We start from the raw sequence: 72,089 nt of genomic DNA, 5'->3' as shown, positions 1-72,089 counted from the left end.
CTCTGGGAAAACTCACCAGGTTTTGCTTTTAAATTTAAACCTACTTTTAATTAAAATTCAAACTGAGAGTAATAGTAATTGCCAAAATATTCACAGGGAACAGAGCATTTCTTCTGCATATAATCACTGAACCAAGAACAAATGTCTTTATTTTAGGGACATTACACAGTGGAAGGGCTAATAAGTAAAAATGGACTTGCATTAAGAACCCTGTAATAAATTAAAATAAAGCCAAAACCAAGGTGTTCAAACTCAAAAGAAATGTTTTATAAGCTAAAATGGTAATTAAAATCAGGAAGAATATGGAGTATCATAACTTGCATTTTCAAGGATGCCTGGAGTTTCCTAAAGACAAATGTCATAAGATTATGAAGGATCTGTATCACAGTGGGATGGATACCATCTTATTTTTTTGTTATCAGTTTCTGTGTTCCATTCTTTTAAAACAGGAGTGACTGGATAAAGTGGACTTCTGTGAAGGTAGGGGAGATTGATCCTGCTGGAAAAGCAATAATTTAGAGGGGAAGAAAAGGACCATAATTAGTGATTGAAGAAAATAATCATAGCAAGCCACTTGCAAACACAGAGATTGCTGAAAAGAACTAAGAAAAGACATCCAGGTCTTAAAGGTGATGGCTGGAATTTCATGCTTGGTAGTAGCTGATTTTTGTAATTTCATGATGTCAGGAAGGTATTATAAGACAAATGAACTGAAAACTTCCTGTAATTTCACTTGCAATCAGGAAAAGTATGATCTGAGCCGTTATTCATCTGTAAGTATAATTTCAGTAAGATTCAAAATCCGGGACTGTAGAGTAAATTTTAAAGAAGTTAATACAGGGAGGTATACAGACACTGGAAGAAAGTGCAACAAAAGTTTGGAAAGATAACTAATGACAGATTAATATATTACTTAATCATTAATTAATATATTACTATAATATATTATGTTATAGTATATATAATATGAGTATATTACTATATCACTATGATATATTACTATTAATATTTTACTTATTTTTATATATATATATATATATATATATATATATATATAAAAGACCAGAGATTAATAGAGGAACTGTAGGATGAATAAAGAGGTTGTAAAATACAAGATGTAAATATGTATCAGTAAGAAGTCAAAATATCAGACTGGTTACCAGCACATCAAAGATCAGTCTGGGGATATATCTTATTTGATAAGTTCATTAGTGATCTTGGCAAGGCTATTAGACAGAGAATAATGAAGCTTACCACTAAGCTTTCCATTAAGTTTGAAACATCATCAAGCATTGGTTAGGGATATTGTGGAAAGAACTTCTTGACCTTGATAATCATGGGAATAAAAGTGGAATGAAATTTGTGTAGCACAGATGCAAAGTCATGCACTTTGTGCTTAATAAGCAAAGTTTTTTGTTAGCAAAACTTGAGAAGCTGAAAATTGAGAAGAAAGGGAAGGACAAGAATTTGGTCATAGTATGTTTATGAAGTGTCAGCATTTTCTATTTGTGAAAGACAAATGCAATTTTAAGGTGTGAACATTAATACATTTTTCAGTAGAATTAAGGAAATATTACGTACATCAAGCATAATCATCAGGGTACAGTCCAGGTAAATCAGATTTGAGAAGAGAGAAGTCAAAGGGAATTCCATAGAGGAAAGAGATAATGAGGTGACTAAGAGCATGAAAAAAGAGGAGAGAAAATTGTCTTGTTTGGCCTAGCAAATGAAATTTAAGAGTTGTGGGTGTGCCACATAGAGGTAAAATAAGCTTAAAATAACACACAACAGTGACACACATGCACACATGAATCTGAACACCAGAACATAGCCAGTCTAGAAATTAGAAGATTCCTAAGTATTGGAGTATCTATGTTCTGAACTAGCTTTCTGAGAGAAGTAACAGAAGGAAAACAAACAAAAACAAAACCACAAAGAAATGAAAATAAAAATACTAGTTGCTTTTAGCACAGAAATCTCTCTGTTTTTGGAGAAGATGAAAAGTTATGATGCCAGATCAAGGAGCTAGAGTCAGTGAATTAAGCTATCCCTTCCAGATTTAAGTTTCAAAATGCAAAGTCTGTATAAATTTGCTACTAAATAAAATTATGCTAGATATGTACATTTTAACACAGTTGTAAATCAAGAATTATATTCATTTTTATATAATGAGTATGTGGAAGGTCTAGGAATATTTTAAGTCATGTTTTAAGCCTTAAGCAATAATAGTATCTATCTACAGAACTTAAGCAGGAGATCGGAAGTACACAGACTTTTTACAACCATCTACAATTAATTCCAAACAAACCAGGTGTTTAAATAAGCTTTCTTTGAAAGATCTTTTATAAACTGCCTTCTATAAACACCTTCAAATTTCTCACTGAGGATTGCACCTTTTTAATTGAGTTCATTGTGCTTTATATTTACTAGGGAAAGAAAGCTAGAGAGGAAAGTCAACAAGATACATAATGATTTCATGAGCACAGCCATAAAGAAGGTCTGTAGGGGAAACAGTCATCTTCAGTAAGTTTATGGTGTTAAAATTATTCCTTTGCTGAAATTATTCAAAATACTAAGCCATGCGTTATTAACTGTATTCTTCTGGGTGCGACATAAAAGCTTTCTTCTAGTAGAAATAATGTTACCCACAATACACCAGTCTATAAATTGCAACCAGCTTTGTGAATGGTTATATGATTTGGGATACATGAATCCATGCTGCAGTGAGTGAGTTATTTTTTCTTTTTATGGGCTTGCTGAAAAATGACTGCATGAAAAATACAGGTGAAAATAAATTGAGTCATGAAGGCTTAATCTTATAGGATTGTCAAGACACCCAAAAAAGCTATGGGAGGAGAAGGCAACATTGGAATACAGCATTCTGCTAAATCTGTCAAATATTAAAGAAAGTCAGGGAACCTCACTTTAGGATTTATGTGAATATGAGATATATTCAAGTTGCATGATGGTCTCCTGCTTGAATGTATGGAACTTACCAAGCTCATTCAGGAGCTGGTACAGCTCTTTTGATCTTCAGAAAAAAGGCGAGGGTTAAAGCATCCTTGAGGGAACTGCTGTTTCTTATTTAGTTTTATTCTATCAAAATAGCTTTCCATCACCACCCAGAATCAAGGTCTTTGACTTATCTATCTGTTTGGTCAAAACAGAACAGATACGTCTAAGAGGCTGGAGTCTGAAAGAGAATTGGTCAAAGAATTTAAGTAAATGCTGATTGTTTATTAAAGAAGATATGCTGGGACTGAATAAAGGCATTGCCTTATAGATACGTCCAAGCAGGTATGGTAAGAAGGAGATTTTTGGGATGCATATATATATATATATATTTATTTATTTATCTGCATGTATTTATATGTATGTATAAAGATCTCTGGGAAAAGGTTAAACATGCACAGGATTCTGTTGATTCAATCCTTTTCTTTATGTGTTCTCTATCTTTCTGAGTGAAATAACAGACAAAGCTTTAATTTGAAGATACTGATGCCCATTTTTGAATGTATAATTCAAGCAGGAGGCAAGAACAGTACTCTGTCCAATAAATAGCTAGTCTCTTGTCACTGCAAGTTAAGATCTGGAACTAAATGTCTCCTGTGCCAGGGATTTCTGGGGCTGTGCTTGAGTTGGTGGAGGACGGGAGAAAAAGAGAGCAGTAGGAGAAACCTTGCTAGTGCTTTTTTTTTTTTTTTTTTTTTTTTTTTAATCAGTCCTACTGCCCAAGATCAAATATATTCATCTGTTTGAATGAATGTACATGGCCTCTGATCTAGTCACCATAACCTTTTTTGTGTTTGTATAGTGACAGTTCTACTTGAAAGCAGAGATCTAAATCATTTTAATCACAACCTAAAAGAAGGAACTATAAAGTGATGGACTCCAATATACAATATAAGAATTTATGTTTAGTTGAATCAGTCCCACTGCTGTGGTCGTTTGAGTTCAAACCTTGAAAAGTACAATATTGTTCTAATGCAGCTTTATTCAATCATAGTTTTCAGCTAATACTGTTAAAAAAATATGCTGTTGGTTCTAAGAACCCCTGCTTCAGCTCTATGTATGAAAGATGTAATTGGCATTTTATTTAGTAATTCCAGTGTTGCAATTAAATAAAACAACAACAACAAACCACTCATTTCTAATGTCTGTCAATCTTGGGAGACAGTAATGCAGTGATTATATCCATAGACTGTATATATTGATGATGTTCTACTTAGCATATTCATATGAATATAAATATAAGCTTAAAAACGTTGTTTTTATTGTATGTTTGTGTTTTATGCATTTAAAACACTACAGAAACATGAAAAAAATATGTTTCTATTCATCCATTTTAAATTCTTTCAACATGTTATGTATTGGCTTTTCTCATAGTAGCACTTGATACAACTCATTACATTGTTTTCTGTTTTTTTATTTTTATTTTTATTTTTTTTCTTTTGCTTGTTCACCTGAAACACTGCTGGTGCCACTATTGCCTCAAGCCCTTTAAAAGCAATGGTAAAGGGCCAGAAGAGTGAAGACAAGGGCAAAACACCATTACTTTGGGGCCTTATTCAATTCTCTTTAATCAGGCAGAGCTGCCATTGAAACCAGTGACAGTTTTGCTTGAATAAAAAGGGTCAAACAGGGATTTCAGTACTTACAGTGTGTAACTTAACAATCCTCCATGGTAGGAGAGGACTGCTACTTGGAGCAAAGGAAAAATAAATAGTTCCTCTCTGTTAAAAATACCCTTTGTAGGGTATTTTTTTTTAATACCTCTTTCTTTTTTTCTTTCTTTCTTTCTTTCTCTTTCTCTCTTTCTCTCTTTTCCTCTCTCTTTCTTTCTTTCTCTCTTTCTCTCTTTCTTTCTTTCTCTCTTTCTTTCTCTCTTTCTTTCTTTCTTTCTGGAGTTGAAATGAAATTGCTTTTATTTTTTGTTGTTTGTTTTGTTTTTGTTTGTTTTTGAATACTTTTTTTCCTTTTTTTTCCTTTTTTTTTTTCTCTCTTGCTGTTCATATATATATAAGCATCCCATATGGTTCACAGTGTATTGTAACTTGGACAAAAGCCCTTCTTCCTATCCCCATCCCTATCTCGCCGAGCATCATGCCCAATCTCACACAGAATCTTTAGGTAAACTGTCCCATATAAGCAACAGTTCTGTCATGACTAAAAAAGGGGGGAATAAAGAAGAATAAACGTGCCTTAAAACATTACCTACGTAAATAGTTCTAATGTAACCAAAGTACACTGATAATGTACCCCATAAAAATTATGCAGGAGAGAGTTTTTAAATCTTTCTTCTTAACAACAACAACAACAACAAACAGTTTTTCTAAAAGATATTTTGAAGTCTGAGGACATTCTCAGAAGTCTGTTTTGAACCATTAAGTCATTATATTTAAGTCGTTTTAGAAAGCTCCTAACTTGTGCTATAGAAATAAAATGTCAATGTCTTATTCTTAGAATCTACAGGTAGATAGCAACTTGGTACTCTTCTGGGTTTAATATAACACAATTCTGGTATCCTGATATTTACTTAAGTGTATCAGGTTTTGGTGAAAAATACAGTAGCCATAACACACTGAAAAAGAGAATCAGGTGTGAATTTCCATGCTGCTAAATATATTGTCCTCATTTTCTGACATGGAGAGTCACTTGGCACTCTCTGGTGCAATAGAATTATAGAATATGCAGTCCTTAATCAACTGTGTAATGCAGAAGCCTTCCTCACCCAGTTGTACCAATTTAATTTAGGTCATTAAAACTGCCAAAAGGCAGCTTTCCTCCTCTGGCATTGAATGACTGTCTAGAAAGCTGTGCTTTACTACCAGTAAAGTCAGCAGTCACCTGCTGAGAGAGCTGGTATGGCTTTTAAAAGCAGGTTCAGCACAAGAAGAAGAGAGCTGACACTAACTGTAATTGTCAGAAACTCAAGCACTGTGCTTTCAAACATCTGAGAAAACCAAACTGAAAAGGAGAAGAGAAGACAATATAGCAGGAAAAAAAATAAAAAAAAAAAAATCTGCTCCTATTTTAAAAAAGAGTTCCAACTCAGAATAATGAGGTAATACCACTAAAGTGAAACATATTCCAGGGCTAACACTGTATGGAATTGATCTAAGTCCATTGAAATCATGGGAATTTCTCTGCTGACCTCAGTCTTTATCAGAGGCAGTCCCTAGAAGCACAGAACTAGAAAAATATCTATAATGTAAATATTTATATAATTAAATGTAAATGAGTAAATGTAAATATTCATGACATTATATATAATTATATGAGTTTTCTGAGGAGGCTTTTGCCCCATTGACTTGTAGTTTCACAAGTAATATGCACTCTTGTCTAACCAGTGCATGGTGGCAAAAACGGATTTAACAGTATGCAGACAGATTACATTTATTTTAGCAAGGAACCTACACACAATATGCTAGCATTATGACTGAAAGTACAAGTACAGCAATTGCACGAAAACATCCATTAGTACTGGACATTAAATTCAAACTAACAATTTACCTGGACAAGCTGAAAATGTTAGTAAATATGAACAGTTTATTTGGAGGTGCTGATGACTGATTTGCGAGGAACAGAAAAAACAAAACAAAACAAAACAAAACAAAGAAATGGCAATCATTTATACAGGGTGGGGGGTGGGGATAGGATATCCAAGATCTAAAAGACAGTGGCATCCAAGATATCGAAGACAAGGAAAGAAGGAAGGAAGGAAGGAAGGAAGGAAGGAAGGAAGGAAGGAAGGAAGGAAGGAAGGAAGGAAGGAAGGAAGGAAGGAAGGAAGGAAGGAAGGAAGGAAGGAAGGAAGGAAGGAAGGAAAGAAAGAAAGAAAGAAAGAAAGAAAGAAAGAAAGAAAGAAAGAAAGAAAGAAAGAAAGAAAGAAAGAAAGAAAGAAAGAAAGAAAGAGAAAGAAGGAAAGAAAAAGAAAGAACTTCTTGGTATACCTGCTGGAAAAGTAAGAAAGGAAAATAAATCATTAGGTAGGAAACTGCTCCTTTTTCATGCTGTGTTGAAGGAAACAAAAATATCTCTGGTGCAATCCTGTTCTTTGAAAAAGGTTGTGAAACAAATAAATGCCCAGCTCAAACAATTTCTCTTGTTAACAGAAAATTGGTAGCGATGCAAAGCTGACTGATCACTGTGACCATGGGGAACAACTTCTGTTTTGTTTATTTTAATTATTCCATAGAAGAAAACTTTTGAACTTAAACATCCTGAAGCCCAAAGCAGTCACTCAAATTTATACATGTAATTTATAACCATATGTGGTGGTTTTACTCGGGTGGGCGGCTGTGCTCGACCACAACCGCTCTCTCACTCCCCCTCCTCAAAGAGGAGCGGGGAGAAAATATGATAAAAAGGGCTCAAGGGTTGAGATAAGGATGAGGAGACTGCACAGTAATTATTGTGACAAGCAAAACAGACTCAGTGTAGGGAGATAGTAAGATTTATTGCCTATTACTAACAAGCTAGAGAAGTGAGAAACAAAGGAAAGAAACCAAAAGCACCTTCCCCCTCCATCCACCCTCTTCCACCTCCTCCCCCCGAGCGGCGCAGGGGAATGGGGGAATGGGGGTTATGGTCAGTCTATAGCGCTTCTTTGCCGCCGCTCCTTCTCGGTCACTCTTGTCCCCTGTGCTGTGGGGTCCCTCCCACGGGATGCAGCCCTTGCTGAACTGATCTGGCGTGGGCTGCCCACAGGCAGCAGCTCTTCAAGAACTGCTCCAGATATGGGTCCGTACCACAGGGTCCATCCCTCAGGAGCACCTGCTCCTATGTGGTCTCCTCTCCACAGGCTATAGGTCCGGCCCGGAATGTGCTCCAGCAGTGGTCTTCCACAGGCCGCAGTCTCCAACGGTGCAGGTCCACCTGCTCCACCGTGGTCTCCTTCACGGGCTGCAGCGTGGAACCCTGCTCCACCGTGTTACTCCATGGGCTGCAGGGGAACATCCATGGTCCTCACAACAGGCCGCAGGGGACTTCTGCTCCGGCACCTGGAGCACCTCTCCCCCTCCTTCTTCACTGACCTTGGTGCCTGCAAGGCTGTTCCTCACTCCTCTCACTCTCCCAGCGGCTGTGTGGCGCAGCGGGTTTTTTTTTTTTTTTTTTTTTTTTCCTGTCTTAAATATGCTCTCACAGAAGTGCAAAACAACATCACTTATTGGTTCAGCTCTGGTCAGCAGTGGGGCCCTTACCAAACATGGGGCAGCTTCTAGATCCTTCTCACAGAAGCCCATGGCCCCCTGCTACCAAAACCTTGCCATGTAAACCCACCATAAAACTTGATGATCGCTGAATAAGCATTTATTTGAAATGAAGCTTATCAGGAATTGTAAGTCAAAAGCATTACTTTCATAAAACAGAAATCTAGGTTAATATGCAGACTTTATATGAAGAAATAAATCATAACAAATATTTGATACACATCGTTTTTCCATCTATTGAATATATTTTCAATTCATAGCTTCTTCAGATTTATTAACTATTTCTTCATATTGCCCAAATACTTTACGAAATTGTATATTATTTGAAATAAAAATAAAGAATCAGAGGTCAGGTGTATCTGGTTCAACGCTATGCTCCTCATCTGAAATCTCTTGTGAAGGGAGTTGTCCCAGCCCACTCATTCAAAAAGAGGTTAATGGAGAAATAAGCATCAATGAGTCAACAGAACCCCTTTTACACTTTTCTAGAATGATCAACAACTCTGAACAATGTAACTCCTTTTGGACAAAGATTGTTAGCCTGCTGACAACAATAGCTAGGCAGGCAGAGGAAAGTATGCACCAAACCGCCAATTGATTAGAAAGTGTTTATATTAATCTCTGTGTTCCTACACGTAATCCAGTGAAATAGATTTAATGCTTTATATTTAAATTATTCTATGGAAAATAATGTCATTTAAAAAATATTAGGGGCATGGCAGCTAGGAAGGTAACAATGTTAGAAGTCTGATCTGTGTAATTTACTTGCATTTGAAAAGCTCTCAGTCTGCACTTTATTTATAATTGGTCACTCATATTTGCTATCTAGGACACTTTTCCTGTGCTTCCTGTCAAAATATCTACTGATAAGTCAAGCTTTTAGCAGCATAATACTGTAACGGCCAGGCTTGTATTTTCTGTTTTACACTAATGCATTGCAGACTCCTGTGTTCAGATATATATATATATATATATTTATTACCATTGATGAGACCCAAACTCAAAGTGAGGGGAAGTAATTTATAATTATGGGTAAAAACACATGGATAAATTTAACCTTGTTCAAACTAACATTAAGTATTGAGCAATAGCGCATTGCGCTGTCATGCTACACAGTTTGAAGCAGAATTTGCTGTTAAGGTACTCCATTGGGAAGTTCAGTGAAAAATAAGCACTACAAGGCATTTTAAGATGATCTCAGAAGGAGAGTTTGGGACTGTTAAAAGCATGAGTGTATGCAATGGAATTCCATTATTTCCATGTAAAACATCTAAAGAAAGAACGACTATGCTGCAGCCTCACTTCTCCATGTCCCTACCCCCCTCCTTTCTCCCTATATAAATACAGTATGATAATATAAACTGCTGCAACAAGTTTAGCTTTCATGAGCAATGAGGATCTTCCACAGAAATCAGATAGCTTCTTTACTGTAAAGACATATCCAATTACAATGTCTCAACAAAATTGTTTCCTGCATATCTGCTTCAGGACAATCTAGCTACTGTGACTGTCTTATCTTATTAGTAAACTGGATTTAAGTATTGTGCTCTCTCAACACCCAAAAAAAATGTAAATTACCTTACAGAAGAGAGAAAAAACAAAGACTAGAAACACATGTGGCTGGAAACAAAAGCCCTCTCCTAATTACTTTGCTTTGATAATTCTTTTAGGTTGTATTTAATGCTATTAATTTATTCATAGAATCATAGGATGGTTTGGGTTGGAAGGAACCTTAAAGATACCTAATTCCAACCTCCTTGCCATGGGTAGGGACACCTTCCACTAGATCAAGTTGCTCAAAGCCCCATACAACATGGCCTTGAATACTTCCAGGGATGGGGCATTCACAGCTTCCCAGAGCAATTTATTCCAGAGCCATACCACCTTCATAGTAAAGAATTTATTTCATGTATCTAATGTAAACCTACCCTCTTTTAGTTTAAAGACATCACCCCTTGTCCTATTACTACACTCCATCACAAAGAGTCCCTCCCCAGCTTTTGTTTAGGCCCTCTTTAGGTACCAGAAGGCTGCTGTAAGGTGTCCCTGGAATCTTCTTTTCTTCAGGCTGAACAGCCCCAACTCACTCAGCCTGTCTTCAGGCTTCTTAAGAGATGTGCTCTTCATAAGAGATGTGCTCCAGCCCTTTGATCATCTTTGCGGCCCTCCTCTGGACTTGTTCTAATAATCCTATGTCCTTCTTGTGTCAGGGGGCCCCTGAGCTGAATGCAGCACTTCAGGTGGGGTCTCACAAGAACAGAGTAGAGGGGGAGGATCACCTCCCCCAGAATACCTACCACACTGCTTTTGATGCAGCCCAGGATACGGTTGTCTTTCTGGGCTGCAAGCACAAATTGCTGGCTCATGTCTAGCTTCTCATCAACCAACACTCCCAGATCCTTCTCATCAAAGCTGTTCTCAATCCATTCTCTGCCCAGCCTGCATTTGTGCTTGGGATTGCCCCAGCCCAGATACAGGACCTTGCACTTGGCCTTCTTGAGCCTCATGAGGTACAGACAGGCCCACATCTCAAGCCTGCCAAGGTCCCTCTGGATGGCATTCCTTCCCTCCAGTGTGTCAACCACACCACACAGCTTGGTGTCATCAGCAAACTTGCTGAAGGTGCACTCAGTCCCACTGTCCATGTCACTGAAAAAGGTGTTAAACAGTGTCAGTCCCTACACTGACCTCTGGGGAATACCACTTGTTACTGATCTCCACTTGGACATTGAGCCATTGACCGCAATGTGAGTGCAAACATCCAACCAATTCCTTACCCACTGAGTGGTCCATCCATCAAATCCCTGTCTCTCCAATTTAGAGACTAGGATGTCATGGGGGACAGTGTCAAATGCTTTGCACAAGTAAATGATGTCAGTTGCTTTTCCCCTATCCACCAATGCCATAATCTGTTGTTTTGAAGAAAATCCCCTTTCTTCCCAGATACTAGTACATAAAAAAACTCTCAGTCTACATTAAAATTGTGTTTATCTATTTCATTAGTAAAAGGGAAAGCCATTTATGATCAGACTGCATTGCACAAATTAAGACTGTTGTAGATAATACAACAAATATTTTTTTAAATAAAAAGATGCCATATTCATAAAAAATTGATTCTACTTCCTGTAAAAAAATTCAAAAGATTATTAGAAAGGAATAAAGCCAAATTTATGTTTGTAGAGTGGAGTACTAATCACAAATGATAGCAAAAGGATTTTTTATATAGATGCCCTTGTTGGTTCATTGAAACAAATAAAAAAGGTCTCTGACCAATAATTTCCAAAGGAAAACAGATTTTTATTTTATTTTATTTTATTTTATTTTATTTTATTTTAAATTTATTTTATTTTATTTTATTGTATTGTATTTTATTTTATTTTGGAAAGAGACACTGGCAATTAAAATACAGCTTAAACTAAATAAATCAGTTTTGACAGTTGCAAAATGTTTCCCAGGTGAATGTTTTATAGAACAATCTTTTTTACTATTCTATGATCTAGGCAGAACCCTTCATTCAGAGGAAATGGCTTTGAAATGGAGGATTCCGTGGGTGAGACAATATCTAATGAGGCTGCAAGAAGGTCTACATTTTAAATCCCTTTCAAGTTTCATTTCACTGCAAATCTGACAGACTGTCTTGGTGTAAGGAATACAAATCTTGAACCAAAGACCCCCTTTCGAGCAATAAGGCAGACACAAATTGAAGATAAACTATTGATTGCATAGCCAGTCTGCGACTTGGAAATGGTCTGTGAGAACATCTTGTGCCAAGCACCTCTGGAATTCCTTCAGTGGGAAACACTAACCACTTCTCTGCACATGGGCATGCTTGAGTCATCCTAGATATATTTTGTGATATATCATGGACAGGATTTTGTCAGAAGAGCAAACTTGAAAACACCTTTAAAAGAGAGAAAACTCTTCCACAGAGTAACTATTACTGCATCTTAACTGCCTTGTTTTTGTTCACTAACAGCACAACTCTGAGCCTGAACAACATGTCTTTCACACTCTACACAAGCTCCTTACTTTAAAATTTAAAGGATTTTAAAGTGTTGATCCTTAAGGAGACTTCCATGCTTAAGTCCTATATGATACAACCATAGAATCATAAAATCAAAGAATGGCTTGGACTTTAAAGATCACTTAATTTCTAATAGCCCTAGCCATCTCTCAGCCTTTGTTCATAGGAGAGGTACTCCAGCCCTCTGATCGCCTTTGTGATCCTCCTCTGGATTTGCTCTAACAACTATGTCTTTGTTCTGGGGTCCCCAGGCCTGGATGCAGGACTCCAGGTGGGGCCTCACAAGGGCAGAGCAGAGGGGGACAATCACCTCCCTCGACCTGCTGGACACTCCTCTGTTGATGCAGCCTAGGATGCATCAGTTGTCCTTCTGGGTTGCAAGCGCGCACTGCTGGCTTATGTCAAGCTTTTCTTCCATCAGAACCCCCAAGTCTCTCTCCACAGGGCTGTTCTCAATGAGTTCTAATACAGGTCTGTCCTCATGTCTGGGATTGCCCTGACCCAGGGGCAGCTACCTTGCACTTGGACTTGTTGGGTTTCCGGAGGTTTGCATGGTCCTGCTTCTCAAGCCTGTCCAGGTCCTTTTGGATGGCATCCCTTCCATGTGTGGTATATACTGCACCACTCAGCTTGATGTCATTTGCATACTTGCTGAGGGTGCACTTGATCTCACTGTCTATGTCACTGACAAAGACTAAACAGCACTGGTCCCAGGATTGATCCCTGAGGGACACCACTCATCATTAGCCTCCACCTGGACATTGAGCTGTTGACCGCAACTCTCTGGCTGTGGCCATCCGTCCAATTCCTAGTCCATCAAATGGTCTACCCTTCAAATCCATATCTCTCCAATTTAGAGATCAGAATGTTGTTTGGGACCGTGTCAAAGCCCTTACAGAAGGTAGGTGACATTGGCTGGTCTTCCCTTGTCGGCTGATGCAGTCACTCTATCAGAGAAGGCCACCAGATTGGTCAGGTACAATTTGTCCTTGGTGCAGCTGAGCTGGCTGTCTTGGATCACCTCCTTGTCCTGCACATACCTTATTGTTGCTTCCAAGAGCATCTGTTCCATGATCTTGCCAGGCACAGAGCTGAGGCTCACCTGTCTGTAGTTGCCTAGGTCCTCCTTTCTTTTCTGGCCAATATACCTATAGAATCCCTTCTTGCTATTTTTTGCATCCCTTGCCAAGCTCAGTTCCGTGTGCACCTTGCTTTCCCTGATCCCATCCCTGCACATATTCAACCAATGTGTGGTCACTGCACCCCAGACTGCCTCTAAACCTAATGTCTTTAATGAGGTCATCTGCATTGGTAAGCACCAGGTCCAGTAAGCTTCTGCTATGGTTTATTTTTCTAATACCTGGACCAGGAAGTTATCCTTTACACACTCCAGGAGTCTCCTGGATTGCTGACAGCCTGCTGTGTTGCTTTCCCACCAGGCATTTAGGTGGTTGAAATACCTCATCAGGATGAGAGCCTGTGAGCATAATGCTTCATGTAGCTGAAACAAGAAGATCTCATCAACAGGTTCTCCTTAATTAGGTGGACTGTAGTATACTCCAATCACAAGGTGTCCTTCATTGGTACAGTCCTTAATTTTTACCCACAAGCTCTCAACCTGTTCAACTCTGTTTCTCAGAGGCCATTTCCTAATATAGAGGGCAACACCCCCATGTCTTCCTTCCCTACTTCTCTCTTCTGAAAACCTTGTAGCCCTCTATTCCAGTGTTCCAGTTATGTGATTTATCCCACCATGTTTCCATGATAGTTATCGGGTCATAGTTTTCTAATTGCACCATGGTTTCCAGCTCCTCCTAACTGTTTCCAATGTTGTGTGCATTGGTGTAGAGGCACTTCAACTGGGCTATTGACTGTGTCATCTTTTCAGAGGAACCCTTTAGTTCCTTTGGGACAATTCACAGGTATTTCCTTGTTGCTTCCTGAAGTGTCTGTGTTCCTTGGTTCTTCTCTGTCACTCAGAGGTACAACCCCTTCCCCAACCTCATCTAGTTTAAAGCTCTGCTAATAAATCTAGCCAGCTTGTTGCCCAGCACACTCATGTGCTACTTGGTCAGGTGACTGTAAATTTAACTGTAAATTTATCTGCAAGTGGTTACTATGTTGTCACAACTGTTCAGTGAGAAAACAAAGACGGACAAAAATAATACATTTTACTTGATTATTCAAATATTTGTGCCGCACTCCTACTCTACCCTTTCATCTAAACTAGATCCTCTTATCTTTTGTGATTATTACATAACTGAAATGCATAGTTGTAGTTAAATAACAATGTTAACATTTAAAGAGGTTTACCCAGATTAATTTACAAATGCACACAACACTGCAATGAAACTAGTTGGAACATGTACAAAGAAAAGAGGATAGTTCTGAATTAAAATACATTTATGCAAGACTTAGAATCTCCCACAGCCTTTATTTAAGAAGAAACACTGCTTCACAGTGTATTACTTTTATAAAAATTATTTCAAATGTTTGTTACAGCATGTAAGTCTCATACTTCAGATTTTTTTTTGACTTACCCATTTTAGGATTAAAATACAAATACACAGAATAGGTATAGTCTTCTTCATCCCCTATTAAAATATATATGTAAGATCAGGAACCCTTAGATATTACCAGCTTTACAGCCTGGAATCAAATGAGCCTCTACTAATCTTTTATGAAGAATCCTCTTCTGTGATGCTGAGTCCCTTATGATTTCAGAAGCTTCTTCAACACATGCTGCTAGTCCAAAAGGCATCAGAGGCACAAAGCTAAAGACAAGGACCTTAAGGCCCCCCTTGAGAGTCACAGCCTTATTGACTGTATTATATAGATCAAGAGGCTTCTCTGGTATCCATGAATTTCCCTGGTGGTTTTGTGCTGTCTTAAGCCAAAGCCTTCTAACTGATTCATTTCCACTTAACAATTACAAAAAATTGAGAACAAAACAAAAACAATCTTTGGAAAGTTGGTGAGAAAAAAAAAGCATTCTCCTCCTGGCTGTGTGTTGGAACAGATCCAGACTAAGTCAAATGGCAGTTAAATACTGGGTTCAGTTTCTATTAAAAAACAGCAACACAGCAACTAAAAGCATTAAACATGTACTCATTAAGTTTTCATTATTTATAATCATCAGACTTATTTTCAAGAGTATTAAAATATTTTTATCCCCAAATATGCATGTTTAAGGAACAACCCGGGACTGAAAGCTTGGAAGGAACACATAACTTTGTTTATTTATTTATTTTGCAGAGTCTGCTAAAAGATACTGGCTTATTTGTAGGCATAATGCAGGAATTTCTTACATCACATTGTACAGCTTTATATATGGACCAGACTATGGTCCATATATAGGTAACTATGGACATCTTTTCTGTCTTTAAAATCTGCCTTAAGTAATATACTGTGAGTTCCCATGGAATGTCATGAGTGCTATATGAACAGTAAGCATTTGTTACCAGTAGCATATGATTTATTTAGCTTTATATATACCATGCCTATAAACAATATTGCAGCCTAAGTTTTTGTGCAAGTCAACAAAATAGCTCTAAAGCCACATAAAATTTAGAAGTTAAGTTTTTTTGTTTTTTTTTTTTTTTTTTTCTGACAAGTTCTGGCATGCTAAGAAACTTTTAAAATAACCTAAAAATGCTACAAGCAGTCCTGTCTTCCACTCGAATTCAGCATCATGATTTACAGGTAAATAACTCTGTTCTCTAACAAAGCGAAGTTGGAATGATATTTCAGATTGATTTTGCCATCAAAACTGCATCACTTCGAACCTTCCATTATTTTCCATTAGTTTAACTCTTTTTTTCTTCATTATTTTAAATTGTGCTATTTTTCATTGTTGCAGATTATTGCAACTACTAAAGAATAGTTCCACCCAAGGCACAGAACAGAGATACTTCATTGCATCTTCTAGAGTCCTCATCCTCCGAAAATCTAGATCAGATACCTGACCACAGTTTGCCATGCCTGCCATGTTTTTTCTTCTTAAGATTCTTTTGATGTTTTCCCAACAGGAAGTCTGGACATAGGTAGTGTGGGGTGCTGGGGTGCACCTAGATCCACTTATTATATTTAATATATTAAATTAGATTATAAAATATCCCAAGAGGAAAAACTGGTATTTAAGACAATTGCATTTCAGACTTCCTAGATAAAACTAGGAGCTTAAATTGTATTTGGAAAACAGCTAACAGCCAGCTATGCCAAGCAGGCATATTCTGAAGATGTAGTTGTATTGTAGCTACCTAACCTTGAGATGACAAATGTAAAGATGAGCATAGCAAATTTCTTACCTAAATGAAGAGACTGTTACTTTCTTTCTTCAAAAACAGTAAGCAGCTGTTTTGGCAACTGCTATTTTCCAGGTCTCTGAATCTAACAAGAACCTGAGATGGCAAAACTTGACCAAAGATGGCAGGAATAAATTATGGAATACTGATATAGTTAGTTGCAGTACTTTATCTTATCCTAGAAGACTTAGGGTGTAGGATCCTGTAACAGTCTTTTGAAGTCATCAGTTTTTTTGCAGCAAATAAAGACTGAATTTCTTGTTCTGTCCCTGCACTAAAAGGAACTAAAATGACTAATACCAGATGGATGCTGTTATCATTTGTGATGCTAGAGCACCAACAAAGAAACCAAGTGATTCCAAGAGCCCAGTTTTTATACAATGATTATTTTGTAACTGTGTAGAATCAATTTTGTGTATATATAATATTTCTGAAATTTTGGGGAAAAAAAATCACTCAAAATATGGCTGGTAGTCTGCTTTTATATTAATGTTTGAAGGCAGTCTAACTTACATGACTGTACATATTCACTAAGCATTCCATTAAAACACCATATATGAAGACTAAATAATATATTACCTTGGTATCCAGAAATCAGAATAAATATAATAATCATCAAAAGCTCTTTTCCTTTCCTTTCCTTGCCTTGCCTTGCCTTGCCTTGCCTTGCCTTGCCTTGCCTTGCCTTTCTTTTCCTTGCCTTGCCTTGCCTTGCCTTGCCTTGCCTTGCCTTGCCTTGCCTTGCCTTGCCTTGCTTTGCCTTGCCTTGCCTTGCCTTGCCTTGCCTTGCCTTGCCTTGCCTTGCCTTGCCTTGCCTTGCCTTCCCTTCCCTTCCCTTCCCTTCCCTTCCCTTCCCTTCCCTTCCCTTCCCTTCCCTTCCCTTCCCTTCCCTTCCCTTCCCTTCCCTTCCCTTCCCTTCCCTTCCCTTCCCTTCCCTTCAATTTCTTGCAATGCCCTGCCTTTTCTTTTTTCTTTTTTCTTTCTTTTTTCTTTTCTTTTTTCTTTTTTCTTTTTTCTTTTTTCTTTTTTCTTTTTTTTTTCTTTTTTCTTTTTTCTTTTTTCTTTTTTCTTTTTTCTTTTTTCTTTTTTCTTTTTCTTTTTTCTTTTCTTTTCTTTTCTTTTTTTTTTCTTTTTTCTTTTTTCTTTTTTTTTTCCTTTTTCTTTTTTCTTTTTTCTCTCTTTTTCTTTTTTCTTTTTTCTTTTTTCTTTTTTCCTTTTTTCTTTTTTCTTTTTTCTTTCTTTTTTCTTTTTTCTTTTTTCTTTCTCTTTTCTTTTCTTTTCCTTTCTTTTCCTTTCTTTTCTTTTCTTTTCTTTTCTTTTCTTTTCTTTTCTTTTCTTTTCTTTTCTTTTCTTTTCTTTTCTTTTCTTTTCTTTTCTTTTCTTTTCTTTTCTTTTCTTTTCTTTTCTTTTCTTTTCTTTTCTTTTCTTTTCTCTTCTCTTCTCTTCTCTTCTCTTCTCTTCTCTTCTCTTCTCTTCTCTTCTCTTCTCTTCTCTTCTCTTCTCTTCTCTTTTCTTTTCTTTTCTTTTCTTTTCTTTTCTTTTCTTTTCTTTTCTTTTCTTTTCTTTTCTTTTCTTTTCTTTTCTTCTCTTTTCTTTTCTTTTCTTTTCTTTTCTTTTCTTTTCTTTTCTTTTCTTTTCTTTTCTTTTCTTTTCTTTTCTTTTCTTTTCTTTTCTTTTCTTTTCTTTTCTTTTCTTTTCTTTTCTTTTCTTTTCTTTTCTTTTCTTTTCTTTTCTTTTCTTTTCTTTTCTTTTCTTTTCTTTTCTTTTCTTTTCCGAAAATATTCCGTTTTGGTGAAGACTATAATTTAAAGTACAAACTTTGTTTACATAACATATTAATGACTGTTTGCTATTCAGTATGAACATTATTTTCTTCCTTTCTTTTGCATGCTATAACTAACCACCTAGTTTTGGTTGTTCATGTAAATAATTCAGAGTTGTCTTTTTAAATTCCATTATTGTCTTTGTAATGTTCCTTTTTTCTTTTTTTTTTGGTCTTTCCAATTTATTTGGGGGCAGAGAGGGAGAAATTTCTATTTCAGAGGTGACCACTGACTTGCTTGATCTAAAAGGGTAAAAGGACATACTGTGACAGAGAATTTAAAACAAACAAACAAACAAACAAAACAGATATTGACTAAGGGGAAGAGGAAAAAAAAAAAAAAAAAGCGTGGGCCCAGCACAGACTGGTGCAGCCCAGCACAACTTCATTGACTTCTTTCTCTGTCTGAGGTATCAAGTACTTTACATTAATGATGTCAGTATGCTGTTTGTATCTTTATCTGTGAAAAAATTCAGGAAGCCTGAATCACAGCAGTATATTACCAGGATGTTGCATATGCATTTGTTTTATGTACCAACAGTTCACATTTGTAACTGGATAACAGGCATAAAGGTCTGTGCAGCTGGAGGCTTAGTGAAATCTCTGCATAGCTGTGGAATGACAACAATCAGGGTGTTGCTGTAAATTGGCTATTCTGCAGAAGACTGAGGAAGTGAGCCTTATGGTTATGAGTTCATCAAACTATTTCTCTCATCATGACCAACCCTATCTTATATTCTCACCTTCTGGGCAATTAAGATATGCAATCCCTTCTATTCATAACACTCAGAGATGGAATAGAAGTTCTGTTCTATTTTGGCAGAAGTAGTTATTTCTGTAGACTACAAATATATGAAATGCATTGTCTTTTGAGGGTAACAAAACAAAATAAAACAAAAACCCTTTGCACACACAGTACTCCCTATAGTAATAATTGAAATTATATACTTACATCAAAAGAGCAACCCAACCGGGGAAAAAAAGGCTTCCATTTTCCTCTCAATAATTTTTACTTACATGAATAGAAACCTACATAAGGCCTTAAGATGGAAAATGCATTATATAATACTGAAAGTATAGTCATAATCAACTGCAACATTTGAAAAATACTTGCTGCCATGTAATTTTCTTTACTGAACTGCCCCCCCCACCCCCCCACCCCCCCCCCACACACACATTCTGCAAGCAACAGGTGCTTTGCTAAGGGAAAAAGAAAAGTTTCAAACAGCAAACACAGAGTCAGACCCATAAAAAGCTATTTAGACACTTAATTGTCTTTGTTTTAACAGGTGCTAAGTGCTTAAACACTTGTGTGGATATGAGTTTCAATATTTACAGAGCACTCTGAATGCTCATAAAGTACCTCAATTTTTTTGCCTAATTAATCCATGAAATACATGCATAATTGTTACTTGATAGACATGTTAACTGTAACATATATATATATATATTTGCAACATACAAAGAATTAGGACTCAAGACCTGGTTACACTTCACCATGCACATATTTTCCCACACCATACAACTCTATTGAAACTCAAAGATAAACCAATATAAAATTTACAAACAATAGGATGACACCTTCCCTGTTTTGACCAATATCTAAGCACAGCATACTGACATGTTAATGAATTTCGTAAAGTGTCTAATGACACAAAATTTAAGACACATGGAGTGTTTCGTTCATAACTGGATTTCCTTGAGTTTTGTTTTGTTTTGTTTTGTTTTGTTTTGTTTTCAGACACACAGGTTTACAAGTCTCCTGTGTTTTTGTTTTGTGTGTGCATGAATATAATTACAGCCAGTTTTTGTTATCTGAGACTTTTTAGTTCATGTTCTGGAATGCAATTCAATTTGCAGTTCTCAACAACAAGGGGTGAGTTTTCTCACTGACTAAGTAAAGAGGCTGATGGAGATGATTACTCCTGAAGAGAAGAGAAAGAGAGAAATAATTCTGGGAGTGCAGTTCTGTTTCTAAACAACGGAAGTCATGATCAATAAGCTCATCAAACAAAATACAGTTATGAAGCAAATAGTTTTGATCATGTTTATGAAGAGTTTACTCTAACATTTAGAACAGCAACAGAGAGAATGTCATAAAACAGAAGAGCAAGTTAATTGCAGCAAAGAGAATAAAAATCTTTCTTGAACAATAAATGCTAGGAAATGGAAGTGGCATTTCCAGACACCAAGAGATTTGCCTGCACTGCAGTATTCTGTAGAAACAGCTTAGCTAGTAGATTACCTGGCACAGATACCAGGGTGAGAACAACCCTAACAATGCTGAGGTCGCAAAACCTGACTTTTCAGTAAGCAAATCAATCCATGCACAGCTCCCTAATGCCATGAGCATATTGATAAAAGTCACCAAGATACGTGGCTTCAGGACAGCATAGTTATGTTATTATAACTATGACTGTAGCAACAGCATGAATGCCCCTTTTTTAATAAAAATATCCTTGTTTTCTGGGAGTTAAATTACTGGCATCAAACCATATGTACAATATCATTAAATAATATAACCAAAAATATATGGAGAAAACATCAGCCAAATCCTCCGTATCTTTTCAGATCCATCCAAATATTGCATCATTTATACTGAAAATTGAGAGCTGCAGTCTTTTGTTTTTCACAACCATAACAATGCTGATCTGAAGAAGGGTAAGGGGTGATCACTGAGTGACGCAGCTAAGCTGGCAGAAAGCTCTAACAAAGATAAAGCAGTATCACCAAACAGCACTTCAGAAGGATGGCTTGTTTTGTTTGAAGTGGTATAATTAACAATTATAGGGCAAAGTTCATATTTCCTGATATAATTTTATCTATACTAAAATGAGATTCCTTTGCTTGTATCACACACTAGTTTACTATGCAGTTTTTCTAGTGGGGCTGTCCAGCAACAGCGGAGATTCTGAAGGATGAAGTGGCTACCAGGGAAAAGTGTAAGAACAAAGCAAAAAATGTTTTCAGTTTTATATTCCACTGTGTTGCAGCCTAGACAAACAGTGTTTTCTTTGAGCAGTTGCAGTGAGCTTATTCAATAGGTTACCAATTTATATGCAGTATTTTTAATGCTGCAGATATCCCTTACAACACTTTTTTTGAGATAAGACCATCAGTGCAGAAACAGATTAAAGTCCTGATCCAAAGAGAGGTAGTAGATACCTTAAAGGGGATTAATGGTAATTTAAGTAAGAACACTTTATAAAAGCTTAAGAAGAGTGTGCCTAGCTCAATGTGTTTTCTTTGACAGTGACCAGTACCAGATGCTTTGGCAAAGAAAAATGATACAGTGCAAGTATAAAGACAATTTCACAGGGAATTCCCTCAATTTTTAGCCCCAAATCCAAACTATGATGTGGAAATCACCAAGGCTCATAGTCAGAAGTTTCATTATCTACTTAAATTTTGAAGTGCAAAGTCCTCTAGTCTCAATTTAGACCACATAGGAAATGACCCAACTTTGGTGGAATGATCATCTAATGTTTGCCTAACTTCCATTACAGTTAAGACACAAGGTTGAATAGTGCCCAAAATGCCCCAGTCCCAATGGCAGGCATTTTGATAGATACTCTTAGATCATATCAAATGAACTCCAGTAGATCAGAACAGCATGTCAAAGAGGAAAATAACTCTTTTGAAAGCATGTTGCCTATGATGCCACCAAGACTTCTGGAACACAGAAGAAATTTTGGAATATTTATTCCATGTATTTTGAAGTTTTAAGGGATCCAAGAAATGCAGAATGGTACTGCTCACTCCCACCCCCTTCCTTTTATTGGTAACTAAGTCAATCAAACAAGTCAAATAGTTTGTTTATTGCATGTCGATACCAGAAATGCTTTTCTTCTATGTTAGTTCTACATTATAGAAGCACTCATGTAAGAACTCTGAACAGCATTGGCCTGTTAGTTCTTAAAGTTCATCCATCATAATTTTACTGATTTACACTTTTAAATGGTAAAAGTACAAAACATTGAATGCCAGTCTAAAGCAATGTTTGCCTACTCATTGTGGAATCTACCTAGGCTACTCCCTTAATGTTATGCCTAGGAGAAGGGAGAAGTACTCTGTAAGAGTTGTAAAATGCAAACTCAAAGAGGAACACTTTTAATAAGCAATTCTACTAAAGCTGTATAATGTATGCAGAGCTGTCAAGTGAACAGAAAACCCTGATCTTATGTCATAAGCTGCTGTAAAATATTTACTAAATTAGGGACCATTTGTCTTTCACAATATTTCAGACTAAAAAAAAAAAAAAAAAAAAGCCTTTAGTACTATATTTTTTCATATCTTATTCAAAAATAAAAATAAAAATACTGTGGTCAGACAAGCTGCATATTGTAAATCAGCATCTATCTCATTGCATACTCAAAGAAGATTAGTTCAAAGGAACAAAAATGGTTGGATAAGGTGACTTCTCAGTGAGTTGTATCTCAGCCCTTCTGAGCCCTCTCTAGCCCTCACAAAAGCTAGGATTTTTTTTGCACTGGAATTAAATGGAGGAAACATATGGTGAGCCCAGCTCTTCTCTTGTGTACTGCAGTTCAGAAAGAACCCAGTCTTCCCTGGGGCAAATTAATGGTTGTCAGCAATATGTGCTGCTGGTGATGGTACAAAGGGCAAGGTAATGTAGTAATATTTTATAACTGTCAGATAGTGTTGTGCAGTAAGGGGCTAAGGCAATTTAATGCAACACCATTTATTTGTAATGGAAACCTGAAACTCCATCCACTGAGCTATAAACTTGCATTTTGCTGGATATACAGTCTATTTCCCTAGATCACTGAAGCTATTAAAATCTGAAGACTAAGTTATTGATATGGAAACCTGTTGCTGAGTTCTTTAGATCTATCTAGTTCTCTTGCACATATATTTTGGAGATAAACAAACATCTGTTTGTTTCTTTTTTAGGCTTTATGGTACACTTAAGCTTGCCACATAGTCAATATTTGTCTTATTGATGATGTAATAGAAATTGTAGCTTTAATAGCCAAATGGGAGAGAAGTTCTTACAAGGTATGAACTGATTTATCTTTAAAAGCAGCATATTCTCACTGACCCTGCATGTTTTAAAAGTTCAGACATAATTTTGCAAGACAAATTTTCACTTAGAGTCATACTTGTAATCTATAGCGGAAACTGGCATATAACTGTCATCACTGATTTAAAACGTTTCATACTAAGGAGTACCTGGAAAAAAAGTATAAAGCCAATCAAAATCTGCTCCTGCTGTTTATCAATAATTTAAGCTACGCAACATATATATTGTAATGGTATCTCCCTTCAAAGCAGATGGTTACAAAGGATTATCCAAGCACTATAGAGGAATGAGGATGGATTCAGATTTGTTTTCAATAGGTCTAATGTAGTCATGCCCACTGGATGATAATCTGTGGTTACAATAAATCATATCCTCTTTTGATTTACTAAAAGAGTTCTTCTCTGTCTCACCAGAACAGTAACAATACCTACTTTTATAACTTTCTTTCTCACTGCCAAGGACACTTCTCTATCAAGTCAAAAAGTTTGACCAAAGGGAGGGTACACTTATTTAAAACTACCTGTCTGAAACAGAAACTGTAGCATGCTATCTAATGGGCAAAGTCTTTACTGAAGTGGGTTTAGTCCACAGAGATACTAAACATACCAAGGACAGCACATTTCAAATAATGGAAGTAGTAACATGTATTTATGGTGTGAGAACAAAATAATAAAAGATGCTTTTCCTAGGGGAAGTGCAAAGGCTGTTCCCATGTTCTCAGACATATCACAGGCAGCAGAGCCATTCTAGACTCCTCGCCACTAATTCTCCTAATAGCTAGATAATATTCATTCAAAATTTTCTCACAATCAAAAAAACAAAAACAACAAAAAAAAACCTGCAATTCCATCTTGACAAGACTGGAGAATGCACTGAAAACTCTGATGATGCAGATGATGGATAGTTTTCAGATCTTAATGGACTCTACATTAGTTCTCTGCATAGAGCGTAGATAAGAATTGCAAGCAGATACATACAGCATATAATTTTTCTCTTTTTTTTTTTCTCTAGTTATAAACTTTTCTTGTTCAAGACATTGAACTTGTTGGGCCAAATTAATTTTTGGTCTAGGACCATTAAAATAAATAGAACTGAAAGAAAAAAAATATGAAATAATAAGTAATTCAAAATGAATTGATGAAACTATGGAGGCCTCTTAATGTTATGTCTAAGGCTGAATCACAGTTTACTGCAATAGAAACCAGAGCTCCTACTTTTATCATTAAGAATTCTTGATTTTCAAGATATTGTTTTTTATCTTCACTGGAACTTCCTACATCTGCATATCCCATATGTGGATGGTTATAGCTTAGGAACATTGCCTAAAAGAAGTCAATATATACTGCTGGGTAATATAAACCTATGAAAATTATGGAGAACTGCATTAAAAAGGACAAATTGTCTCCGTGGAGCTGTCTGTTTATATCAGATAAGATCTAGTCTAATGTGCAATGATAATCCCCAAGGTGATTACCAATTGTGAATTAAAAATGTATATACCATTCATGCAGCACATTGTTCCTGCAAGCGGAAGTTGGGTTAAATATACTTTAAATACCTTTCTATTTTTTCATAGCAATTACAGCAATAGTGGTACTGGCAAAAAGAAAAGCAAATGGACATGTTATGATATCAAAGCACAAATTTAACAGGGAAGTTAAAGGGCTAGAGACACCTTTCCTCAACTCCTTGTTAGTAACAATTGGTTTAATCATCCTGCTGTCAGATATGTGTTGGTGGGTATTTGAAGCTTTCCTCTTCTTCCCTCATATCGATTATTACTTCATACGTGCTGTTTTATAAACCATAAAATCATAAGTGACAGCCATGCTACCTATCAGGTACACAAGACAGTAAGATCCAGGCAGTGAGCTAGATGATGTGGTCACCAAGCCCTAAACTTCTCCAAAACAAGCAATGTTTAAAGCCTTGCTTTTGTTAGCCTTGCAGTTTCCTTGGTCTCTAAAGTTAAGCGCCACTCTCCAAAAGTAATAGTGATGAAAATAGTTTTGTACTAGACTAGCACTTCTCTAAGGAAAAGATGGCCTGACATCTCCCTATCAACAGAGTTGAGACAGCAGCTACTATAGCTTGACAGAATGAAGTTACCAGCACAGCAGGTATGTTGAAAACGGGTAGTCACAACTACTCTGGTAGATCATCAGCTAATCATATATGCAGGAAGCACTGTATGAGATGAAGATTGGTCAAAAAGGAACAGGGTTTCATCCCTGTAAGCTCTATCAGTTGAAGGATAAAGGTTCCAGCACCTTCTCTCTTTATGAGAAAGGTTAATATAATCATAGAATGGCTTGTGTTGGAAGAGACCTTAAAGATCACCTAACTCCAACCCCCCTGCCATAGGCAGCGATGCCACCCACTAGATCAGGTTGGCCAAGGCCCTATCCAGCCTGGCTTTGAACACCTTCAGGAATGAGGCATCCACATCTTCTCTCGGCAACCTGTTCCAGTGCCTCACTACCCTTAGGGTGAAGAATTTCTTCCTAATGTCTAAACTGAATCTATCCACTTTTAGTTTAAGATGCTTCCCCCTTGTCCTATCATTATCTAATTGAGTAAAAATACTTCTCCATCTTTTTTATAAGACCCCTTTAAGTACTGAAAGGCTGCAATGAGGTCTCCCTGGAGCCTTCTTTTCTCCAGGCTGAATATCCCAAGCTCTCTCAGCCTTTATTCATAGGAGAGGTGCTCCAGCCCTCCTCAGGACTTTGTGGCCCTCCTCAGGACTCGCTCCACATCTTTCTTGTGTTGTGGGCCCCAAACCTGGATACAGTACTCCAGGTGGGGCCTCACAAGGGCAGAGTAGAGGTGGACAATCACCTCCCTCGGTCTTGTGGTCATACTTCTGTTGTTGCAGCCCATGGTGCAGTTGGCCTTCTGGGCTGCAAGCTCACACTGCTGGCTCATGTTGAGCTTTTCATCCACCAAAACCCCCAAGTCTCTCTCTGCAGGGCTGCTCTCCATGAGTTCTTCTCCAGTCTGTCCTCATGTCTGGGATTTTCCTGACCCAGGTGCAAGACCTTGCACTTGGACTTGTTGAGCCTCATGCAGTTCACATGGGCCCACTTCTCCAGCCTATCCAGGTCCATTTGAATGGCATCTCTTCCTCCTATTGTATCAACTGCGCCTGTGTCAGCTGCTCGGTGTCATCTGAAAACTTTCTAAAGGTACATTTACTCCGATTGTCTATGTCACTGATGAAGATGCTGAAAAGCACCAGTCCCAAGACAGACAGACCTCTGAGGGACACCGCTCATCACCGGTCCCCACCTGTATATAGAATAGACTAACACGTTTTGGAAATTCATTCCTTTCATCAATGTGCAAAGCCAAAAATCCAGGATTCTTGCCTTTAAGGCTTTAGACATTTTAGGAAGATTAAACAATATTTTCCTTGAATATTTTAACATATCACAGAATCATTATGGTTGGAAAAGACCTTCAAGACCATCTGGTCCAACCATCCCCCTACCACCAATGTCACCCACTAAACCATGTCCCTAAGCACTAGGTCCAACCTTTCCTTGAACATCCCCAGGGATGATGACGCCACCACTTCCCTGGGCAACACGTTTCAATGCCTGACTACTCTTTCTGAGAAGAAATGTCTCCTCATTTCCAACCTAAACCTCCCTTGGCACAACTTGAGGCCATTCCCTCTAGTCCTATCAATAGTTATCTGTGAGAAGAGGCTGACCCCCAGCTCCCCACAACTTCCTTTCAGGCAGTTGCAGAGAGCAATAAGGTCTCCCCTGAGACTCCTCTTCTCCAGACTAAACAACCTCAGGTCCCTCAGCCGCTCCTCATAGGACTTGTGTTCCAGGCCTTCACCAGCTTCCTGCTTGGTATTCAGACCTCTAAAAATCAAAGGGATTCTGCATCTGTAATGAAGATCATAGGGTATAATGTAAGTGAAAAAAGTAAGAAGCATTCAGCATTACACATTCATTCATTTAAAAAAAAAAAATCCCAATCATGTTAATTTTTATTTGAGTCATTTGTACAGATGAAGGCCTTTGGGGAGTATATTCTTACAGGGTCAAGAAGCTAACCCATTTTTGTCCATCCTTAACAGAGAATGAATCAGTACATGCATTCTTAATTTTATTGGTAGAATGTAATAACTCTAAATTTTACAACACAGAATAACAGAATAATGCCAACAATGTAATAATAAACATTTCAGTCAGCATCATATTTTTAAAGACAAAAGACATCTGTATTCCATCAAATTTCCTTTTGTATACAAAGAAAGGTATTAATAAAGAAGAAGAAGAAGAAATAAAAAACAGTTTAAAATCAATGTCTAATTTTGAGAAACTATTGGGATCTCAGTTCTTTGATACTTTATGCATCAAGTCACTTGCAGTGTTTTGAAAGAGGTTTGAAGGACACAGTGAAGGGAAATTAAATTATTAAATGATGTTTCAGCTCATTCTTATATTTACATTTATCCTGGTTGAAGGTAATTTATCGGGGGGGGGGGGCAAAAAGGATCATACATCACACTAATGCAAAACCCATGAAAAATTTGTCCTTCATGCTGTGACTGGACACTGTCTAGCAAGGTTTACAATCTCTTTATCTGCATCTAAGCAAAGTTGAGGTATTTAGTTACCTCAGTTGTCACTAATTACAATATTTTTCCCCTTTGCATTTATGAGGAAAAGGAGGAAAAAAATTCTTCTGTTTAAAGGAATAACCTCTAAAGCATAACCTCCAGAATCTGATGTATTGATTCTCTTATGCTTCCCCAGATGGCAAAGCAGTGAAATAGAACCAAGAACACCCAGAGGCAGTTACAGTGGCTTCTCTGTGGAGAATTTCAGGAAGAAGCTTATGCTGTCATTGTCCATAATATTGCTTTGGTTCCTTTTACATTATGTGCATACAAACTCCTCTGTGAAAACCATGAGAAATGAGATTTAAAATAGACTGTACTCACAATTGAAGAGCTGTCAGTGAAACCCTTAGTCTCAGTGCAGTACTGTAGAGTAGGTACTCAGACTCAGATTGAAATCTCACCGATGTAGAACAGAACAGCATTGCAAAGCAGAGTGCTGGACAATGAGATTATGATATATCCATGATGTTTTATTTTTGCAACAAGGAGTTAATTTAAATTCAATTTCAAGAAAATTTTCTGAGTGAAAACTTAATCTTATTTTCACTGGTATTATACCTATCATGGTATAGGTCTAGAATAGAGGCTCTGTTCCTAAGAATTTGTACTCTTAGACATACAAATAAACATACGTCACTTGTTTTCTTGAAATTAAGGAAGTATTTTTAAGATAATGTTTATGTACTCCAGTTTTCTAAATAGCAAAAGGAACCAAAGTGAAATGAAACTAGAGAAAATATATATATATATTTGCAAAGACAGTAAAGTGTACATTTAGAGTTAATTCTGCCTCTAGTCACACTATTTCCTACTGTTTGTTTTGTTTTGTTTTGTTTTGTTTTTCCAGCAGTATTTCCATCTCTGTCATTTCATCTCAACAGCTCTGTCTGTTTCAAAGGCAAGGATGCTGCTTTATGCCTGCTGTACCACAAAACTCTCAGCCATATGGATTGTCCCACAGAGACCCCTATGGGCCCCTAGAAAGGCTCTGCAGGACCACATATGGTCCTTTTAAAGCTATTCTGACCCTTTCTAGATCCATAAACCTCACAGGTAATATAAGGAGAGGACTTTAAAATAATAATAATAATAATAATAATAATAATAATAATAATAATAATAATAATAATAATAATTAATAATAATAAATACTGCTACAGTCGTGAAGGAATATAAACAGACTTTGTCTTCATAAGCATGTTGTTTACTAAGAGATATAGAATCAACAGGATCAGTGCGTCTGGTAATGAACCCAAAAGCATTTTTTTCCTACTCTCTAACAGAACTAAGAGGATAGTCATAATAGTGAAAACATTTAGACACTGTGCACTTTATAATTTTTTCTTGCCAGAACTGTTACACAGTTCTAAGCATAACCTATTAAAATGTGGGAAAAGGACCAAAATTATACCATATATCTCATGAAAACACTCTAGGAAATTTATATTTTTAAAAGGGTATTTCATTAAGACAGGATCACCTTTCATTGAAACACCAATTTTTAGTATATTTTTATATCTAAATTTTAATGTGGAACATCACCTTTGGAAATGGAGCGTATTATAGCCAGATATCAAAATGGACAATAGAGGGAACTGCTGAAGTAGTTGATAATTAGCTATAGAACCTGACCAAATCTAGTACTTGTAAGGTTTAGCTGGTTCTTCCCTAACCTGTGCTGGTTTGTTTGGGAGGCAGAATTACTATCATTTTCTGGGGATTGAATACTTTTACTAATTCCTTACTGGTTCTTCTCAAGTCAGCATTTGGGTTTCTGCTCCCTAATATACACAACACCTTTTTGCCCTGTTTAATAAACTTCAGTAACAGCCTGTAGAGGTCTCTGTGTGCAATTACACTTTTCAGCATAAAAATAAATAAATAAATAAATAATTTGTACCTTTATTCAAACCTTTGCACCATGAAACATAAGTATTTCAGTACAGAAAACAAAATAATACAATGTTGACATTTCATCATTTGAAATAATACCTATCTACATTTACATTACAGGCAATCTATCAAACTCAAAGTAACAACTGCACTGGCTAGAACAGAAATATGGGAGTCTTGTATAAGGGAAGCTGGAGCAATTCTGTGGAAAGCATCAGTAATTGTTCATTTCCCCTCTGGACAGATATCACATATACATGCAGATGTACATCACAGGCTTCACAGCAGTACAAAACAGCCTCAGGGTCTTTTTCTTACTGCAGCAGAAATAAAGCCATAGGAATAATATACTACTACAGACTCATCAAAAGCAGCCATTCTCTTATCCCTCTTTGACTAAATTTCTTACTCCATGAATTATATCAGAATTGGCATCAAGAAATCTTGTTGCCAAAAAAGTAAATTCACCAGACCTGGAAGTCTTTTTTTGTGGACACAGACCTACTGGAAATTCAGAACATTCAGTTCAAGTTCTGCATTTACTTTCAGTGCAACTGAAATTTTAGCTTGATATTTTTGCTAACACTTTTCAACAAAGACCTTATTTGCTATGTGCCTAGTTATGTTAACAGATTGCACTCACCACTATCAAGAGAATATACATTCCTTTTAGAATGCTCCTTTTTAGAAGCTAACACCATTTGTGAATATTCAGAGAATTTTGTCATCAAAATACTGGATAGGTTATATAACAGTATGCTGTAAACGTGTACTTTGCAACAGGTAGACAATATTTTATATACGTAGCTGTCATAAATTTAAATTCCAAGTTGGCAAGTAATTTTTTTTGTTTTCTTTGATTTTAAACTTGTGCTCTTTTGGGGTCTTCATCAAAAACATGTTCAGATATCTAAATGTAAATCTGGTTGTCCCACACCAGCACACAGATTTAGAGCAAACCAGAATTTTTAGTTCCCCATTATGTAACATTAAATTATTATTTTTCTCTAATTCAGAACTTTGAATCTCAATTAATCTCTGCTTGAATTAATTAGTTGACAATTTATCTCTGAATCTCATTCTGTGTTTCGAATTCTCCATCAATTACCCCTTAGAAAGGTGTATACTCAAATCAAACTTCCATTTTTGCTGATTGTTGTGGCCTTGTTAATAATACAAGAATGATTTCAGCCATGAAAATATAAATGCTCATTATGTTGTAATATACTAAGTAACGCGTAATATACTAAGTCCTTAAATATACTGCATTATTTTCAAAGTGTCACAGTGGGATCATATAGGGATACAACAGGAGATGTTAAATGTTGTATCAGCAAGTGAAACAAAAACAGCTACCTTTTTTTTCTCTCATAAATGTATTGTGGAATCCTTTCTGGAATATGTAATGAGTCTGAGAATTTTAACATAAACTGGACTATTTCCAACTTTATTAGACCTTTAGACTTTGGTAAAGTTTTTCATGGTGCAATAGTTATGTCTGAACCTGCATGTGAAACATGTAAAAAGCCATGCAAAGTGATTTTTATACAGCAAGTAAAAATTTCAAAACAAATTTAAACTTGTTTGTAAGGAAATAAGAAAGAGATGTCTGACTTTTAATGAAACAAATCCATATGTGTTAATATAGTCAAAGTGTCATCTTATCTATCGCTGTAAAATGCCAGAATAACTGGATAATTTGTTACTCATTCACTCTTCACAAAGAATGCTTAACTGCAACCAGCAGGATATCACTTCTTCAGTCTGGCACATTGTGCATTTCCATCTGAAATGAGAATGCATGTGTCAGCACCTGTTTCAAAGCATTGTCATTTGGTCTTTCACTGATAAGTGATCAATTCATAACTTCCATCTCTCTCTTCTCCCCAAAATTCAAACATTTTAAATTCGTCCTGGTATACTTTTCACCATAAAATTGTTTAGGTGAACAAAATTCTGGATCTCCATCAACCATCCAGACACTAAATACTATCAGATTCAATATAAAAAATAAGAAAAAAAATATTATGCACTGTTTTATGCTGTGCCTTATGCCACCTGTAGTAAAGTTGCATTAAATGGATCAGATAAAAGGAGGAAAACATCCAAATTGTCAGTTTAATAATTGATCTCTCTTCTGATCCTCTCTTCTGAATTTCTAGTGTTCTCATGATTTTCAGCATCTGAATAGAAGTCATACAACTTAGATAAATTCTTTAGGATATAATCCCAAAATATTTTTCAGGAAAGGATATAGATGAAGAAATTTTATGGGTGATGTTGAATGAGCACATAAACTTTGTAGAGCAAATATGTCCTCACTGATCTAGCATCATACATTAGATAACACTGATGAATTTGATATTTTAAAATGTTTTTCAAACACTACTATGGGAAGCCATCATTTTATTAAGACAGCTATAGTGAATGACCAGTATAGACCCACAGCTATACTCAGAATAAGAAAATGCCCTGCACTGCAAAATTGGCAAGCTACAGGAAAGCAGATTCATGCAGATCATACAGAATTTAATTGTCAAAACACAGATGCTTAATGCTGTGTGGGAGGTTCTACGCATCCAAAGATCCTTTTAGGGTTGACAGATACAACAGGAGGCCTGTGGAAGATCCATGTCTTTCTTGAGTGCTTGCTGGAAGTGATTTGATCTGCTCTAGATTACTTAAAATGGCATTGGATGTCCACATTTACACACATGAATGATGCACAAAATATATGAAATGCCTGGACAAGCTCCTCTACTAATAAATTTCATTATACATATATGGTTTTTATATAGCTTCAAATAATTCTATATCATTGCCTGGAACATGTCTTTACAGTCTATCTACAGCAATACAAAAATAAACCTCTTTGTTGTGGTTTAAACTGGCAGGTAGCTAAGCACTACACAGCCATTCGCTCACCCCCCACAGTGGGACAGGGGAAAGAAATGGGGGAAAAAAAAAAAAAAAGTAAAATCTCATCCATTGAGATAAAGACAGTTTAATAGGACAGATTATGAAGAGATAATAATAAGAATATACAAAGCAAATGATGCACAACGCAATTGCTCAGCACAAGCTGACCAATGCATATCCCATCCCTGAGCAGTACGTCTTGCTCCTCCCCAGCCAGCCACCCCGTATTTATTGTTCAACATGATGCCATATGGTATGGAATATCCCATTGGACAATTTGGGTCAGCTGTTCTGGTTCTTTCCTAGCAAGCTACCAGAAAGAGTAAAAGAAAAAGAAAAAGGCCCATAAACAATTGTAAAACCACCAGCTGCACCATAGAAAGACAACATTTTGAGATTTTAAAATGGTTTGAGGAATGTAGCTCAGGCCAAAAAAAAAAAAAAAAAGAAAGAAAAAGAACAAGGCTACAAATTTTAATTAAAATATTAATTTTTAAGTAAAATGCAAATTAATACATTAGAAATTCATAAAAAAAAAAAAACCAAAAAAAAACAAATAACAACCTTACTTACTGCAAAACAAAATTACCTTTACGATTGTGCTGGTTTAGTTGCATATTCAAAGCAAAGGATGCTTGTGCTACTTCCTAGATTTTATCTGCAGGTTCAATCAGCTAATGTATAGTAAAATGTTATTTCTCACAGATACCACCATTATTTTCAATTCTTCAAAACTGCTGTGGTTGCAGTTTTGTTCATACTTACTTGGGATAATTATATTTTTGCATTTTCTTACTGGTTGGTTGACCTTGTCAGGTTGCCAGACACACCCCTAGCTGCTCTCTCACTCCCCCACCTCAACAGGACAGGGGGAGAAAGTATGATGGAAAAGCTTGTGAGTTGAGAAAAAGACGGCGAGATAACTTACCAAATACTGTCATAGACAAAATAGACTTGGAGAAAACTAATTTAATTTATTGCCATTTAAAAATAGAGTAGGATAGTGAGGAACAAAGACAAAAAAATGGAACACCTTCCCCAAGATTTCTTCCCAGGCTCATCTTTACTCCTTCAATCCCAACTACTCTACCTCCTCCCCCTCCCCAAGTGGTACAGGCAGATGGGGAAGATGGGCAGTGGTCAGTCCATAAGAGCTCTTCGCTGCTGCTCTTTCCTCCTCACATTTTACACTGCTCAAATTTGGGCTCTCCATGTGCCTTCAGGGCATGGGATCCTCCGTGGACTTCAGTGAGTATATGTGTTCTACCATGGTGTCCCCCATGGGATGAAGTGCCTCGTACACCTTTTTCTATGATCTTGGTGCTCGCAAGGTTATTTCTCACACGTTCTTCCTCACTCCACTCTGCCTGTATAGTATTTTACCCTTTCTTAAATCTGTCTTCCCAGAGGTGCCACCGTCTTGGCTGCCGGGCCCAGTCGTGCCCTGTGGTGGGGCCGTTGGAGCCGGTTGGAACAGTCTCGGCCAGCACGGGGCAGCCCCGGCCTCTCCTCACGGAGAGGCCGGGGCTGCCAAAATCTGCACCAAGTACAGCCCTAAAAAACACAGTTGATTTCTTCAGATACAAAGGAAAATGTTTTGGCTGTTGTAAAAAAAAAATAATAATAATATTATATCCATCACAGTTAGCAAAAAAATCACATGGAACTATGTATGTTTTCTGTCAATTTCCCGACGAAGACCTGACTTATCAAAGTCCTCTGTTCCATCAGTTGAGTCATAACTATGATTGAGAACACAATATCAGAGAACGCTATGAATCCCTTAGATACTGGGGATAATTGGAAAGTTCTTATATTTGCTGATTAATTACAGAAATCCAGAAATGCATCATTATATTCAGTATTTTTTATTACAACCATAAAGTATAATGTTGACCTGTCATGAGAGATGAAGAAATATTTTAAGTACAACTGGACAATTCTATTCTCCCTAGACGTATCTTCTTAAGGCATGTCTTCATTATGCTTTATGGCATTAATTAGAGAGACGATAGAGAAAAATATTTCAACTGCCTCAGATACTAGATAGAAGTAATACACTTTCCCTACCAATCTAAGCTAGCCTCTATATTGAAAGTGCCATTGGAACATATGAGAATACTCCCTGGACTGTCTATACTCTTAACTATTTATACAACATAGTATTAGATGTCACAGTTTTACTGGATGGATGTCTAATATTGTACAGCAATAACCAACAATATTTTTTATTGTAAATTACAGAAAAAGTCTGAATTGTTTTGGGTGATCTCAGTGTCTTTAATAAAAAGAGAAACCTCAAAACAGTTATGGACAATAATTTGATCAAAAGTATTTTGAACCCATGTTTACTTAGGGGCATACTTCCAACTTGAGGAGACAGGACAGTTACAGGTAGTTTTCAGTCAAAATAAGATAATTTATTGGAGAGCTGGGCGATCACCAACCACATGAGGTTTAACAAAAGCAAGTGCTGGGTCCTGCACCTGGGATGGGGCAACCCTGGCTATACGTACAGACTGGGCGATGAGACGCTGGAGAGCAGCTCCGCAGAGAGGGATCTGGGGGTTGTGGTTGACAGCAAGTTGAATATGAGCCAGCAGTGTGCCCTGGCAGTCAGGAGGGCCAACCGTATCCTGGGGTGCATCAAGCACGGCATTGCTAGTCGGTCGAGGGAAGTGATTGTCCCACTCTACTCTGCGCTGGTGCGGCCTCACCTCGAGTACTGTGTGCAGTTCTGGGCACCACAGTACAAAAAGGACGTGAAACTGTTGGAGAGTGTCCAGAGGAGGGCGACGAAGATGGTGAAGGGCCTAGAGGGGAAGACATATGAGGAGCGGCTGAGGTCACTGGGCCTGTTCAACCTGGAGCAGAGGAGGCTGAGGGGGGACCTCATCACAGTCTACAACTTCCTCGCGAGGGGGAGTGGAGAGGCAGGTGACCTATTCTCTGTTATCACCAGTGAGAGGACCCGCGGGAATGGTGTTAAGCTGAGGCAGGGGAAGTTTAGGCTGGACATCAGGAAGAGGTTCTTCACCGAGAGGGTGGTCGCACACTGGAACAGGCTCCCCAGGGAAGTAGTCACTGCACCAAGCCTGTCTGAATTTAAGAAGCGATTGGACTGTGCACTTAGTCACATGGTCTAAACTTTTGGGCAGACCTGTGTGGTGCCAGGATTTGGACTTGATGATCCTTATGGGTCCCCTCCAACTCAGGATATTCTATGATTCTATGATTCGATGAATTTATAGTTATAGGTATTGAACCTTCAGATATAATATTCTTTCCCTTTAAAAAATAATCAGTCTAACTTTGTATCACATTATTAATTGTCTGGCAACTAAGGTGAAAATACCCACAGGGCCAAAGTACTTTCTGCAATGAACACTTTAGCCTTTTGCAGCTCTCCGCAGGCTATACCTGCAGAATAACACAACTAACTGCTACAGTCCAAGTGACCTTGGTGCTGAATAGACTCAGCCAGCCATAATTGCTCTTTTGCAGCTGGAAGGCTTGGCTCTTTTTTTTTTTTTTTGCTAGAAAACATTTAGTAATTTGTGTGGCAGATTTTATGTAGAAGTTGGCATTGGATAATCTGGACTGTGTTGCACAGACACAGACAGCATTTGCTTAAAAAATATATATATTTTGTGATATTGGCATTGGACAACTTTTGCATGGGGAATGAAACTCAAACAGGAAAATTAGTTCCTCTCCAGGTGGAAAGAGGGATCTCTGCTGCATGCATCTTTGCAATGATATCTTCAGCTGGATCATATAAGTCTTCACAAATTCCTGTTTTTCTCAGTTTGTAAAATCCAGCTGGCCCATGGTCCTACATGAGTGCTCCAGCTACTGGCTAAACACAAAACCTCTCCTGTCTTCCCTGTGTACAAAAGACTGGTCCACATAACTCTTTCTGCATCTGCAGGAACAGTCTCTATTACTGTTTGCAAGTCCCTTATTTGTGTATAGTTTCTTAGTTCTGCAGTAAGAAACACTGAAGGGAATCTCTGGAAGGGCCAGAATCTCCACCTGGAATTTAAATCAACATATTTTGGCAGATGAAATTAATACAGACAGAGCAGAGGAAATTTTCAAGACAATCCAAAATTCCCCCCCCACCACCACCCCGAAAGCTTCTGCATCAATTAGTGAAATACTTTGTTTTGAAGGTCACTAGGAGCTCGGTCAATCAGACACCTTGTCTCACATCCAGTGTGTTGTTTCTGCAGAAGACTAGCTGGGGAAGTTTCTTACCACCTCCAAGGAATTAATGATCTAAGTGAACTGGGCATATAAAAGATACCATTCTGATACCCAGCTGCACAGCACTTATAACACACAAACTTGAGATTTGTACCTTTAACTTAAATTCTACAGCAGATTATATAGTTACAATACTTCATAATACAGACTTGAAATGCTACCAGTATTTTCAGTTTTTATAAGCTACATTGTAACTACTTTTCTAGCAGAACTAGGGAAAAAATATATAGAGTTAATTCTCCATTCCATCCCTTAGAAGCATTTAGTTTTCAGTTGTAGCAGATTGTTAAAGTCACCTGAATCTCTGTATACATCCATAGACTCTGTATGAAAATAGGCATGCAGAAGAACTTGCAGAAGATAATGTGCATGCAAGCATCTTTAGCTCATACTTTAATCCTAGCAGACAGTACACACTGACGTTACTGCAGGCATATCGCCACATCAGCACAGGTCTTTACTTCAGGTGGGAATTAATACAACAAAACAGTACAAGGGACCATTTAACAACTAAACATACATAGAGATATTGATTAAAGAAAAAGAGATGAGAGTCTTTAGAAGACTGATAAATCAGGACACTTTAAAACTTTCCTGGAAAAGCACCCGTTAATAAGACCTTCCCGCTAATGGTTAGTTCTTATTATCAGTTGTTATCATTATCACTATGTATTCAAAGTAGTCAGTCCTTAACAATCATATCCAACATTAGCTGCCAGCATGCAATGCTAAGTACCTGATGCCACATAATTAATACTGAAAGCAACAGTTCTGGATGATATTAGTCTCTACAGTGAAGGAAAGATGGGTAAGAAGTGGATGTCTTCTTCCCAGCTACCAATTTTGGATCTTTAATTAAGGGTAGTCAATTTGCAGCCCTCTGCCTCTATCCCAAGCTAAACACTGCCTACTTCTGGTCAATGTTACTTCTCCAGCCTGGAGCAGATGCCTTATTTTGCTGCTCAGCTGCTTCTTTCCTTGCTCAGCTGCTGCTGTATTTCCTAAAGCAAAATCAGGCTTTTTCCAGCTCTGTAGGTTGCTTTTTTTTTTTTTTTCCAATGAGCAGTAATTTCGCATTGGTGTATTGTTAATAGCTCTGGGGATGCTGTTCTCAGCTAGCATCCCTATTTTCAAGGTCTTTGCTGTTAACCCACACTTCAACTGCGCATCATAACAAGAGATACCTGGCAGCAGGCTGAGTTCACCTCACAAGTTCTTGCAAGAAGTTGGTAACAAACCTAACAAGCCAGGACTGGGACTTCACACAATTTGCATGAGGCTCAATAAGCATAAGGACTGTTGCTAGTAATAGCAGTACTATTTTTACTGGGCCATTGGGTAAAAAAAAAACACGCTTGCACCATTATGCTATATTAGTGCATTCCTGTTTGGATAAACAAACTACTGTTAAAGCCTGCTTTTTGTGCTTCTACATTTATGTGTGCAATATGCCTGTGCTTTAGCCACAGCTGTTTTATTAACTAGTATAACTGTAGCATCAGGGCCTAACTACTACATAAGGCCAGGCAGTTTTGTTAAATTTATAGCTAGATAAGCTCCCTTCAGAAAAGGAGCAGCTTCTCAGGCTGCATTTACCAGCCGGGGCTCCTTTGCACATATTGATGCCATATTCTCAGTGTTGACTAGTTTGGCCTCAGAAATAAAGCAATTCTAACTTCATGTATTTCCAGAAAAGCCTACAAAAATAAAGTTTCAGTCCAAAAACCAACACTCTCTCCTAGGTCCTGCTATACCTTTATTAAGAAGCTACCACTGCCTTCTGCCTGTTTTTTCCCATTAGAAAGAGAAGCTCCCACAGCTTTCCTTATACTCATTAGTTCATTCCAAGGCAGAGTCCCCACCCATCTGCCACTTTTAGGTGCCATACCAAAGTCGGTACCATACATGCACTCTTTTTTCTTTTTTTTTTTTTTGTCAATAGCTATTGAAAAAGAGAGTAATGAGCTGCTATTCTTGTTTTTTGAATTATGTATACTGCATGATAGTTATGTTACTTAAATGTCAATTATTCACTGGTTGTATCCAAGCATTTTCTCAGCCTCCTATATTTAAAACTCTGTGAAACAGCTTAACAGTGTGCAGCTGCTTAGGACAAAATCCAAAACATCTATTTAGGGTTCTAAAAATAGGCATTTAAATTTACCTAATTGCAAAGTACTAGAAATCCCACATTACTGCAGCTATGTAACACTGAAAGCAACAGAAATTCCCTATACAGGTCAATTTAAATGCCCTCACAGGATCAGCCAGACACAAACTCCACAGAGAAGCCTAGGCCATTGAACTCTTTCCTCTCACTTACTTGTAGACTCTCTCTCTCCCTCTCTCTTCCCTGCCCCTCTCCCTCTCTCCACCTCCCACCCCATCTGGTTTCTTCTTTCCCAGAGAACAATAACTTGTTTTTAATACCCAAGCTTAAAAGCTTTTTTTTTTTTTTTTTACTTTTACACACAGACTACTCTCCTACAGTCTGAGCCTTGTCACCGAATTATTGTACATAATTTTTAATTTTTATTTACATACTCTTTTTTCCAGAAAGGACAAAGAAGCTCACCTAGTTAAGTACTTGTCCTCAAGAGAAGATCTACCCCATGCTGGCTACCCAGATGACAGAAGTATCTCCTGACAGTTTTAAGTCTTGGGTTCAGACTCTGGAGTTCAGTTTCTCTGAAGTTCAGTCACACCCAGCTATTTGTGGTCTTGGCTCTCCTGAGGAGTTCACATATTGAATAGGATAATTCATCTCTTATATATAATTGCCTCCATCTACCATACAGGGAGCTCAGCCACCTTATTTCATCATTTTTGCCTGGCTGATGGTTTGACATTACAATGCTAAATATAGAAGTAGGGGGTCCTCATTTTAAAAGTTGTAATATTGAACAGGATACATGATCCCAGTAAAGGCAAAAACAGCTGCAGGGGAAACATACTACAGTCAGTTTGCCCATTAATCAAATAATGATGTATTGCATGTTTTTCTTTGCTGATCTGTGTGTAATCCATCATTATTGCCTCTTAATGAGTACTAATTAAGAATGCTTTATTCACTATTTTATCTGTACTCTTCATTAAATAACACACCTTGGAAAACAACGTCTGATTTTTTTTTAATATTATGTATATAAAAATTATCTTGATTTAGAGTGACAGTCCAAGACATCTGATAGAAGTCTAGGAGGAAGAATGGTAAAACAAAGGTAATCCTTCCACATGTGTATTTCACTGGCATTAAATCCATTCTATTCATAATCAGAATTGTATCAGAATCCTTTTTTTTTTCTTTTTTTTTCTTTTTTTTTTTTCTGGTTTTGTTACAGCTCATCTTAATCCTGCAGTCTTTTTAGTGTTCATGGAGATCTAGTGTCAATGTTTAGTTCATACTAGACAAAACTAAATGGATTTCAGTTAGCTTCTCAGATGTCAATCTAATTAAACACTTACTGTAGAAAATGAAAGTGACATGTAACAGAGCATAGAGGTGTTTATGTAGTTTACATAGCAGTTTTCAGGTGTAAAACAACAATGATTAAAGCACTACATTGTTTATTTACTCATTAGAAAGCAACTGGTCTCAGTTTTATGCAAAGCAAAGAGACTTTCAGTTTAAATTACTCTTATGGGAGTTAAGTATCACTCGATAATGAGAGAAGGGAGGGAAAAAGAAAGGAAAGATAGGAAGAAAGAAAGGAAGGAAGGAAGGAAGGAAGGAAGGAAGGCAGGAAGGAAGGAAGGAAGGAAGGAAGGAAGGAAGGAAGGAAGGAAGGAAGGAAGGAAGGAAGGAAGGAAGGAAGAAAAGAAACTTCTAAAACAATCCAGTTGCAAATTAAGCAATCCAATTATCCTGTACAATAGCTGGAGCAACAGCAAGTGCTAATGGGCACTAAATGAGCATATTCCATTGCTCTTGCACTTTGTCATTGTTAAGGGAGACTAAGGTTGATTGCTAGCAAGTAGTTAAGAGTTTAGGCAGGAAGGAGAGTATCTAGAGCCTCAGACATAGGTCACAAGCTGCCTGAGATGTCAAGTGGCCTGGAAGATTCTGGTCACTACTGGTTGTAAGTGAAGCAGAGGCAAAAAGGCAAAAGGGACTAATAATTGTTCTCTGTGTAGGAGGACACTGGTTCTAGTTCACAACCATCTGGCTCTCCCGTGTCTTTTTGATTCACAAAATCTTTTGCATATCCAGCAAAATCCAACCCTGTTAAGGAGCAGGCTGCACTTCTCTGCTTATCAAACCTTCTTTTCCCTTTTGTTTTCTCTGAAGAACTTTTTTTTTTTTTTTTTTTTTTCTTAAGTGATCTCTGTTAGGAATTCTGCCCATCTACAGTTCAGCATCTTACTTTACAGGTCTCACTTTGCAGGAATGCACTGGTTTCACTTCCAGTTTCTAATAAAAAGCAGCTATTTAGGTCTACTGTTCCTCTCTCCAACCTGTGCAACAATTCATTGCTAGTTAATTTGTTCTCCTTTAGGGCTAACCCTGGGACTCTATTCTTCTGTTTTGTGGATTATTTTAAATAGTGAATGTCATGCTGCCTTATTGCCCCAGAAAATTAATCCATACTCTGCAGTCTTGAAGCAAAGCCAAATGATGTACAAACAAACCTGATCTAGAGTTCTCCATTAGCCATTTACATCCATAAGTGCATTTTGTGCTGTAGCTTGTTTGGTCCCTGTAGAAAAAGAAAAAAAAAAAAAAAGGAATTTACATATTGTTTCTTTCTTCTTCGAAAAACTGTTCCCAAGCTGATTCCAGAAATATATGAGTTGGACTGTGCACACAGCCAAAAACTCTGGGCTCTGAAGCCCTGCTTTCACAGATGGTTATCTTCATTGGCTGGCAGGCCTAGCTTATTTGTTTCTCCAGATCACCTTTGGTTTGACTGATAAACACATTTAATGTCGAGAAGTTAAGAATAAATATACCACACATCCCTGTGTATTAATGGCTTTTTGCAGTAGTAGCTATGCTCTACAGTCTTATAGTCTCATAGAGGACTTGTAAACTTTTCCATCCCTTCTTTTAGTATAAAACATAGATTTACTTTATTTTTGTTCCCCTATTCATCAGCCTAATTTCAATAAAGTCTTTGATCTCTTGAATCACTTCCTCCAGCTGTTCTAGATGCTTCTTTCAAGAGGTTCTAGATACAGGCAAATCATAAAACTATGCAGCTTTATACCCTTCACATCTCCTTAAAGAATATACGTTAATACTGAAACACTGAAAGAGTGCCTTATCATCCAAATAAGAGGACAATAAATAAATACTGCCGTTTCTTAACTCTACATATTTTAAATGTTACATTAATTTGACAGTTGAGGCAAAGGAACCAGCAAATAATCTATGTCTATTCACTGCTTATACATGAAACTTGGAAATTCTGAGTGTCTGTTCATCTCCTAGCACATTGATATACAAGCTACGCTTTTCAGTTTCTTTGAAATATAGCTCTTATATGTTAGTGCTTCTTACATTTCAGGTTTTCATAAGGCCATTGCAATTTAACTATGGTTAGCTTCCTTGAGATGGTATAGCAGCAAGTCAAGTCAGAAAACGAAAAATAATTTCATAGAATCATAGAATGTCTTGGGTTGGAAAGGAACTTAAAGATAATCTAGTTCCAGCCCTCTGATCAACATCATGGCCCTCCTCTGGACCCGCTCTAATAGGTCCATATCTTTCTTATGATGGGGTCATTATGCCTGCTTGCAGGACTCCAGGTGGGGCCTCACAAGGGCAGAGCAGAGGGGGACAATCACCTCCCTCGACCTGCTGGACACTCCTCTGTTGATGCAGCCTAGGATGCATCAGTTGTCCTTCTGGGTTGCAAGCGCGCACTGCTGGCTCATGTCAAGCTTTTCTTCCATCAGAACCCCCAAGTCTCTCTCCACAGGGCTGTTCTCAATGAGTTCTTCTACAGGTCTGTCCTCATGTCTGGGATTGCCCTGACCCAGGGGCAGCTACCTTGCACTTGGACTTGTTGGGTTTCCGGAGGTTTGCATGGTCCTGCTTCTCAAGCCTGTCCAGGTCCTTTTGGATGGCATCCCTTCCATGTGTGGTATATACTGCACCACTCAGCTTGATGTCATTTGCATACTTGCTGAGGGTGCACTTGATCTCACTGTCTATGTCACTGACAAAGACTAAACAGCACTGGTCCCAGGATTGATCCCTGAGGGACACCACTCATCATTAGCCTCCACCTGGACATTGAGCTGTTGACCGCAACTCTCTGGCTGTGGCCATCCATCCAATTCCTAGTCCATCGAATGGTCTACCCTTCAAATCCATATCTCTCCAATTTAGAGATCAGAATGTTGTTTGGGACCGTGTCAAAGCCCTTACAGAAGGTAGGTGACATTGGCTGGTCTTCCCTTGTCGGCTGATGCAGTCACTCTATCAGAGAAGGCCACCAGATTGGTCAGGTACAATTTGTCCTTGGTGAAGCTGAGCTGTCTGTCTTGGATCACCTCCTTGTCCTACACATACCTTATTGTTGCTTCCAAAAGCATCTGTTCCATGAAATCTTCTGTTTGAATCTGTTTCCTTTTTCCCTCTGTATATTATAAACAAAGAAATATATGTCCTTCTGTAGGGATTGCTTCCTTATGTATTTTTTGTATGTTACCCTGGTGATGATTCTGCTTTAAATCATTCTATGGGTAGAACAGATTCTTATTTTATAGCCTGACTTTTTATAGTTTTTATTCATGGTATGAATATTCTGATTTTTATCACTTTGAGCTGTCACAGTTTTAAACAAGTAATCTTCACCTTATAAGTCTTCTGCTTGTAGTGTCCACAGAAATTCTGCTTCTATTTTTTCTTATCTTAACAGACTTTTATTTATGTCCTTACTCTTGTATCTTACTCTTTCTCAGTTGTTCACATATTCCCTCAAATATCCTTATTTAATTTGGTTTGAGCTTTATTTCAGTCACCATACAAAGACAACTTCTGTACTAAAGGCAGGAAAGTAATGTCCTAAAAAACAAGTCCTGTGGGAGATCTGTAAATTAAAATCATCTGCTTAATATACCACAGACTTATTATGCTAAGTATTTCAGTAGCAAATATTGTACTCCAATATTTAAGCATTCAGCCTAATTTCTTATTTTTCTCATTTTATGTAATTCACAGGAATCTATAGAACAGATTCTGCTTCTACTAACTTGCCATTCAGTTATAAGAGAAAAATGTCATTATCATATGTGTGCAAACCAATTTGTTCTTGGGTTGTGCAATATAACCTTTGATTTCTTAATAGAAATATCACTCCCTAAATACAGCAAGAGCAAATAATGCAATAAGCTGTAGAAGTTGCAGTATATTGTGATGTTAACAGTGCTATGTTTAACTGTGTATGCAAAGGAAATATATCTGATTTAATTCAGTTCTGATTTAATGAGAGACTTATTTTGAAGTTGTGATAGATTGGAATTATCCAGATGTGATACCATAAAACAGAGCTGATCAGGTGTATATGTCCATAGTCTGGCTTTGTGGTGGTAACTCTCATAATGTAATTAAAGAATTGGTGACAGTGTCTGGTTATCAACAGCTGTCTTCTCTTCCTTCCTTTTCTCCTTTTGTCTGTCTGATTGTTAGTGATGTACACTAACTGTCTGACAGTTAGTGATGTACATTTCCATTGCCAAAAAAATTACCTATTTCTTATTAAAAACTTGTGGGCCATTCCAACGCTGTAGTTGTCACCTTATTACATATTCCTTGTTACTGCATTTCTCCCTGTGCAAGGTTTTTAAGCTGAAATGGGTGCTGCTGTCATTTAGGCTAAGGCAGTAACAAAATTTAAGAGGAGATCATGAAGAGATACCATCATGAAGAGACAATTGAGTAACCTAGGTCAGACTAATTAAATCCACTGAATATCGCAATAGACAGCAAAGAGCCTTGGGCACAACTCAGATTTTATTTGTACTCTTTATTAATTACCCTTATATTGAAATTAATTAATCAAAATATAAAATCTGAAGACAATCAAATACACATGCATATTCATATATTTGTTTACATTTGTTTGCGTATACACACACATATGTATACCTATCTTGCCACCAGTTTAACTAAATCTATGTGCTTAAAAATATTCTGTTTCTCTGTCAAGTGTAATTTGTCTTGTCTCAAGTGAGAAATCATTTAATATTTTAATCAGTGACCTGATTGACTAAGAACAGGGTGTTCTTATTACCATTCCAAAAAGCTTAAGCCAACAGGGGTAGCTGATATGCTGCTGGATTGAAAGAAAATTCAAAATCATTTCCAGAATTTGAAGAAACAATTGGATGAAATTCAACACAAGCAAGTGCCAAGTGATTAATCATCTGCATAAACTTGTTTCAAAAGCATCTGGTTAGGTAATAGTTCTGTATAAAAGGATGTAGAGGTTGTAGTAGATCATGATCAGAACATGAGTCAGAATGCTGCCAGGAGAGAGAAAGAGAGAGAGAGAGATGTAAAAAGAGCAGTATTGCCTATAAAATACACATAGTAATTTTTTCCCTCTGCCTGTTATTGGTAGGCCTCAGAGCTGAAACACTGGGTCCAGAGAGTACAAGGGAGAGCTATGAGAATGATCAGAGGTCTAGAAAACATGACCTGTGAGACTGTATTGAAAAAAATTAAATTGTTAGCCTGAGGAACACCGGGGTTGGTTCTGATAGCCTTCAAGAACATAAAAGCCTGCTGTTGGAAGGAAGGGAATACTCTATTTGTGACCAGAGTGGATAGAATAAATGATAATGGATTTAAGTTTCACAGAAAGTATATATTTACTTTTAGGGAAAAAAAAAAAGTTTCACAGTAAGTAAAGAATACTTGTTAGACTGTGGTGTGTCTCCTCACTTTATCTACTTATTCATTTTTGAGTTGAACAAATATCCGAAATGACTGAGGGAAAGTTGCTCCTGTTTGGGGTATGTAAACTGTTAGATGACATGCAGAAGTTACTTCTAGCTCTACAAATACATGATTACAGTTGTTGGATGATTATTTTTCTTTTTACAGGTTTACTATGTTATTTCCGAGAATATAATGGATATAACACAAAGAGATGATTAAAGTACTGCTGTGGAACAGGTAAATGCCAGTAGTAGGTTGTGTTCTGTGTCTTTTTTGTTGTTGTTGTGATTTTTTTCTTTTGTTTGTTTGTTTGGTTGGTTGGTTGTTGTCGTTGTTTGTTTTTTCTCCAGATCAATATCAGTGAGGTTTACTTTGTAGTATACCTGTTAAAAATCAAAAACATCAGGATACATCCACAAGGCTGGATAGTTCACACAGCACTACAGCATGTAAAACTTTAAATAAAACAGAATTTACAAAAAATGAGCATCAAGTCAATGCTTCTCCATCTAAACTTGTTTGAACTTCTTGAAAAGTTCAGAAGATTTTGAGCCATGCTTACATGACTCCAGTTAAGTCCCTGTTGTGTTGAGCATGTTAAAATCCATTGAATTTCTGACTGCAGCTGGCTTGGTAATCTGAGATGTTTATTTCTGAGGATTTTATGCATTTGACCAGTTTTACATTGTTAATTAAATGCCTATAGTTTACCACAGCAGAAAACAATAAATTAAATGGTGTGGATTCTCCTACTGTTTACATCAGTTTTGTGTCAGAATTAACTTCCCAAATGTCAGTGGAATTTCTTCTGGATTACACTAATGAACCTCTCTAAGAATCAGGCCCACTTTTTATAACAACAACAAAAAATCTACATTAAAAAAAAAAATAATAATCTCCAAATGCTTTAAATACATAGCTAAACACCAAGCTAATAGCACACAGCATTGTTCTCCCAAGCCCTGGCTCAATTTTCTCACTCTGATTAGCGAGCAATTTGTACAATTACACCTAAATGGATGCAATGCTGATTTCACCGCTTATTTTATTACAGCACTAAAGCAGGTACAGAACTATCTGCAATGCTTGTTTACAATATTACTCATAAACAATTTTTTACACACTCTATTTCAATTTCCCAGCTTGATTTGCTACCAAGCTGCACTAAAACACTCAAGCTAAAAGGAAAAGCTAATTGCTCTGAGTTTTTCAGATAATTTACATGCAACAGGATTTATTGGTGCTAATGAAGCTCCAGAACATGATGGCTTCTCTCTCTTACAGCCTTTTTCTGCCTTTCCACTTAATAATAAAACGCAAACACACACACACACACACGTAAAGTCAATATGAGAAAATGCTCTACCTGTAGAGTAGCTAATCAGTTTGACAGGGCCCTGAAGTTGGTGAAAAGTTGACTGAAATAAGTGGAACTCTAGGAACTCTAACTGAAAACCATGTTTTAGGACCAATTTTAAAGAAAATTATGCAGTTACAGGAAAGTATCCTCTTCTAATTCCAGCATATGAACTAGAATTTGCACTTTCTAACAAAATTCATCTGATTTTGATGCAAACCAGACATTAATTGAAGGCCTCCCTGGTTCATAGCTCAGTTTTAAAGCAGTGCTAATGTGATATTTGGGTGTTACTTTTTTTTTTCTTTCTTTTTTTCTTTTTTTAAGGGAGGAAGCAAAGTTGGGAATGCTAAAAGAGGTGAAGGAATATTTTTTGCATAATCTAGTTGCTGAAGTTTGAAATAGTATAATATTTGATAATAGTTTGTTCATTTCAAAATAGGATAATTTTCTTTGCCAGTGGTTTCTTTCTTTTCTCTACCATTCCTGATGTGCAGTGTCCTGTAATGTGCAACATATTCCTCCTGCTGTGAAAATTCATATTGGTTCAAGAGAAGGGACATAAGTGTTCCACCAACCACAGCACAGCTTATGGCTTCCAAAAGCAGAGATTCTAAGCCTGGAATGGCAGAGTCTGGAGAAAACACAGAAATCAGTTCTTGGACAAATATCCTGATCACTGAGAAACTGTGCTAAAAGTATGTACTAGCCATTCTTGCAACACATTTGTCTCACAAAGTCTCTTTGTGAATCCATAGTCTAAAAAACACATAAAACCCAGTAAGTTTTCTAAATGTTTCAGCTTGCCAGAACAACGCACATCTCAGATGTGCAGTTCTGATATAATGGCAGAGTGAAAAACAAGAACCAAGTCTAAAATCATGAAGGGGCTGCTCTGCTTCTGAGGTGCTCTGTGGGGGAAGGAGGAGGCCACAGTTTTCCTGATATTTGCTGCACTTGTCTGAGAAATGTGAGACCTGACATCTAGTATAATCTCAGTCTGATGAAGTTAAAGACATAACTTTGCCTGAAAGCTGTTAATTATTTGTTATTATTTGTTTTGCTTGTGGACACAGCTTTTGCTTTACGTATTAAACTGCCTTTATCTTGACCCATGAATTTTTTCTTGCTTTTGCTGTTCTGAAACTCTCCCCCATCCCACTGTGTGGGAAGTGAGTGGTCCACTGTGTGGGTACTTAGTTGCCAGACAGGGTCAACCCACCACACCTCTGTAGCCAGGTCACAAAGGGTGAGATTAATTTGAGAATCATGAAATACTCCTCTGCACTGGTGAGAAGCAAGTTAAATTCCTGAAGGATCACATGCATTATTGATAGTGTTTTGAGTTGAACGTCAACAACAACAAAAAATGATAACACTGATGTTATAACAAAAAATAATAATAATAATAAATTTAAGTGGTTTAGGCTATTGGCCAGATAGTAACTGGCACTGTAAAACACTCGCACTTAGCAAAGCTGAGAGTTGTTCTTCAAGTGGAGAGGCTGAAGGGCTTTTATTCACAAATTTATTTATAAGTAGATTGTGTCCCTGATATTTCAAAGTCAGTGGAGAACAACAAAAATCAAATCACAAGTGAAGGTTTTTTTGTTTGTTTGTTTGTTTTCAGAATTAGAATAGAGAAGTTATACTCTTAACATTTTCAGGGATATTTCATAGGAAAAGTATGAGATGGAATATCCATATGTATGAGATGTGAAGCTTCACTTGGTATGTAGTTGAAAACAAATGTTCATTAAGAGTTTATTGGTCTTAACAACGTTACTTGTAAATTGACAGGAATAATCATACCAGTAACTAAATACATGTTACTGCACCTAAAACTTAAAAAAAAAAAAAAAAATTAAAAATATAATATAAAAATAATAAACAACACAAATGAAGCCACTGTCAGTTTACAGCATATTTTAATATGACATCAGAAATATCTTACTTCATTCAGACAAACCAAATGTCAGTGATTTTCCAGTGTTAAAACTGTTGAAAAGAAAGATTTTGATATCATTAGAAATTAATGTGATAAGCAAACAATATCAGTAAATTCCATCCAGTTGAAATGTTAACAGGCAAGCAAGAACCATACATATTCAAATATGAATTTGTACCGAAGATGAAACTTACAGTTTAAAGATACTGCAGAATAACTCTTTTGAAGCAACTGAAATGAAATTGCACTTGTAGGCTCTTTTTTTTTTTTTTTTGTCAGCCTTTTTAAGTTATGTTGAAAGAAGGTAATGATATAGGGATACAGGAATACCTGTAAACTTCATAATAAAACTAAATAATGATAAATATTCTAAGCAAAGACTAGTTACAGATTCTGTGATAAAGAACAATGTTACAAGAAATGTGTTATGGCCTTCACAGAATCACAGAATCACGGAATCATCTAGGTTGGAAGAGACCTCCAAGATCACCTAGTCCAACATCTGACCTAACACTAACAAGTCCTCCACTAAACCATATCACTAAGCTCTACATCTAAATGTCTTTTAAAGACCTCCAGGGATGGTGACTCAACCACTTCCCTGGGCAGCCTATTCCAATGCCTAACAACCCTTTCAGTAAAGAAGTTCCTCCTCATATCCAACCTAGACCACCCCTGGAGCAACTTTAGCCCATTCCCCCTCGTCCTGTCACCAGGCACGTGGGAGAATAGACCAACCCCCACCTCGCTACAGCCTCCTTTAAGGTAGCTCTAGCCTTATTACTGAGAAGTTCAGAGAAGATAATTTAACTGTGCCTCCAACTTTCAAAAATTCATGAATTTCTAAATCTCGAGGAAAATATAGAGACAGCTTAAAGTTCCAATATATAATATAGTGGGGATTGTTTCAGGAAGCACACAGAGGATCATGTAAGAAAGAAGGGGAAGCCAGTACTCTCTGACAAGTAGTTCATTACAAGTTACACAAAGCCACAAACTTATCTGTCAGTTTTATGAAAACTAGTCAGATATAAACACAATGCAATAATGCTAAGATGCCAACTGTCAATAAGAAAAGCTGAAGAGAGGAAAGGGATAAAAAAAGAGTACCTGACAGTGATACTACATGATGTTAGTCCTACAGGGCTTTGAATTCCCCTGAATCTGAACTTTGTTGGCTGAGTTTTGAGGAAAGACTTGGAAAACAGACATTTGCCCTTCACACAATACGGACCACACCCCTACACACCCCTACCCCCCAGCCCGAACTGGGTAAATTTTCAAATGTCTAAAAGCAAAGGTGATAATAACTTCCAAGGTCCAAGCAGAAAGTGATTATGAGAAAGTATGCTTATACCAAAAGAATCAAAATTCTAATGGGGAATATTGCCAAAAGGTTTATTTATTATATATATTTATTTTATATATTTATTATATATAAAAGGTTTATTTATTATTTATTAAAGGAATATTGCCCAAGCTTAAATAAGCTTGGGAAGGAAAAACTGGAATATATCTCAGGATTGGGTGTCACAAAAAGAACTTTCCTGGACTTTGTAATAACATTTTACAGACATCTTGGTCAACAAACACACATTCAAAAGCAGGGTTTTATTTGTGAATAGGCCTCTTTATTGTGCCATATTTCACAGACTAAGTCAAAGTTTGTGTATGAGAAATAAATAATATATGTATATATATTTTTGTTGTTGTTGACAAAACAAATTGTATAGAAGACTATGCATACTGCTGGGTAATTTCAGCGTCCCAGGAAAGTATCAGTGCTATTCTAGAATTTGTTTCAGGGCCTTTGTTTCAAGACCTAATTAATTCTTCAAACAGAACTAATAAGGAAGGAATACAAATCAGTGCGGTTTCCTAATTTAAAAAAAAGAAAAAAAAAAGTCTGTAGTCTCTACAAGGACATTTCCACTTGTTTCTTGTATATCCTTTCAAAATAATACCTCTTACTTTACGAGTTTATAGCATGCTCTGACAGAGGATCTATAATCTTATGACTTAAGATTCTGACTTTATCTTTTGGGCTATTTTTCCATTGCCCAGAAAGCATGTCCACCCTGTGAATAAATGAAAAGGTGTGCTTTTAAATTGAAGAGTATAACCTGTATTATGTAATTTAAACTAAATAAAGCAAGAACTATTATTTCAAGTTCTTGGTATCCTCAAATACTAAAGAAATAATATAAATATAAATATAGGAAAGATATTTTAAATTAACTCTAACCCCCAATTTCAGCACATCGTTCCTTAAGGAACATTTTCTCATCTTTTGTCCATTTTAATTCAAGCAGTCCAAAGCACAATGGTTTCCAATGCAATATAAATATAATATAAGAATGTAGAGTTGTCTTCCTTTCCTAGTATATTCTATTGTACAGTAAAATGCATCTGCATTCATTCTGGAAGCAGGTGCCTACAGAAAAGTGATGAAATGGTTAGGAATGTTTCAACTTGAAGGGAATAATGTGAAATAACATATATGAATACTATACCACTGACACACAGTTCAGTTGGCCAAAATCACTCTTATGCTACCTGATTCCCTTGGCCTTATTTGAATTCAAGTGATCAGTTTTCGCAACTCCACATAGAATTTCAGATTTACTGTGATTTTCTCTCAGTACCTCCCTTCCATTTACTTAGCTCAAAGTCAGAGGTATCAATCATTGTACCGAAACACTGAAAAGGAGTTTTCTTGGAGAAAGGGCATGCCAGTTCTTGAAATTATCATGTAGACTAAGTTCTTGAAAACTTTGTTTAGATGTAGATCCCTGAAAAGTAGCAGGAACTCCTATGTGTGTGGCAACGAGTTGTCAGAGGTTCCTTGGCATGATTCAGTGAATTGTGTACACAGAACATCTGTCTGTCAAGAGCCTGGTACTTGTTGTTTTGTGCTAGATGCTGTTGAATATGACTAATGCAATAACCTTATAAATGGCTGTGGAATTGGAAAGAAGATCTTGTCCAATTCATTGACACCCAGTCACTTACTGCACTGGTAGCAATCTATCTGAAGATGGAAAAAGACACCAGCATAGACAGGCAGAATTTAAATTACATTCTTTGCACTTTTAATCTGGAAAAAATTATCTTTGAGGATGTAAAACAATACTATTTCGCAAAAACAGAGCTGTTGTTCAAAGAAAAACATCAAAATTCCTTTTGGTCTTTATCGTTATTATAGTGGAGGAGAGAGAGCAAAGGAGTGTGAAAATTTTAGTTGTTTAAAAATAATTGCTCTTAATCCTCTTTTAAAATGATGACATTCTAAACAACATTGAGAAATAATGATGTAAAAAGGAAGCAAAAAATACACCGGGGAAGTATTCTAAAAAATTGTTAGCTGTTTTGTCAAGAAAATCAGTCAAACCAATGTAGCCATAAGAGTAGCAGATACTCTAAGAAATGAAATACTTTGACAATAACTGATTATTTTTTCACATTCAGGAACATAAAATTCATGCTCTGCATTCTCTTAAGCAAAGTTCTAACCTGTGTTGTTTGGCCTAATCATAGATTCAACACCACTTTACTAAAAATACTTAAAATATTTGAAAACTCTGGCATTATCTTAGGGTTTTTGTTTGTTTGTTTGTTTGTTTGTTTGTTTTTGAGAGAGAGAGAGAGAACAGAAGGTTAGGAGTGTTCTTGCCTTTTAATAAATCTCCTGTGTAATGGAATGATGCAACTACTATAGAAATCAGGCCATTTCTTTTGACATTCAATTCAATATATTTGTATTCATTTCATATTTACAGTTTTCTGAGTGTATTTATAGTTCACTAATCTGTAAGTTTTATATAAATAATAAAAAATTGCATAAGAAAGTTGCTTTGCAAATTGAAAAATTGGAGATCTGGCAAAAAAAGTAGAAGAGCGATGGACTTGGTGATAATATCATGTTATCCAAATGCTACTCTCAAAACAACTGGAAGTAATTGACAGTGCTGGCTTATTTATGAAGCTGAGATTTATGAAGATAATACCGGGATTATGCTCCTGGTTCTCACTGATACCTATATATCTATTTTTTCAACTTCTTTTGAAATTTTTAATGTTTGCAGTCAACTTTATACAAAAAAAAATAACTTCAATAAATGCAGCGTTACATGGCTACATCTCAGGAAGATTGCAGTATTTTGTTTTAATTATCATTTTCAATATTCTCTTTCCAATCAGAAAGAATCTTAATATTTAGCTAATGTAAAAATTTCCAAGACTTTTCTATGAACAGGATTACTGCTGATTATCTTTCTCACCAGTACCAATATGTAGAATCACATTTTCAAAATTAGAAAGTTTTATTCCTGTGTAGCTTAGCTGTTAAACAAAAGACCAAAACACTTGAGCAAGTTAACAGAAGTTGTTCTTGAACAAAACCAGTGTTTAACCACAGATCCAACTGCACAGTAGAAGAACAGTTTGGTACCAATTTACAATCCAGAGATTTCAAATTCCTGTGAATTCTCTACTTTCCTAAAACTGTTTCTCTCTCTTTCTCTGGTGGAATGGGATTTCTCTCACCTAACTGTAGACATTTATTCTATTAACTCCTATATTAACTCCTATTAGGAATTAGGTAGGCTAAAATTACTTAATTAATTATTAGTTAGTACAAAAAAAGATATGTAATATTTACTTTTGATAAAATATTTTTATCTATGCTTTTGAATAAGGTAAATTTTCCTTGATCTTTTCTCCTGTATCTCCACTAACCATAACAACAACCTTCCGTGACTAGTTCATAAATAGAAATGTTTGCATTTCGTCAGACATGTCCTACATTGATCTAAAAAAATCTGAAGAGATCCAAGATCCAAGATCCAATAGTGTTTTCAGAAATCAGTTGCAAATATGACTGTTCTCCATCACCTGACAATTACTTTTGACTTCCCTGTTCAGAAACCACCCTTCCTCTACAAGTGCAACAGGTTCTCCCTGATCCTACCAGGTGCTCCTGGTGGCAACAGTCTACAGCAGTGTGCTGCTGATCTCTGCATGGAGGATACAGGATGCATTTGTGAACACCCTCAAAAGGTCATATATTCTGTCAGCACAGAGAATGGAACCACAGTAGATGGAAGAGCAAGGAAAATTTTATGCAGAAATGTAAAATTATTCAATGTTTGAGAACAGTAACTAATTAAGTAAATTATTTTTGTTTCAAAAAGAAAGTTCTCTACAAAAAATATTTTGAACTATTTTGTTATAACTATTTGTGGTGTTTTTTTAACAGCAAGCTTTTTGGGAGGTCTGAGCAATACCTGATGAAAATAATAAATGATATAGAATAATTACAGTGCAATATCATCAGCCTTCAAATTTCAAGAAACCAGGAGACAAGATTTTGAATATAAGATTAAAACACAAAATTAAAATGATAACCTTAACTTTCAAATCCTTGTAATTGTCTTCTGATACTTATCTTCATGTTTTTCTTATGTTATGTTTCCATGAAGATAGGAAAGTATTTGCCTTTTTTTTTTTTTTTTTAATAAAGTTCATCTTTTGAGTAATTTGCATGTCTAGAATGGCTGCAACTATTGGAAAAGAACTGTAACAATATGAAAAACTATAAGCATTATCAACATCAGATTAGACATACTGCCGAATAAGCAATGCAAACCATTTTGCTAAATATCTGCATGATCCAATGATGGCTTGGAAAGAAGAAAAATCTATACAGAAAATCATGCAGAAGGTGCATAAAAACAAATATTTCAATTTCCCATTTACTTGCATACCCAACTAAGTTCACCCAGGTAGTTTCAACCTAGTTAATGGACCTGTCAGTGGGAGACAGCTGTCTGCAAGACTGGGGCCGTAGAGGGCATTTTTGTTGCCTCTAATACACAAAAAGGAAGCAATTTGATTACACAAGAAAGAACTGGTTAAGAAAATAAGTGGAGCAGACTGATCTTCAGTTGCCACCAATTTACATAATGTAAAGCATGCTGTAAGACTGATCTTATTTCCCTCTTTGCTTTTTATAAGTATTCTTTAGTTTCAATTTAAGTATTTCAAAGGCCAAATTCAGAACTTTCAGCCATGATAATTGTTGCAGAAAGGTATAAGGAGATTCATCTCAAAGAACAAGTAGTTCTATAAAGTGAAGAATGAAACAGAAGAAAAAAAATGTAGAAACATTTGGATTGCCTTCACTTAAGAGGATAGAAACAGTTAGTGACTAAATGAGTAAAATGGAACAAAATATTTCTACTGGAATAAATATTTACTGACAATATTCAAAAAGTTTAGAAAGATGCTGGAAATGGTTTGTTGCAGGGTAAGCTGTAGGAAAATGATTCATTCACACTAAATATTCTTTTGAGAACAAATGTGAAAGAAAACATCAGAAGAGCCTTTGTAAACAGTTTTCTTAGCAGACAGTAAATAAAGTTGAGGTAATTCTACCTTTACATACTGGTTTCATTTTCCAGAGGGAAAACTGAATGTATCTCAGTTAACTTTTTCATTTTGAATAATGAACAACAAAACCTGAGGGTTTACTTATTCTGTCCTTTCAAGGTAGGGAAGGTAGAAAGGCATATTATGAGTGGTTAGTGCCATCTTTTGCTGAATCCTCTGCTTCCTAGGAGGATTTTAGTAGCACAGTGATGCTTATCTCCAGCAAGCAATGAATTTATGCCTGGGAAGTAAATTGTTTTTCTAAACCAAGGATCATAGGAAGGGTGGGTGTCATAGCCACACATTCTTAGTGCTCCCCTGGTGAAACTGCATTCTTCTGTGGAATGGGTATCAAACTGCCTGGAAAGTCCCTGGGCCTGCTCCACCTGGGCCAGAAGCCTAGAAAAATGAAGTTGTATCAACTGCCTTATAAAGGAGCTTAAGTCATGCAGTATAAAATTGTCAGCCAGTTCTGGGACACCATGTGAGGACATATCATTTCTGTTTAAGTGCTCTGCAATTTACTGGTACAAGTGTTTTTTGGGAGAGTCCAGAAAGAGTGCTTTTTTACTGCAGGTTATTCTCCAAGCATGCACAGATATCCAGGGTGGGCACTCTTGAGGTGTCTTTCCCTGACACACTAGTGATGTCACTTCTATATCCACTCATCAATTTTGTAATTTTCAGGCAGAACCAAAAGAGCCTTTGAAACAGTTCCTACATGACAGATTGGCACAACTCTTAGGGCAAAATTCCAATACAGAAGATGCACAAGAGAGAGGAAAAAAAATCTAAGATTTTTAAAGATAAAACTCTCCTATAGCTACAAATCACTTAAGAAAATCTTTACTTTCACCTTTTCTCCTGGGAATCCTGGGAAGCAGTATCCTGGGCTTTGACACTTTTAAGCTCTCTCTAATGCTCTCTCACTTAGAGGATTTCGCTTGGTCTTTCCAGCTGCTCCCTGATTATACTCAGTGCTTGACTGAGTTGAGACTCCATCTCTCAGCTACTTTCCCTCATCCTCTTGTGACAAACCATCTATCTTTGGTATTGTGATTTTCTGCCATGTCTTTTTGCACCTTTATGCATTTCTCGCCACTCTCAGTTTCAAGGACTAAAGTCCTTTCTCAGATTCTATCAGCAGGGATGTAAGGTCTGGCTTCAAAGAAAATTATGCTCAAATGAAGCTAATGCATCACTTAAGCTCTTAACAAAGCCTACATATGTGTAAAAGGTCTTTCCCCCACACCTTCAAATGATGCTTTTAGTAAGGGCTGAAAGTTTAATAGGCAATGTAAGTAAAGTAGAAGAAATTATGTTTTTATTTTAAAGTGCCACATAGTAATGATAAGCTAATATATTACTAGAACATGTATCTTGCATTGCTCACAATTTTTGTTAATGATTCTTTCTTTTGCAAATATCTACAAGCCAGAAAAGGAATCAATAGTTCCCTCTCTTTACCCTATCTTTCCAAATTCTCTGTGTTGTCATGATCAGGTTGTTTCCTCATCTGCAGCCTTCAAATACTGATGAGCAAAGGTGACCCCACAAAATGGTTATTATGCTAGAACAGCCTTGGGCCTAGGTTTACCTTAAAAGCACCACAGGGGTTTGGGTTTGTTTTGTCAAGAAAACATAAGTAATTGTAGCGTTGTTTACTGTGCAAGTTGCCATGTCCAATCAGTGTCAAAGGGAATTTTAGGGCTGATACAGGAAAGAAGTATTACTTATAATTGTCTATCCCTTATAGCTGCCAGTTACAAGTTCAGTTAATTTCCCTTATAAGTGACTACTGTACCAGTGCATGAAATTTCTTCATAAAAGAGGCAGGCCATTTCTTTTTCTTGACCTACTTTAGCTTTTAGAAAAATGAATAACTTCTCAAAACACCCAGTTACCTGTCTCCTGACAAATTATTCTTGCGTTTGCTAAACTTCAGCCAAACATTTATTTTTTTTTCCTGTGCTTCAAAATGCTAAAGTTTGTGCTTGTGAAAAGTCTTCTGCAGCTGCACAGTATTCCTTTCTCTTTTTTTTTTCGTTTTTTTTTTCTTTTTTTTTTCTTCTTCTACTTTAAGGCTTGTGTAGTACTGTACTACATACTTTCAATTGACATGTAGAGTGTACACAGGAACATAAAAGCTTGCAGTGTCTCCCTTCTAGCCAATTTTTAGATTTAATTACTCCTTCTTAAACAAAAAATATTTTTGAGAGGTATTTTTAGGTTTTGAAGCTGACAATACAGCATTGTGATTTTGATCCCTACATCCAAAATTTCTTGTGGCTGCCATGAAAATTCTTAATGAACCATGTTAGCCAATGTCAGCAGTAGTAAAGAAAGGACCACACAGAGTCAAAATCTAATTTGAAATCTGCAGGTGCTAGAGATTCAAGCTCTGCCAGACACCTGGGGAAAATAAACTATCCCTCGGCATGGTTAGCAGGCAACTGGTTCTCTTCATCTTGGCACCTTGGACCTTCCATAGCGTATGGTCATTACCACCAGGGATTTAGTCTTCCAAGCAATACAAATAGATTTTACTTCCTTATTGTTTTCCAATTCCTTTTTAACCTCCATTTATGCACTGATGCATAGCTAGACTTCAATTAATGAGCATTTTAAATAGAGTTCACTTGCCTTTTAGTAGGGATTGTGATATTTCAGGATCTCTTTGGTTAAAAGCCATGCTTACTTTAGCCCAAATGCTCGTCTATGTAGTAGATTTTGCCCTGTAAATGAAAGTGGACTAATTAATATACAGTGATAGATTGCCTTTCCCTGTAAGAACTTCAGGTCACAAGATTATGCAAGGAGTGTAGATTAAGCCATGAATGTTATCCCAGTTACTTCGAGATACCATTATCATAATGGTGTAGGAACATACTATTTTTAAAATGGAAATGTTCTATAATTGCTAGAAGAGTAGATAAGATGTTAAGTGCCAAAATGTAGCAGAATTTCTGATCCAGAATAATTTAGTTCATTTTATCTCACTGCCTTGAGCCGTATTAAATAACATCACACGTCATTCAAATTAAGAGCTTACATATTGGGGGAACTCTTGACAAAGGCACACACTATGTAAATAACAGTCATTGCTAACTCCTGGGGAAAGCCCTTAAAAAAATGAAAAAAAAAAAAAAAATGTTTTTCTCCTGAGCACCAGCTTCTGTCTTTACTGTTTGCAGAACAGATTCAATCCCCTTTGGGTTCATTGTTTCTTTTCATGGATTTTCCCTAACATTCGTCTGAGAAGGTCATCTTGAATGAGCTACCCTCAACGTTGTTTTTTTTTTTTTATTTATTTTTACCCTGTCTTATCTCAACTTCAGTCTGTCTACAAACACTAGTATAGTTTTGGTCCTTAATATCTTTTCTAATCCATGTGTTTCAAACTTCTTTGTTCTCAAATCCTTTCTCTAACAAAAGAGAAAGTTTCAATTTTCTTTCTTAATTTGATTCTGGATCCTTGTGTCTACTGGAAATAATGTGTTTCCTTCAGATTCTTATATTCCTCTATGATATTATTGTTCAATTATTTGGCTACACTACAAAGCTTGACTCTAATTATTGCACAATGTTAATCTGTGCATCCAGTATACTTTATAATCCTTATTTATAAAAATATTCTACTCATTATTTTAAATATCCAAACGTGACAGAGTAAATAAAAATGTATACAAAGAAAAGTCCATAGTTTATGACCTTTACGTGAATTCTCAATAAGCACTAAGGGTCCTTAATAGTTTTTTTTTGTTGGTGGTGTTTTTTTTTGGTTTTTTTTGTTTTTTTTTAATTTTTATTATTTATTTAAATAGCACAATAGATTCTGGGCTAAGAACCGAGCAAGATGTAAGCAAAGTAGAAAACCAGTATAGCTCTTAATTTCGGTAGCCAAAAGAAGAGAAAAAATATATGTCAGAGTTTCTTCAGTTAACAGTAGGCTTTTATCCCCATGGAAGATAGAAAGGAGACTGTGTACAGACATGTTTCTAAACCCATGGGCATCATGGAATTTGTGACCAGCTTTGGCAGGAAATTAAATATGCAAGAATGTTAAAGCAAGTCAAACAGGAAGCAAGTAAATTTTCAGTACTCTGTTTTGCTCACCACTAGCATGAGCTAAAGGAAAAAACAAAGTGTTCTTCAGAAAGGCTTAAATGTACAGCAAATGATTTCAAATTGAAGATTGATTCATAAGTACTATCATTCATTAATTATGGTTTGTAAAAGTACTAACAAAGCTTATACAATCAGAAAAGTTCAGTTCCTCATATGACTGTAAAACTTATGAGTTTACTGGAGAGTTTAAAGTAATTGAAAAAACATACATACGTGCCCATACAAAATACCAATATACACTCACATGCATGTATCCATTTCTTTTACTTACCTTTCTATTCCTGTTTTCTGAGCAAACAGTGACTTACAACTTATCATGGAAAGAGAAAAACAATTTATTTTATTTATTTATTTATTTATTTTGCAATCTAATGTAAGCCAGAAGTGACTTATCAACGACAGCTGTACATGTAAAAGAGACTCTAATGTGAGTCTGAAAGCAAGATGAGTGGGGATTTTGCTGTTGGCTGAGTAAAATGGATACAAGAAAGCTGTGGCCCAATGGCTCACCAAATCTAAGGCATGAGAACCACTAAGAAGAGAGAGACAATATGGTTGACCTACTTACACATCTGATCCACTTTAATGCTGTCTTACATCCAGTTCTTGAAAGTGTTGAACGTTTTCAAGGCCCCAAGTGCTGCACCCAGGGTTCAGCTGCTAGGGCTCTAGCCCAACTTTGAAGATGCTTCTCTCTGACATTAGACAGCCCCACAGAGGAGCTGTCCTCCTGTGCCTGGCAGCTACTTTTAGGCATTGGAATGGGCTGCCCAGGGAAGTGGTTGAGTCACCATCCCTGGAGGTCTTTAAAAGACATTTAGATGTAGAGCTTAGTGATATGGTTTAGTGGAGGACTTGTTAGTGTTAGGTCAGAGGCTGGACTAGGTGATTTGGAGGTCTCTTCCAGCCTAGATGATTCTGTGATTCTGTGATACGTTTAAGCTCAAGTTCTTGCTCTTCATACGTGCCTGTGCGATACTGGAGCCTGACTTGGAGACATGACATTTTTGTTTGGATTCTGCTTTATCACTATGGACTTGCCTAATGATCTGGACTCCTGACTGAATCCAATGACCATTGCCAGAGCTACTCACCTGTGTCCATCCTGCGATGATCCTACCCTGCTGCTGATGCCTGCTTGCAGATCACCTGCCCTTGCTCCCTGGCAGCTATAACAGCTGGAGCACCATAAGCATCTGATTAGCAAATGCAGCCACTCAAAGGACATAAATGACTGATAAATGCCTGGTGGAAGGAGGCAAAAACAAAATAAGTTCCAATGTAAGAAGAACACTGGATGGCTTGAGCTACTCAGTGCCCACCTGGTTGCTTCCTAGTCAGTAAGAAGTGTTTTGATTTAATTTGGTTTAGGTTTTCTTAGACTTCTACTTGCCAAACTACCTGACTAAAGGGGCCTGAGTGATGAAACCAGTATGGAAGTGACTGGATGCTCTAGGGTCCCAAAAAGAGATGGGAAGGCCTTGGAGCAGTAGGCCTTTGCCTAGTATTTGAACAGCTGTGTTCTGGAGTAGTCGGCAAACAGAGAGGTCCCTGCAAGATGGTGAAGAGAGCAGCAACAGCTTTCATAATAAAAAGGCCATATGTTTCTATGGATGGTACATTGTGCATCATGCACTTTTGTCTAGAGAAAACTCTGAGATTATGGCAGCTCCAACATTTGAAGTACTGAAAAGTGAGGAATTATGTAAAAACAGAACAATATATATATATTTTTTTTTTAATATGTAAGCATAGAATACCCAGTGGCTGAATATTCTCATTACAGTTTTGTCCTTGATCCAGTTGTATAAAACTATCTGACTCTCAGGGAATTCCCTACAGATCTCCACAAACTTAAAGACTTTTAATTCACAGGTCTTCTGACGGCATACTGACCTGAGCTGTATATCCTAACTCTAGGCATTAGTCTTCATTTAACTGAGATCACTGGCTGCGATCTCTGCTGCTGCACTCCTGTAGTAAGGAGTTCAGTGAAGGTGACAGTCAGTTCTGTGGTCAACCTGAAAAGGAGAAAATAGGAAAGAATTATCATAATGGGAAAAGAGTACAGAAATCTAGGTAGATTGAGCCTGTGAGGGAAAGCTTGTTTGTTTCTATATTCCCTTCAGGACTGGGGAGAGAGGAATATTATTAATATTATTATTATTATCTTCCCTGCTTTTGGACAATGTTACAATGCTGACTTATTAAAGAGAAAATGTAACCATTCTTTTGGTATTGATTCTGCCTAGCAGGCTGGCAGGTTGAGCACACATATATAAAGTAATCCGAAAAACAATCCATCTGATGTCAGGTCACATGAATGAGTCATGAGTATTTATCAGCATGTCTGAATATTTATAGTAGGAAAACAGGTTTGTTTTATATAGTACTTTGCTCTATGTCAAATAAACTTATGAAACTAGTAGACAGTCTAATGCTGCCATTGTTGTAGAGTTATCCAATTTTTTACACCATGTACATGCTATATGTTATACACTAAAAATGGCATTTTATTGTCTTGTTTAAGATACAGTTGCTGTAGCCTGTTAAAGAGCTGTAAGAAATATGAATGTCACTTCCTTTACTCCAGCAGTAATCATAAATTACCTCGTGTCAAATATGTTGAGAGTCCTCTATGGGTTTCATTTCATTATTTGGCTGGGTATATACCTGCAGCACAGGCAAGGATCAGTTACCTGGGGTAATTTTCATTCATAGGTATTCTGTAGACCTGTCATTTATAAATACCTAGGGTTCTTGTACACTCAAGCATAAACTGTTCATTATAGCTCCAATCATTTCACACTCATTACCATCAATATAATACTGTATAAAAGATATTGCCTAAGGAAAATGTACACCAGTCAAATAGTGAAATTTATTTATAACCTCTTTTTAAACATTCAAGTAAGCACTCAGTGCCTGAATTAAATATATCTCCTGTAAAGGCTTTAGAGACTTTCAAACGTCTTAGTATAAAAAACAGAAAATTCTTATTTCAAATTTGTTTATGCGTAAGTTCTCTAGGTTTACCTTCGAGATTTAAAATCATAATCTACCATAGTTCCATTCAAAGAGAAGATTAAAGAAATTGGTTAAACAAAGGCTGTAAGATTTAAAAATTCCGTAAGACTTTGACACTCTTCCAATGCTAAAGGAAAAAAAAAAAATCCTCTGAAAATAAAATAGGCTGAGGAAAATCATTTAACAGAATTAGGGGAAATAAATTTATCTCTTGCTTAGGTCACTAATTTGTTTGTGAACACTCTCTAAGACTCTTTTATTTTATATCATTATTCCACCTAATATTATTTGCCTTAAAATGAGAATCTCCATCTTAAAGCAAAAATAGCATTTAAGCAGAGACATGTGTGAACAGCTTTATTTATTAAACCTTAGTCATGCTGTTTCCAAGTTGTCTTAAAATACATGCTTTTGCAGACTTTCCACAAATGCCTAAACAGAGTATTTAAAAAAAATAAAAATAAAAAATAAAAAATAAAAATAAAAATAATTAATAAAATAAAAATAAAAATAAAAATAAGAATCACAATACTTTTATGTTGTATCCGTATCTTCTTTTGGCTTATGATAGGCTTTCCTTTCCTTTCCTTTCCTTGCCTTGCCTTGCCTTGCCTTGCTTGCTTTTCTTTTCTTTTCTTTTCTTTTTTTCTTTTCTTTTCTTTTCTTTTCTTTTCTTTTCTTTTCTTTTCTTTTCTTTTCTTTTCTTTTCTTTTCTTTTCTTTTCTTTTCTTTTCTTTTCTTTTCTTTTCTTTTCTTTTCTTTTCTTTTCTTTTCTTTTCTTTTCTCTTCTCTTCTCTTCTCTTCTCTTCTTCTCTTCTCTTCTCTTCTCTTCTCTTCTCTTCTCTTCTCTTCTCTTCTCTTCTCTTCTCTTCTCTTCTCTTCTCTTCTCTTTTCTTTTCTTTTCTTTTCTTTTCTTTTCTTTTCTTTTCTTTTCTTTTCTTTTCTTTTCTTTTCTTTTCTTTTCTTTTCTTTTCTTTTCTTTTCTTTTCTTTTCTCTTTTCTTTTCTCTTTTCTTTTTTCTTTTCTTTTTTCTTTTCTTTTTTCTTTTCTTTTTTCTTTTCTCTCCTCTCCTCTCCTCTCCTCTCCTCTCCTCTCCTCTCCTCTCCTCTCCTCTCCTCTCCTCTCCTCTCCTCTCCTCTCCTCTCCTCTCTCTCCTCTCCTCTCCTCTCCTCTCCTCTCCTCTCCTCTCCTCTCCTCTCCTCTCCTCTCCTCTCCTCTCCTCTCCTCTCCTCTCCTCTCCTCTCCTCTCCTCTCCTCTCCTCTCCTCTCCTCTCCTCTCCTCTCCTCTCCTCTCCTCTCCTCTCCTCTCCTCTCCTCTCCTCTCCTCTCCTCTCCTCTCCTCTCCTCTCCTCTCCTCTCCTCTCCTCTCCTCTCCTCTCCTCTCCTCTCCTCTCCTCTCCTCTCCTCTCCTCTCCTCTCCTCTCCTCTCCTCTCCTCTCCTCTCCTCTCCTCTCCTCTCCTCTCCTCTCCTCTCCTCTCCTCTCCCCTCCCCTCCCCTCCCCTCCCCTCCCCTCCCCTCCCCTCCCCTCCCCTCCCCTCCCCTCCCCTCCCCTCCCCTCCCCCTCCCTCCCCTCCCCTCCCCTCCCCTCCCCTCCCCTCCCCTCCCCTCCCCTCCCCTCCCCTCCCCTCCCCTCCCCTCCCTCTCCCCTCCCCTCCCCTCCCTCCCCTCCCCTCCCCTCCTCCTCTCCTCTCCTCTCCTCTCCTCTCCTCTCCTCTCCTCTCCTCTCCTCTCCTCTCCTCTCCTCTCCTCTCCTCTTCTATTCTCTTCTCTTCAATGGATCCACCAGAAAAGACAAACTGTGTAAAATGGTGTAAAATGGAATACATTTTCTGTTCTATCTTATGAATCATATGGAAGACCTAATTTCTTTTGTATGTGAGTGGTCAGTTACAGATAGTCTTAATTCTTCTTGATCATGGCCTACCACAGCTCACATACTGATTTCCTTGCAGTCCGTGTGATATTTTTCTAGGTGTTCAGTTTGCCATTGGCAATAATAATTGACATGCAATATTTTCTTGCAAGCCTTTATGTAATTTGACAATAACAGCAAGAACATTTGTTGCAAAATCTTAAGAATCTACTGCAAAAATACGCAATAATGTGACACCTTCTAGGTTCCTAGAAGTCCAGATAGAATTATTGGTAAAGGAGAGAAGTTGAGAGGAGGTTTTGAAATCTAAATTATGAGAAAACAACAAAAACAACAGCAAAACAACATTTACAAGAAGCCATGGTTTTCTGTACACCAAAGACACTGTGTCTACTGTGTCTAGCAGCAGCTGGCAAACAGTGAAAAAACATTAGACATTAGACTTGTCTTTCTGACAAAATATGGATGTTCCACTTTAGGCTTGGTCTCCTTGTATGATGTGAATTCAAATTAAATATTGTTGCTGTTTGTTGAGAATGTCTCAAGGCATTTATTAACCCTGTGTATTATAATTTGAAGAATCTTGCCATAGATTCTTATTTTTATTCCCGCATTTTTCCTCTGTCTGCATCTCTTATGTATTTCATGTTGTCCTCACTTTAATTGTAAAAGCAGCTGTCAACATTAACTTAAGAGTGTGGGTCAACATGATGTAAAACATGTAATGATTAAAATAATACTGTGGATAATATCTATGATTTGAAATCTAAGGCTGAGCATAAATAACAACTAATCTATCTTCTACTATTGTCTATTATGAAAAAGTTTTACACCTGACTCCCTGCAGGGGAGAATTAGGTCAATGAAACTAGAAATTATTAAATTCTCTTCCACGGATGCAAGGTCATTTGTTTTTGTCAAACACAGAAAGGAAATGGCTATGTTTAAATAGCTGTGTACAGCCACACATATACACACACACACAGATATGCGTTTTCTATACTATGAATAATCCACACATATTCCAAAAGGGAAATGTACCAATCTCTAGTCATAGCATTCACTTCAATTTCTAAATCACTGAGTTTGCCTGTAGGACTATTTAGATCCTTCTTTCTTCTTTCTCCTAGTCAAGAGAATGAATCCTTGTCTCTAAGAAAGAGCTACACTGTCCAAATTCACTTTATTAGAACCTTACTTTTTGGTGATTCCTCTCACGGGGAAAGAAAACAGCACAACTGTGCCATTGCAAGAACAGGGACTGAAGCTGCTATCTGACACCTCTCCAGAAAGAGGTAAGTAGCAACAACAAGAAACTTGTCGGTGCTGTCTCCATGACTCTTATCAGAGATGTCTTAGGAAATATTGGAGTATTCCAAAAAGACATTAGATTGTAAAATGTCTTAGTTCTGTTTAGCTGCTTCTCAGAGGATGTGCTTTAATGAAAGATACAATTAAGAAACAGTTAATTTGTTTTGTTGTTCATCCTACACAATTATATGTAAAGATAAAAGATTAAGGGATCTTATGACATCATATCAACAGTGGTTGGTGTTTTCATATTTACAAAGGAAATATCATTTTATTCCTGATTAGACTTGTTTGAAACTGAAGTTCCAGACCCTTCTGTTCAACTAGGGTGTTGGCTCTGTACTGAGTATCTGTCTCTGGCTATATTTTGCTCCTTGACTGGTAGACATCACTGCAAGTGCTGCAGTAATTACTGCAGACAGGCAGTAATTACTATAGAATCTATACTATAGACTTACTATAGATTATTTTATATGACCCACATTTGGACTGACCCTGAGTGCATCATTACTGTATAAAATCCGTATTTTATTACTGTACATATTTTATCAAGCAAAGAAAAAAAAAAAAGAGTAAGACATATCCTTGCCTGGAAACTGCAACTGTCAATGCATTTTTGGGGATTTGATGTTTTTATTTGTTTGTTGATTTGGAGCTGCATACTTTTAAGGATTTGATTTCTGCAATATTAAAATTTTGAATATGTGTGCACCAGCTTTGTACTGAAAGTAGCTTCCATTAAAATATTCTGCATGTTACAGAGGAACATACACAATGGTTTCTTCTTCTGTAGAATTTCTGCCACTATATAATACTCAATTAGAATAATATGACGTGTAGAAGCCATTTATATGTGCAGTTATCTTTTATATTTAGGAAGAAGACTGGAGGAAGAAGAGCTACAGCGAAGACATGCTTATGGTGATACTAAAAATAAAGAAAAGGTCAGAATTTATGAATTATATATGTAAGAGCTAGGCATTAGTATGGTGCTTTCCACTTAAAAGTACCATTATCTAAGACACCAAACTAAAGGAACAGTATTTCTCAATTTCTACTGAGGTGATCTTTCCATCCTGTCACTTCCAGCAACTTTATGTGTTGCTGCAACAATGCGGAACAGGACTTGGGAAAAGTTTTTCAACACTCTTCAGAAAAAAATGTCTCACTGGAAAACAGAGTGAATTGAGAAACAGAGTTAGATCTTACCTGTGGGAGCAGCTGATTAACAGCAGTTTATCCACTGATCTCCTTAGTTGCTTAAACTAACAACTTAACTGCTTAACAGCCGACCCTGAATGCATGTGCAACTTAAACAACTTTGACATACATCTTTCCTTTTTTCTGAAACTTTTTTAATGGAGTTACTTCTTCACCATTTCTCTGTGTCTGCAGAAATTTCCAGCTCCCACTTTTTTGGTCTCAGATACCATTCAGTTAAAAGAATTGAAACCAAGGTTTAACATGCTTCCTATCAAGGAAGATGAAGAGCCTATCATATTTCTGCATGTCCGAATTCAGCTTCTAGGCAACTGGGGTTTCACCACAAGAATAAATAAATTTGTACATGCTGACACTCTCCATATTGTCCAAGGCACAGTCTAACATGATTTTATATTCAGTAGCAAGTATTGCTCTGTACTGCCTGAACAGAAAATGGAATCAGAAAACATCTCTGTTCCTATATATAGATATCTGGCCATGCCCCACCCTACTAATTTGTTTCTCAGTTTGGTAATAAGAGTTTATTTTACAACAATGTAAGAAGTTGTAAGAAGTTTTTTTTTTGTTTTGTTTTGTTTTGTTTTCCAGGAAGAGAACTCTGCATTTCATCTTCCTAGTTTCTTATCTGCCTTATTAGTGAAAAAAAATGTTTTTAGGCCGTGTTTGCAATGTTTCTGTAGACCAATGAAAAGCAAAGCCATTTTTCTTTCAAGTGACTGCAGTGTTATGACCTTAAGTTTCAGTGCATGTCTTTTTCCAAAACTTCGTCATGTGAGTTTTGTTTTTTTCATCATCCATTTCTTTTGTCATCATCTGTTCTTCTTCTGATGATGATGATACGACCATTATCAGATATTGTTGACAATATTTTCCTCAAAAGTGCACAGCTCCTCATACAAATTAGCCTTCATATATGCAAATCTTTTCCTTCTTTGATGCTTGAAACTGGTTTAAATCTTATTGAAACTGGTGAGAATAATGACTGTCCATCACTGAAGCTAAGAGCGGAGGGGAAGCTTATGGAAATTGTGTTTAGCTTCAAAATGCTGAACGCTCTCTGTTGGAACTGTTTCTGTTTTTAAAAAATAGACATAAATACAAAGGACACACATGGATAGAAAAGCTGGATACAAACACATATGGACTGCAATAGTATACAGAGAAAAGACCTCTGGGATAAATGCTGCATAGAATTTGTCTTGGAATCTGAGGAAAGAAATGGTCTCCAAATATTTGATTCTTCTTAATTGGAAAGAAGACAGATTTTGTATAGATATATTTGTAAATATTTGCCCAGGAAAGTAGTTGAGTCTCCACCCCAGAGGTTTTTAAAAGATGTGTAGATGAGGTACTTCGTGCATATTTGTAGATGAGGTGCATAGTTTAGTGGTAGATATGGCAGCGCTAGGTTAACAGTTGGACTTGATGATTTTAGAGTTCTCTTCCAACCTGAATGATTCTATGAATCTACAATTCTATGAAATCTAATAAGCATCAATAACCTACCTACTTTTTTTGTTTGTTTGTTTCTTTTTCCCCAAACCGGAGTAATGGGGAGAACTAAACACAGGTGACCTGCTTGGATGTATACATAAGATCGCTGAAAACAACTACCATGTAATCTTTTTCAGTATTTTTTAGCTGGATTACTTTAAACTGTAATTAGTAGCTAATCACATCTACCAAAGACAAATTTAAGGATGGATTAAATGCAGTTTTCTGAGAACAAGTCTCTTAGGACACATTGTGTATGGCACTTCAGAAGCAAAGTATACAGGAACTGCAAGTGAGAGGGCTCTGAGTTTTCAGTGTTGAATGGACAAAATGATTCAATGATGAATGGACAAAAAGGGATGCATTCATAAAATTAATGGTGCAAGGCTGAATTTTGAAAGTTAAAAGTTTAAGTCTAGCATACCAGAAATTGACTTAGTTACTGTATTTCTTTTTAAAATGTGTTATAAAAACAGAAAACTTCAAGATAAATGTATTAAGAAAAGGTAAATGGCTAAGGTGTGAAAAATGCATATAAGAGAAACACAGAAATGATATTTGTGAATCTTGAGGAATATTACAGCACACATTTCAATTTTCCAGTTAGCTCCTGCATTTTTTTCAGTCCTGTAACTGATACAAAGTTTTACAAAACTCTACAAAGCAATCATTAACAGAATAAAGGAATGTGCTTTGATGCCATTACTTGTTCTCTCCTTCCCTTAATTCCTTCTCTGCTTCCTCTTTACCTTTTGCCTCAAGCTCAATTTTCTTTTCCCTTCATTCAGATCATTCCACTAGGCTAGACTAGATTGTCTAATCTGATGTGTGTCATTGTGTTCTTCTCATCTCTTCATTGTCTTCTTTTCCCATTAATCCAGGCTTTATTTCTCCTACATTCCTAATGCCTTAATAAGTTTTTTAGTTCTAGTTCTTTGCTTCATACTTCCTAAGTTCTAGTTCCCCTAGCCATCTTCTCTCAATACAAATGCATCCTAAAAATGGCTTCCTAAATACTACTTCAGTTAAATGACCATAGAATTACCTTTAATAGGGTGATCAACTTGTGTACATCCTATAAATTTGTAATTGTGTTATCTTACGGACACTTTACGGACACTCCTTGTCCTTTCCCTCTGTTTCCAAAATTATTGAACAGCACTCTGATTCTTCCTCTGGGCAGGAGACTGGCAGTTTTTTAAATGTGTCACTGATACTGTTATTTTCTTTTCTTTTAAGTCTGTTTAAATTTCATCAGTGCAGATGCCCATAAATTTCCTAAGTAAATAAAATTTGCTCAGAAAATAATTATTTGTCTGAAAAAAATCATTCATTTACTGCCTCATGTATTACAGTAAGAATATCTCATCTCCAGAAACTGTCCCCGTATTCAGTTCAAGATTTCAAGTTTAGTACATCAGATGAGAATAACTCAAAATAGGGAGCTCCGTTGAGCTCCTCAGCTAAATATGTATTTTCAGTTGATTAAACTTGACTTTCCTCAGCTCAAGAGGATGTGCTGTATCAAGTTATGTACTGGGAGAGCAATTAGAGTACAAGATGATGTAGCAAAACAAGGAATTCACATGTGGTTACACAGTAATAGAGGTTTTAAGACAGATAGTAGCCCAATAGTATGCCTTCTAATAGGTCTTTTCAGGATAAAGCCTTCCATGAAAAACACTGCACCAGCTGTTTTGCAGAGTTCTGGTTTCTTGTCCATTCCTTGACCTATGTGTCACGAGCAACTGGTTATCAGATGAACAGTCCACCAATTTACTTTGTCTGGCATGTGAGGTCATGGAAAAGGAGAAAGTCCACAGCCTTGTATTCTTGAAATACATGAGGTAATTATGAGAAGGGAGTCAACACTGTGCATCTTACAATCGGTGCATGAGGTTTGACAGGTTTTGCATTCTTGCCAGTATCATAGCTCAGAGCTCATTCCACTGAACAGCTGCAAAGCTTGGGAAATTTCCAGCTCACAGGATTATTATTATTTTTTTTAATTTTGTTTGTTTGTTCATTTGGGGCTGATTCAGAACAAACCAACAACAAAATTAAAGGAAACTGTAATGCTCTTTTTTAGCCTTCTTTCTTTTATGAGTTACTACAAGGCAGCATGGTACACCAGTTACTGACACTCTCTTAGTCTGGCTTGAAAGTGGAATCTAAGTGCTAATGGCCATAAATGTCACTCTGAGAAAACAATGCTCAGATAACATGGTCCAAACATGAACTATACAGACTGTCTATGTAGTGTTCATACATCTTAATAGTTATTTTCTCTTGCTGATTTCAAAGAAGGAATATATACATATATTGTCAAGTGCCAAAATGGGAAAAACAAAAACATAAATCAACAATCCTATATTTGAAACAAAAATCCTAATCCATTTTATCAAAGAAAGACAGTAGTCTATGCCTAAAAAATTTAGTTTTGCTGTAAATTTATTAGATATGTATAAGTAAAAGAAAAAAAATGTAGTTGACATGGATCCTTCAGCTATTTTGTCCAGGCCACAGAGAAATCCAAAGCAGAAATGGAAAATTGTCTGGCCCATCACCTTAAAACAGTACATGATTTGCTCTGGAACATTTTTTCTGCAATTCCAAGCCTGAAAGGCTTCATAAGAATAAAACTACTCATCGGCACTTCTTGCATACAGGGTAAATTAAATGAGTTGCATCATAATTTTACATCAGCTTAATTTATCTTTCTTCCAAAAAGTCAGTGCTTGTAGCACCTATCTCATATATTAACATGAAATATTTTTGAACAAACATGCATTATAACCCAGAACAACCACTGCTACCACAGTACTTCCATGAAAAATTTAAACTGTTGAGAGATTTTGACAAGTTCAAAAGAATTTAATTAGTGAGTCATATTTTCAACACAAACAAGATCAGCACAACTAAATCAACACTTCTAAGGGTATGTCCTACAATTGGGAAGGATAATCAAAGGATTGCAGAATAAATGAGTTTGGACAGCATCTCTAGAGATTGTCTAGTTCAACCCCTCTGCTCAACTAGGGTCAGCTACAGCAGTTAGCCCAGGACACATGCCCAGTTGAGTTTTGACTGTCCCCACAGGTAGAATCTCTGCAGCATCTCTGGGCAACGTGTTTCAGTGTTTGGCCACCCTCACAGAGAAGATTTTTCATATGTTTAAGTGCAATTCTCTACATTTCAGTTTGTGCCCATTACCTCTTGTTCTATCGCTGGCCACCACTGAAGAAATTTCTTTCCCATTACATGTTAATACACA

General features: G+C 36.7%; 1 protein-coding gene across 1 annotated transcript; it reads right to left on the bottom strand.

The window, feature by feature from the left end:
- Positions 1–35,190: 35,190 nt before the first annotated feature.
- Positions 35,191–62,695, bottom strand: LOC308191583 (uncharacterized protein). The gene is made up of 4 exons (XM_080584126.1): positions 61,782–62,695; positions 60,980–61,130; positions 41,763–41,830; positions 35,191–35,677 (listed from the first exon to the last, which is right to left on the bottom strand). The coding sequence occupies exons 1-4, from the start codon at positions 61,807–61,809 to the stop codon at positions 35,526–35,528; spliced, it is 399 nt and encodes a 132-aa protein (XP_080440252.1). The 5' UTR covers positions 61,810–62,695; the 3' UTR covers positions 35,191–35,525.
- Between the last annotated feature and the right edge of the window lie 9,394 nt (positions 62,696–72,089).

The sequence above is a fragment of the Anser brachyrhynchus genome (assembly GCF_964034855.1).
Source record: "Anser brachyrhynchus genome assembly, chromosome: 3".
Lineage (NCBI taxonomy): Eukaryota > Metazoa > Chordata > Aves > Anseriformes > Anatidae > Anser > Anser brachyrhynchus.
The sequence above is the reverse complement of the archived record's forward strand: the minus strand, read 5'-3'. Positions and strand labels throughout refer to the sequence as shown.

Excerpts from the sequence above, each read along its gene's own strand:
- LOC308191583 (XM_080584126.1), bottom strand. The coding sequence starts at position 61,809 with ATGCCTAGAGTTAGGATATACAGCTCAG. Across the intron at positions 61,131-61,781 it reads AGTTAGGATATACAGCTCAG|GCATTTATCAGTCATTTATG; the intron begins GTCAGTATGCCG and ends TCCTTCCACCAG. Across the intron at positions 41,831-60,979 it reads TCATCGCAGGATGGACACAG|GGACCAAACAAGCTACAGCA; the intron begins GTGAGTAGCTCT and ends CTTTTTCTACAG.